The sequence below is a fragment of the Neophocaena asiaeorientalis genome, unplaced genomic scaffold, assembly GCF_003031525.2.
Source record: "Neophocaena asiaeorientalis asiaeorientalis breed wild unplaced genomic scaffold, Neophocaena_asiaeorientalis_V1.1 scaffold15, whole genome shotgun sequence".
In the NCBI taxonomy this organism is placed as follows: domain Eukaryota; kingdom Metazoa; phylum Chordata; class Mammalia; order Artiodactyla; family Phocoenidae; genus Neophocaena; species Neophocaena asiaeorientalis.
In genome coordinates this window covers 8,452,417-8,524,505 of record NW_020185328.1, presented here as the reverse complement: position 1 = coordinate 8,524,505, position 72,089 = coordinate 8,452,417, and the positions used below count along the sequence as shown (strand labels likewise).

Sequence of the window (72,089 nt, the reverse complement as noted above, 5' to 3'; positions counted from 1 at the left end):
ATGAAAGGAAAGAAATTAGTTAAATAATAAGCTGTTAAATATAAAGGATATAGGACTCACTGGGTTTGAAAATAAAACTGTCTCTAACTCTAATAGCTTCCAGGCTAAGGTCAAATCCAGAGTAGGGTTGTAAGACCTTTGTTAAGACCTCAGAAAAATCCAAGGCCATATCTCATAGATTCTTTCAGATGGAGAAAAGGCTTTTAAGAATCTAAAGGGCTTCCAGAGATAAACCCACGCACAGTCACCTTATCTTTGACAAAAGAGGAAAGAATATACAATGCAGAAAAGAAAGTCTCTTCAATAAGTGGTGCTGGGAAAACTGGACAGCTATATGTAAAAGAATGAAATTAGAACACTCCCTAACACCATACACAAAAATAAACTCAAAATGGATTAAAGACCTAAATGTAAGGCCAGACACTATCAAACTCTTAGAAGAAAACATAGGCAGAACACTCTATGACATAAATCACAGCAAGATCTTTCTGACCCACCTCCTAGAGAAATGGAAATAAAAACAAAAATAAACAAATGGAACCTAATGAAACTTAAAAGCTTTTGCACAGAAAAGGAAACCATAAACAAGATGAAAGGACAACCATCAGAATGGGAGAAAATATTTGCAAATGAAGCAACTGACAAAAGATTAATCTCCAAAATATACAAGCAGCTCATGCAGCTCAATATCAAAAAAACAAACAACCCAATCCAAAAATGGGCAGAAGACATAAATAGACATTTCTCCAAAGAAGATATACAGATTGCCAACAAACACATGAAAGGATGCTCAACATCACTAATCATTAGAGAAATGCAAATCAAAACTACAAAGAGATATCACCTCCTACCACTCAGAATGGCCATCATCTCAGCATATACCCTGAGAAAACAATAACTCAAAAAGAGTCACGTACCACAATGTTCACTGCAGCTGTATTTACAATAGCCAGGACATGGAAGCAACCTAAATGTCCATTGACAGATGAATGGATAAAGAAGATGTGGCACATATATACAATGGAATATTACTCAGCCATAAAAAGAAACGAAATTGAGTTATTTATAGTGAGGTGGATGGACCTAGAGTCTGTCATACAGAGTGAAGTAAGTCAGAAAGAGAAAAACAAATACCGTATGCTAACACATACATATGGAATCTAAAAAAAACATGGTTCTGATGAACCTAGGGGCAGGACAGGAATAAAGACACAGACGTAGAGAATGGACTTGAGGACACAGGGAGTGGGAAGGATAAGCTGGGACAAAGTGAGAAAGTGGCATGGACATATATACATTACCAAATGTAAAATAGATAGCTAGTGGGAAGAAGCCACAGAGCACAGGGAGATCAGCTCAGTGCTTTGTGACCACCTAGAGGGGTGGGATAGGGAGGGTGGGATGGAGATGCAGGAGAGAGGAGATATGGAGATATATGTATATGTATATCTGATTCACTTTGTTATAAAGCAGAAACTAACACACCATTGTAAAGTAGTTATACTCCAATAAAGATGTTAAAATAAATAAAAAGTCCACTACTAAAAAAAAAAAGAATCTCAATGGCTTCCAAAAATCTTAAGGGCTTTCCCCATAACAATCTCACAAGAGGCCAAAGTACAGAAAGCATTATCTCAAAATAATTTGTGTTTGTGGCTTTTATCTAAAAAAGTGTATTATAAATCGACACATAAAAAGCCCACAATGTTTTAAAAAGAATTTACCAGCTTTGATTGAAAGGGAAAGAGATGGTGAGAAATAAAAAGAGGTGTTTGGACTACTATAACCTATTTCTACAGATGATGTCACGGTTGTCCGGTTACACCTGTGGAAGTCCACCAATCCCTGAACTCCTTGCTTCAAAAAAGCCTATATAAGATCAGCAGGTGCAGTCTAAGTTTACTCAGCTATAAACACAGACAACTTCTTATAGAGAAGGAAGGATGATTCAAAAGGCAGAGGGAATGAAGCCATGACTCTAGGGGCAGAGCCAAGAGTCATGGAAAACAACTTCTAGGAAGTAGGACTGAGACCTATTCAAGGAATTCGTAACATGAGCCTGCTGGGTTTCAGGATTGCTAGGGAGCAGTGACTGTTGTGTGCTTTCTATTTTCCTCCTTTACCTATAAGGGGTTCCCCTATGTCTATCCCACCACGGCATGTTGAGCATGTGGGGGATATATATAATCTCATTTACAGGTCTTCAGAGGGAACTACACCCAAGGAGCCTTATCTACACCTGGACCTGATTAGGTAGCAAGATCCTTTAGTGGCAAGATCCTTTCAAGCTGATGTTGTAGTGAAATAAAACCTGAGGAGATCCTAAGAGAGGGGATGAATAAGTGTTGCACATGGGAGGGATGTGAACTGTGACCAGAAGATGACCAGGGTGTGGACCTAGTGTTTCTCATGGATAAAATCACACACAAGTAAATTTGAAATTCATAATTCACATTAAGTTCAATTTGTTCCTTAGTATATCAATTGTATAAGCATAAGTTCACATTTTCAAACCAGGTATTGTATCAGAATTGACTACCTGAAAGGAGAATTTGTAGTTTGAAAATTAATTGCTTAGCATGGTATTAGGGCAAAGAAAGGATTTATGCGAGGAACATAGTCTGATGAAATCTGATGAAGAGTTCCTGCCCTGTAGCAGAGAAAGACTCTAGAGACCTTGATGCTCATGTAATTCAGACTTTAAAACACTCTAGAAAATGCTGGATGCTCATTGCTATGTGTTTCTGTAAAGTCTGCTTTTTAATATGCTGGCTATATCCTTTTGGTAAGAGTTTTAAAATACACATTAATATCACTGATTAAGCAACAATCAAGTAAAGTAATTTTTCTCCATGGACCTAAGAGACATTTTGTAGTGCTCATAATGTGTTAGTTTGATTAGTTTAAATTTCAAAATAGTAAGCCTTATTTTCCTTAAGGCTTTGTACCAAGTATAATCTATACTGACACTTTATATTTTACAAGTTTATATGTAAATAAAACAAATAAGTAAAATGAGGTATATATATCTGACATATCACTCATCTAAAACTTAAGCCACTCCACTACAAAGCTTTTTAGCACTCCTCATTGCTATCATCTGTAGACTTGCCACGCACCCCCTTATTAATGAAGATTATGAAATTTTAGTCACATTTTTTACCTGCCCTAACTTTTAGAATATTCCTACAACATCAACAGGAACAATTCATATAATGACCTTGTCATAAAATTGCTGGACCCTTAAATTGCAATAAGCTTAACTCTATTCCCAGGCTCTAAAGTGGATCTTGTCTTCAGTAGAACTTCCCCCCCTCAGATACATTAAACTTTGACACTGCACTCTCTGACCACAACTTCCATCCTGCCACATCTCCTTCACTCCTGCTTCACCTAGTCTTTGGCCATGGAGAAATGTTGTTCCATTTTCTACCAGCCCAATCCTTTCCTGACCTCTCTTCCTTCCTAACCTCACCTAGACACTGCTGTTGATCATTTTGACCTCAGCTCTATTTGTTTATATACTACAATATGACCAAAAAGTTACAACACTGATTTCAAAAATAAAATTAATTTGGTTTTGCTTGCATGATTACAAAAGAAACACATGTGCATTGGGCAAATATTTAGGAAACAAAGAAAATGATAAAATTAAAATCACCATTAACCACATTAAAAAGAAATATCCAGTATTAACATTTTGATGTATATATCTTACCAGTTATTTCTATTCATATATATATAAATACAGGTTTTTAAAAAAATATAGACTGGACTGTATATATTGGTTTCTTAAAGTCATGTGGGTTTTTTTTTAATTCCAATACTACTCCATAAATAAACAAGATTAAAAAGTTTTACAAGATAATAGCATTTTTGAAAATATATTACAAAAGCCTTTAATATAGAGATTTAAGTTATAACTATGACATAATTTATGTAGCAGAGATCTTTTACGAATGTTATGACCAAGTCTATTACAATCTCACATTAGTTCCTGTGACATAATTTATGTAGCAGAGATCTTTTACGAATGTTATGACCAAGTCTATTACAATCTCACATTAGTTCCTGTCACCCTTTAAAATTCTAATTGTGATTACATTTCTCTCTCTATTAAATATTTCTATATGTAGAGGTCATCTCTTATTTTAAACACTATTTGGCAGTAAGAATTTGACATAATTTTAAAACATAAATGTCTGTTTTCTTTTCAGTATTGCCATTTCTTCAAATAGAGTATATCACCATAAGTCCCTGTATACTAATTTTCAAGGGTACATATTTTCTTTTCATTATCACTACATTCCTATTTTTAAATACATATTATTATTATTAATTTTTTAAAAAACAGACATTGAAAGTATTTTATTTATTCTTAATAGAAAAACGGGAGTACAGGTTGTTCATATCCAAAATGGACTCCCTGGCCAAACACTATTTATGATTCTAGCCACCACTATTGAATTATATTTCTTTTTTTTTTTTTAACAACTTTACTGGAATATAATTGCTTTACAATGGTGTGTTAGTTTCTGCTTTATAACAAATTGAATCAGTTATACATATACATATGTTTCCATATCTCTTCCCTCTTGCATCTCCCTCCCTCCCACCTTCCCCATCCCACCCCTCTAGTTGGTCACAAAGCACCGAGCTTATCTCCCTGTGCTATGCGGCTGCTTCCCACTAGCTATCTATTTTACGTTTGGTAGTGTATATATGTCCATGCCACTCTCTCACTTTGTCACAGATTACCCTTCCCCCTCCCCATATCCTCAAGTCCATTCTCTAGTAGGTCTGTGTCTTTATTCCCGTCTTATCCCTAGGTTCTTCATGACATTTTTTTCCATTAGATTCCATATATATGTGTTAGCATACGGTATTTGTCTTTCTCTTTCTGACTTACTTCATTCACTCTGTATGACAGACTCTAGGTCCATCCACCTCACTATAAATAACTCAATATCATTTCTTTTTATGGCTGAGTAATATTCCATTGTATATATGTGCCACATCTTCCTTATCCATTCATCCGATGATGGACACTTAGGTGGCTTCCATGTCCTGGCTATTGTAAATAGAGCTGCAATGAACATTTTGGTACATGACTCTTTTTGAATTATGGTTTTCTCAGGGTATATGCCCAGTAGTGGGATTGTTGGGTCATATGGTAGTTCTATTTGTAGTTTTATAAGGAACCTCCATAGTGTTCTCCATAGTGGCTATATCAACCTACATTCCCACCAGCAGTGCAAGAGTGTTCCCTTTTCTCCACACCCTATCCAGCATTTATTGTTTCTAGATTTTTTGATGATGGCCATTCTGACCGGTGTGAGATGATATCTCACTGTAGTTTTGATTTGCATTTCTCTAATGATTTATGACGTTGAGAATTTTATTTATGTCATAGAGTGTTCTGCCTATGTTTTCCTCTAAGAGTTTGATAGTTTCTGGCCTGGCATTTAGAGCTTATTTAATCCATTTAGCTGTTGTTCATCAGTGATATTGGCCTGTAGTTTTCTTTCTTTGTGACATCTTTGTCTGGTTTTGCATATTATTATTTTAAAAAGAAAAGTCTCCAGCCTAATAAAGCCATTTCAAAGCCCTCTCCCTGCATTTCATTTAAGTGGGTACAAAAAACAATAAAACTAATTCAGAAAAAGGAGAGGAAGGAAGAATCCAAAAAACCAACCTACTTTACAAGAGTTGAAAATATAAATGGTAGAAATATTTTTAGATCCTGTTCTTTTTGCTTTAAAGTACAGTACAAGAGAACACTAGGCCAGTAGTTTTCAAATATTTTTAGCAGCATTTATTTTGCAAAAGGAAATGTTTATGCAAGAACAATACATAAAACACATGAAGTGGGCTGCTTCAGTTTAAGCCCGGGGGAGCAGGTCTGGACACACACCGGTTGGATGTGCCTCACCCTATGGGGGTCCTTGAAACACACCTACAACCCTCAGGGCTCTGGGGAAAAGCTGTAAACAAAAATTTATAATTAAACACCTATCAGCAACATGGTATCAGCAACAGAGAAGTCTCAGGAATTATTAACCTATGTTAATATCAATATATATCAAGTATAAATGTTCTGATTTACTTTGTAATGTTCAAACATCACTATATGGTAGTTCTAGTTTTAATTTTTTGAGGAACCTCTATACTATTTTCTGTAGTGGCAGCACCATTCTACATTACCACCAACAGTGTACAAGGGTTCTAATATCTCCACATCCTAGCCAACACTTAAAAAAATTTTTACAATAGCCATCCTAAAAGGTATGAATGAGGTTATAAATTACTGTGGTCTTAATCTAGCAATCCCATTTTGGGTATATATCCAAAAGACTTGAAATCAGTATCTTGAAGAGGTATCTGCAACCCCATGTTCATATCCAAGTGGAAAATGAATCCAAGAAAACAACCAAAATATCCAAAAACAATGAATGAAAAAGAAAATGTAGTCTATATGTAAAATATTATTCAGCCTTAAAAAAGAAGGAAACCCTACCACTTATGACAACATGGATGAGTCTACAGGATATTATATTACATGAAGTAAGCCAGTCACAGAAGGACAAATACCACATGATTCCACTTACATGGCATATCTAAAATAGTTGATGGTGGTTTGCCAGGGGCTTGTGGGAGAGGAAATGGGAAATTGTTTTCAATGATATAAAGTTTCTGTTATGCAAAATGAGTAAGTTCTAGAAATCTGCTGTACAACATAGTACCTGTAGTTAACAGTATGGTATTATGCACTGTAAAATACATTAAGAGGATAGATCTCATGTAAGTGTTCTTACCGAGAAAAAGAACCAAGGAAATTTTTGGAGGTGATGAATATGTACAGTGCCTTGGTTTTGGTGATGGTATCATGGTTGTATGCATATGTCTAAACTCATCGGAATGTATAAATTAAATGTGTGACTTTTTTATATCAATCATACCTCACTAAAGCTAAAAATTCAATATAAAGACCTTTTACAATATAATTTTGTTTTCATGTAGAGAAATATGTGTTATTCTATATTTTTAGAAAGAATTTAACTTTTTAAAAAAGTTACTGGATAGAACTCTGTTCATCAACAAATACATAGCTCAAAATTTATATAAATTTTAGCACTTCCTTTCACTCTCAAATGTTTCCTGATCTGGATAAGAAAATAATATTTTATGGTTAAGAAATTTGAAGTGTTGACACCTTCAGTCGACTTTTTCTATAAGCCAAAATATTATCAATTGAAAAATTACTCTAAGGGTGCTGAAGTACCTGATAAGCTCAGAGCAAAAGCAAGTTACATATAAGTGAAGGATATTTTCAATTCTATGTTTTAAAATAAAATGTCGTGTGTTAGTCCCAGTTTTCTGAGAAGCAGATGCCAATATAGGATTAAATGTGGAAGGATTTTCTTAAGGGAATACTGTGAGAGGAAATGGGAAGGGATCTAGAGAAGGCTGGGAGAGTTGTCAGACTGCAATGGAAGTCTAACACTGAGTGAAGGAGGGAGGAAGGAACGTTGGGTGGAAGAGACATAAGCTGAGGTTGGAGTGCTGTCAGGCACATCTCACAGCCACCACAAATGTGTAAGTGTTTCAGCCCAAACATTTCCACAGAGCACTAGTTTTTGGCCACCATTCAGAGTACCTTTCTACAATTGTCAAAAAAGTTACCTATGGGACTTCCCTGGTGGTGCAGTGGTTAAGAATCCACCTGCCAATGCAGGGGACACAGGTTTGAGCCCTAGTCCAGGAAGATCCCACATGCTGCGGAGCAACTAAGCCTGTGCACCACAACTACTGAGCCTGCATTCTAGAGCCCGCGAGCCACAACTACTGAGCCCTTGTGTCACAACTACTGAAGCCCACACACCTAGAACCCATGCTCCACAACGAGAGGCCACCTCAATGAGAAGCCCGTGCACCACAACTAAGAGTGGTCCCCACTCACCACAACTAGAGAAAGCCCATGTGCAGCAACGAAGACCCAACGCAGCCAAAATTAAATAAATAAATAAATTTGTATTTTTTAAAAAGTCACCTGTTTCCTTTCAATGCTTCACCAAATTTAGATGCTGCAAATCTGTCTTCTAAATTTTATTCATTCCAGACATAATGTAAACTTATCCAGTTAAAAGTTCCTACAAATTGAATTTTACAAGGTGGAATTAGAGAATTTGGAAATCAAAGTTCATACACTTTATTCAATACTTCCTTGCTTGTGAGGATAAAGTTCAACATGTTCCGTTGTGTGAATTTTTATTTAATAATTGCAATTTTCTAAAAGCTTTAAAAACTGGAGGTGTTGGGTGTTCCATTCATTAAATATTTTCATTTAAGGTCTCAAACTGATTTTGAATAAATTCAACACAAATTTGGAGTACCTGTTTCTAAAAATAGCCCAATACCATTATGGTAGCTTAGGCTGATTCACAAAATACTTCTTCAAAGGCTCAAGTATTTCTACAGTCTGACTGGTTATGGATGAAGAGAGAAAGTGCATACTTTCTGAAATGTTTTATAATTCAACATAGGCTTCTTTGTTGAATTAACTGCAGTTAACTTTGTAAGTTAATTGTCCTATGTACATATGTATGTTTACATTTTGACAACCAAAGCTTCTATTTAGATTGGCTTCTATTTAAAATATCAGCTGTTTGGATTCAATTGCACATCATATGTGTTCCACAAACAATTCCTAGTACATTTCTATTCCATAGGCTTCTTAATTTACTAAGAACACTGTTTTTACCACAAGGCTGTGCTTCTTAATAAAATCTGTTTCATATTATCATTGTTAAACCCAATAATTTTCTTTTTAGTGAGAAGCTTTATCACTGAACTTGTAATTACATTCAAAATATTAGCTGTTTCACTTTGACATAATAAATTCCCAAAAGTTTTACTTTGATTCCATAAATTGGATGAAAAATTGAACCATCATTGGAATAAACTGACTTTATATTTGAATAATTTGATGACATTAATATAAAATTGGCAACATTTGACTATTTGTGAAGTTCTGCTGATGAAGCCAACATGTTCATATTCTTTAATAGTTTCTTACTTATCTGTCTCTAATGCTATTTATTCACTGGTAAAGTGAACCATCACTTCCCTTTCCTATCTATACATAAAAAGTTTGAATAAAAAATGAGCAAGAAATTACTTTTTAATTATTTTTTGATCTAGATGAAAAAAAATCATGCTTTCCACTGTAATGTATACATGTTTATTCTGAAAGTGCACTTGTAAAATTATCAACTTTGGACACAGTCTTTTTCAGAAAACTGCTAATTTTGAAATAAATGATACTGCTTCTTCAGCAGATTTGTGTCTCTTGTTTTCCAAGTGACCAGATATGGCCCCCACGTGGGTTGCAGTATTGACAAATGTTTTGTGCAAAATACATTCTGCTCGTCATCAGTTTCTTTGAGAAATGTAAATTCTGTATGAAATTTTTTACTAAATAAAGCATGCACTTTATTTAGATCATTACTGCTGAAAAAGTGTATTGGAAAACACAATACTGTTACTCAAATTATAAAGTAATTTCATTGTACAGTAAATAAAAAACAATTATAAGAAGAGTTTTTAATATATACGATGTGCTATAGAACAGGTGTGTTCAGTCTCTATTTTCTGCACATATTTCATGCACACTCAATCAATAATTTTCCTTGTTTCCCACTGACTCTGCCTACTAATGGCCTGGTAGCCTTGGGTGTCTTGAATGTTGTAGCACAAGCCACATCACAATGGCTGGAACGACAGGTGTTGTCAGGGACATCACCGTTGAATAAATCTACCACCACCTGCAGTCAGAGTTACCTGTTTCTAGGCTACAGGTAAATAAATTTAACCTCTGTGTTGAAATGCTTCATTTTACCAGTGAGCACCATTATGCTGTCTTTGAAAGGAAGGTATTGGTTTATTGCATCTGGGAGGGGTCAAGACACAGATTCAGGTTATCTTAAGGTCATCTTTCAGATCTCACCATGTGTCAAAGTGAGAAATCTGTTAACTGCACATACATTTCATATACTGCTAGATGAGACCATGGCAGTAGCTAGAAGTGAAAAGTGGAGATCTAATGTTACACAACAGGTTCCCCATAAAGCAGACTCAGAGATGGAGACTACACAAGAAGTTTGTAGGAGTGTGTTCTTGGATCAAAATATGTGGTAGGAGCAAAAGAAGTAGAACTGGGCAGAGGGAGAACTGAGTAGCAATGCAGTCACAACAAAGGCCCTTGCTGATCCCATGAGGAGCTCTGGAGCTGGGATGGTTCTTATAATTGCCCAAAATAGAAAGAGGATGGGACTTTAACTCCCTGCATTTATCAGTCATTAGATGAGACAATGTGGTTCTGAGGACAAGCTTTGGAATTAAATTAATAGACCATACATTTTAAGCATTTAGAGAAGAATTCAGTTGAGAGCTGTCTGCTGCCAGCCACTACCAGTAGCTGGAGAAATGAGTTCTTTGGTCTTTGGAAGAATCAGGGCAGCATACCTTGGCATCTACTATTTCTCCAAACACATCCCAGCTTATCTCAATGCAACTATTCATAACAACTTCTCATTAAAAGTGAAAAATCTGGAACAATGCTAAACTGGACAGGAGTCAGTATAGCAGCTGTAATTCAGTGCTGTCCTAGACAAACTAGCATGTATGACCAAGTACTTCCACTCTCTCTTGGTTCTACTCTTTGGAGAACCTTTGACCACCATTTGATTTCTCTTACCCAGTTTCATCCCCTGCCTACTTCTTAAATATTTATCTTTCCCTAAGAATCCAATCTTTGTCACCTTCTCTTATTACTCTATATTTAGATTAATCTTGTACATATTGATGACTTTATTCATTTAAAAACTTTTGAGTGGATTTTATATGATAAACACTGTGCTAGTGTCTGGGGGTTAAAAAAAAGATCTCATCTATGTTGTTGCACAGAGGTAAACACATAACCTAGGGGAGTATATAAAAGATTCATCAAGGGGCACCGAATCCAATCATCTGATTGCATTTTGGAAAATCAAACAGGCAGCAATGTGGAAATGGTTTGGACTGGACAAAATGTTATAATTAAAGAAGCTAGGAAGAAAATATGGGGCCTAATCTAAGTCAGTTCAAGTGATGCTGGAGAAAAGAGGACTAATTTGAAGACATTACAAAGAGACATAATATATAGGAAATTGTATATGGAGGTAAAGAAAATGGAAGAGTTATGATGACGACTCTGAGGCTTCTCACTAGGGTAACTGGCTAGACAGTAGTGCCACTCACTAAGAAAGAAAATAATATAGGATAAGGAGTAATTTTAACTTGTTGCATCTGAAGTGCCTGTGAGACACCCAAGAGATAATGTGTAACAGGCAGCTGCATATACACTAGAGTTCAGAAAAGAAATATGGACTGAAGACATACATTCTGGGAGATCAGTATCATATAGTTGATGTGGAAGACATGCAAGGAGATAAGACTAACCACAAAAAGATTATACAGTAAGAAAAGAAAGGTAAATTAATCCTAGGAGGACATCACAATTTATAAAGTAAGTAGAGGAAGAAAAGCCTTCCAAGAAGGCTAAGCACTCAGAGGAAACATCTGGAAAGTGAAATACCATGGAAATCAAGGGATTTGATTTGAAGGGTCTGGTTTGAAGAAGACGAGAGTGGCCAAAAAATTCCAGTGAGGCACTGAGTTTTAGAGTAGAAGAAATAAGATGTGTCCATCGATTTAACAACAAAGGGGGCACTGAAAATCTTGACAAGAGCAAGCAGTCTCAGTGGTGGGGCAGAAGCCAGACTTCAGTTGATTGAAGAGTGATTTGAAGAGAAGACATAGTAAATATGAATATAAGACACATGTTCAGGGATATAGGAAGGAGAAGGGATAGGAGGTAAAAAGAAATATAGGGTTGAGATAGGTAGGATTCATTGTTGCTTTTAATATGAACATGACTTGAATATGTTTATATGCTGATGAAACAGCCAGAAAAGAGATAAAGTTTGAAGATACACGAGAGGAAAATGATACCTAAAACAAGGTCACTAAGAAGAAAGAGGAGGACAAATCTGAGAGGAATATACTTAAACAGGAAGGCTATTGGGAGGTTGAAAAAATTAAAGGCAAGGATGGGTGCTATTGTGGGCTGAGTTGTATCCCTAAAAAAATATAGGGATACAAGTTCAAGTCCTAACCCTGGTACCTGTGAAAATAACCTTATTTGGAAATAGGGTCTTTACGGATGTAATCAAGTTAAAATGAGTCATATTGGATTAAGGGGGGCCCTAATCCAATGGCTGATATCCTTATAAGATAAAAATTTGGACACTAACACACAGATACAGAGGGGAGAAGACTGTGTGAATATGGAGATTATTTTAACAAAATATAATATTTTGGTTTGGAACTCAGTTTAGCTAAAGAAATTTTACATTTGTTTGAGGTGGGGGTAATATGCAATATTTGGTTTCAAGTCTCAGGTACTGATAGTGATTGGAAAGTTTGTTCTAGTGAATAGTTTAATCTTCCCTGTAAAATCTTATTGATTTCCATTGTAAATGATTTCATCCACTGTCTTTCATTCCCTATGCCTAGATGATCAGATATTCAAAAATAAGCGAGTTCAAATTAATAATGTTTTACTCTAGTCTTTCTTCAATATTTTTTGGTCAATTGCTTCATTCCCTTCAAACGATTTGTAATGCAAATGAAAGAATCTAATAAGTCACGAGTTAGATTCTGATTTCTTGAATTAACTTCATTTAATAGCTCCAACTACAGGAAAGAGCAGACCTTCTTGCTTTTCGGGTGAAAAGAGTCACAATTTGAAATGTCAGTTGCCTCAGGCAGGCACATCACATTGAGTTGTATTTAAACATAGCTTCACACTGAATTATAATAGAGAAGTCACTGAAGTCATCTCTTTTAATCTATAGCAGAAAAAGGATTTTAGTATTCCTTAACTTACGAAAAATGGTTCATATATATATATATATAATAGTCCACTACATTTACCTTATATAATGATAATTTTTCTCTGAAAAAATCTAAAAATGTGTACAGTTATCCAATAATTGATACAATTTGGTATAATATCAGCATATATATGAATTAATGTGATAAAAATATAGAGATAAAATATTAGTTCCATAATTATTTTAGTTGGCAACAGTGAAGATTTCCAGTTAATGATTATCTAAGGGAGATAGGACAAAAGCATTTTGAAGTCTAGAAGTATAACTTTGTGAAGAAAATAAAGCCATCCCAGACAGAACAGATTTTAAAAGAGGCTCTCTCCTATTTTAGGTAAATCCAGCTAAAGATCCACAAAACATTCCCAGGTTAGGCCAGCAATATCTTCTCACAATAAATTCTTTATAATACATACATTAACTTAAATTACTTGCTAAATATTTCTTAATCCAAAAAAGGAAATCAAGACTACAAATAGAAACAATTGAGAAAATAACAAAAATGCATCAAATTAAAAATTATTACAGCCTAAGTGATACTCAATAAAAAATGTATAACTTTAAATATTTTTAGTAAAATGAACTAAGAGATAATAGAGGAAAGAAAAATTAGCAGCTCTTTAAAAATGAAGAAAAAGGAATAATATTAATAAAAGCAGAAATTATTATTAGTGAAGGAAAACAATAGGACTTTGTTTATGCTTCAGCCATACTAGTGATTTTTAGTCTCCTTTTTCTGCCTCAGGGCATTTTCATAAGCTGTTTCCTCAAACTGCAATGATATCTGCCTCTTCTTCACCTAAATCACACGTACTAAATCAATAGAGATCTCAGTTTAAACATTATTTCTGCAGAGGTTTCCTTGACACCCATATGGGTTAACTCCTTCTTGTATATGCATCCACACACCCTAGCTCTTATCACAATTACATTACTTATTCACTGCTAGATTATAAGTATCACAAAGGCAAGGACGATATCTGATCATTTCACCACTGAATCTCTAGTGCCCAATACAGTGCTCTCCATATAAAGTGGGCTTGAAACATTTGTGTGAAATGAATGCATAAGTAAATAAATGAAAGAAAGATGTCTTGGGAGAAAATACAAACACACAATTTTCCAGAAATTTGAATCCACAAATAAAAAAGAACCACAAATACACAAAATTAAGCATGGGAAAAGGAAAGAACAGATATTAAGGAGACTTTAAAGAGCCCTATGGGTGTCAAGGAAACCTCTCTGAAGAAATGTTTAAACTGAAATCTCTATAAAGATTTAGTAAGTGTTATTAAGGTGAAAAGAAGAGGCAGTTTGAGGAAACAGCTTATGAAAATGCCCTGTGGCAGAAAAAGGAAGGTGGAGTGGGGAGAATCTGTGAGGCTGAAGCAGAAAAAAGTCCTCCTTGGTGCACTAGAAATATTTCCTTTAAAGACAATAACAAGGGACTTCCCTGTTGGCACAGTGGTTAAGACTCTGCGCTCCCAATACAGGAGGCGGGGGAGAGATCTAGATCCCACATGCATGCTGCAACTAAGTAAGCCTGCCTGTTGCAACTAAGACCTGGTGCAACCAAATAAATTTTTAAAAAAAGACATTATTTAAATAAATAAGTAAAGTTGGTAACAAGTCAGCAACAGTTATTAAACACTGACTAGAAATTTCAGTACAATAAATAGGTTAAGAAACAAAAATATGATGTACAGCTATTGTACCCGAAGGGTCAAAATTATTTTTATTTTCAGATGATACTGTTATCCAACTAAAAATGTAAGAGAAGAAATGGAAAAAGCAAAGACTAAAACTAATAGGAGAGTTTAGTAAGATATCTAGTCACAAAACTACATACATTGTTTCATGTTAGTCTCAATCTACTGACAGCAATGCTAGGAATGCTTGGGGCACTGTACTACTTGTGGCAGCTCCCCAACACATTTCCTGCAACAGAGCCAATGTTGTGGCTGGATCTGCCCTTGTGGTTCTTATTATGATTGCAACACATACCTCAGCAACAACTATCAAGGAACATTGAAAAGACAAGGTTATTACTCACAGCTCTTAGAGAATACATGGCACACACCTGAGGGCCACGCAGGGAAGCTGCAGGTTGAGAGAGAGGGAGAAAGCGTGTATCTGGGGTTCTGCCTTTACTGGGGTCAAGGATGGGGTCCCTAGGGTTTCGTGGGCTTACTCTTTATTTAAAACATAAGAGCAGGAATTAGGGTGCAGGAAGGGAAAAGAAGGGTTACTGTTTTGCTAGCACCTGTGTCATATAGCTGATAATAAGTTGATTCGAGATGGATGCCTTTGAAACAGATGCCTCAGCAATCAAAAGTTAAATGTCAGGCATTTATATTACAATCAAAAAAGCTTACTGTCAGGCACTTATACTACATATATTTATATAGTATAATACTAATTTTTAAGAAGATATATATCCGATTACATTCAAACATTCATGAGTATCTATCTCTGGGTGGAAGAATTACAGATGATTTTCCTTTCCTTTACACCTTTCCTTTACACTTTAATAGAAACTAATTTTATAATCGAGTTATAAAGGTATAAAATAATTATAAACATACCTACTTGCCAAAAAGAGCCTACAAATATAATTATATTCATAAGTATCAGTTATTATACAGTATAAAATAGCCTCAAGTTCTAATATAATTGTGTTTTCCTCCAAAATAAACAACCCCAGCCTCTGTAATAACTGGAGACATTTACTTCATCTCTACCTGTATAAGGAGAACCTTCCAGTGGCACTTGCTTGGCTCCACCTTCTACTCCTTAATTTAATTTCCAATTTTGGGAAACACGTCAATCATGAGAGTTACCTGAGAAGAGCAAATAACCAATTTTAAGTCAATAGCCTTAACATTATGTATAAGAATTTATCTGGCCTTCCTCTATTTTAACGTACATCAGCTTTGTAAATGGCTCTTTTTTCCTTCTTTGATACTCAAAGACCTTTTTTTCATTTCATATTTGTGTTTTGGATTGGTCAGACTAGCAGCAGTTAAATAAGAATGAAAGGAAAGAGAGAGGAAAGAAGGAAGGGAGGGAGGGAGGGAGTGAGGGAGGAGAAAGAAATTCATGAACTTAAAATCAAAAGAATGATAATGGATTAAAGAATGAAAATTTAAACTACACACTTCCTCTGACTTACTGGAGTCTAAATCCCTCTCTATATGATGCATGTTCAAACTGAATATTCATATATTAAGACAGAACAGAGAGGTAAAATGATAATTCAAAAAGAGGGATAACGCTTTTAAAGGCATTTTAATACTTAAAATCAATTTTGTTACTGACACAGGAGTACAGAGGCTATAAAAAATGTTCTGAGTACTAAAGTAATTCTTAGCAACTGCCAATATTTCCAAGTTATTCAGTTTTATTGCCAAAACATATACTTGGATAATGTTGTCTAAGCTTGTTACAGACATGCCTTTATTACATTATTAATAAATATCATATCCTTTTCTTTTAGGGGATGAAGGGAATAGAATAATAGAAGAAATATCCAATAAAAGGTTTGGGGATTTTTATAAAACTCTAGCCAAAAACATGTTCATTATACTTTAAAAGAGTAAATATTATGGCATATGAATTATATCTCAATTTTTTAAAAAACATTGCTCATTTTGCTATTTAGTGTCCATTATCAAAAGGAGCAACATGACAGTGGCTTAACAAAAGATCTGGAAACTTTAATTCCTAATAATCTAATAATGCAGAAATAACATTAGCATAACCTAAAGAAATATATCATTAATTTGTCCCTTAGATTTTTCTCTCTTTTAAATATCAGCTCTCAACTGACCACTGATTAAGTGCAAGATTCCAATAATTTAATGCTTGAATTCTCTAAAATGCTTATTTATTATTATGAATGCTTGATATAAGACACAGAAGTAGGGGGTGATGAGCAAGACAGTAGAATAAGAAGCTCAAGACTCTCCCTCTCACACTGAGACACCAAATTAACTACAATACATAGACCAATTCCCTTTGTGAGAAAACCCAAAAGTTAAGAGGCTCCTGTGCCACAGGCAAGCATGAAACCAGCTGCATCAAAGCCAACAAGAAAATTCATGGCACCCACTCTCCAGAGCCTCCCTGCCCCAGGTATAGCATGATCAGGAGGAAACTCCCACTCGCCCCAGCTTCTTCCAGAGGAGGGGAAAAGTTGGAGCATGTGTCTAACATTCTGACTTTTCAGAGGCTGCCCGAGAGACTGGTTTCTGTCTGGTCTGTCTCAGAGGGCATACTTCCAATCTCATTTTATGAGGTCTACATTACCCTGATACCAAAGGCAAAGACAAGAAATAAGACTACAGGCCAGGCGTCCCTGGTGGCACAGTGGTTGAGAGTCTGCCTGCCGATGCAGGGGACACGGGTTCATGCCCCGGTCTGGGAAAATTCCACATGCCGTGGAGTGGCTGGGCTCGTGAGCCATGGCCGCTGAGCCTGCGCGTCCGGAGCCTGTGCTCCGCAACGGGAGAGGCCACAACAGTGAGAGGCCCGCGTACAGCAAAAAAAAAAAAAAAAAAAAAAAAAAAAAGACTACAGGCCAATATCCCTGATGAATGTAGATGCAAAAATCCTCAGCAAAATACTAGCAAACTGGATCCAATAACACATTGAAAGGATTATACACCATGACCAAGTGGGACTCATCCTTGGGATGCAAGGATGTTTCAACATTAAAAAAAAAAAAATGATTCACCACATTAATAGAAGTAGAAAAATATCGCATGATCATATTTGACAAAATTTAACACATTTCATGATAAAAACACTCAACAGACTAGAAATAAAAGGAAATTAATTCAACATAATAAAAGCCATGTATGACAAGCCCATAGTTAACATCATACTTAATGGTACAAAACTGAAAGCTTTTCCTCTAAGATCAGGAACAAGGCAAGAATGTCATGTTTGCCATTAATATTCAACATAATACTGTAGTCCTAGCTAGAGCAACTAGGAAAGAAAAAGAAAAGGCATCACAGTTTTAAAAAGGAAAAAGTAAAATTATCTCTGCTTGAAAATAACATAATCTTATATGTAGAAAACCCTAAAAGATTCCACCAAAAAGAAAATGTTAGAAATAATAAACAAGTTGAGTAAAGTTGCAGGATAAAAAAATCAGCATACAAAAATCAGTAGTATTTCCATATATTAACAATGAAAAATCTTAGAAGGAAATTAAAAAAACAATCCCATTTAAATATATCATTAAAAAGAATAAAATACTTAGGAGGATCTCCCTGGTGGTGCAGTGGTTAAGAATCCGCCTGCCAATGCAGGGGACATGAGTTCGAGCCCTAGTCCAGGAAGATCCCACATGCCGTGGAGCAACTAAGCCCATGTGGCCCAACTATTGAGCCTGTGCTCTGGAGCCCACGAGCTACAACTACTGAGCCCACGTGCCACAACTACTGAAGCCCATGCACCTAGAGCCCAAGCTCTGCAACAAGAGAAGCCACCACCATGAGAAGCCTGTGCACCGCAACGAAGCGTAGCCCCTGCTTGCTGCAACTAGAGAAAGCCTGTGTGCAGCAAAGAAGACCCAAAACAGCCAACAATACATAAATAAATAAATAAATAAATAAATACATAAATAAACAATTTAAAAAAAATATTAAAATACTTAGGAATTAACTTAACCAAGGAAGTGAAAGACTTGTACATTGAAAACTATAAAACATTGCTGAAAGAAATTTAAAATAACACAAATAAATGGAAAGACATCTTGTGTTTATGGATTGGAAGACATAACATTGTTAAAGTATCTATACTACCAGAAGTAATTGACAGCTTCAATGCAATCCCTATCAAAATGCCAATGCCATTTTACATTATTCTGCCATTATTACAGAAATATAAAAACAAATCTGAAAATTCATATAGAACCACAGAGGACCTTGATTAGCCAAAACAATCTTGACAAAGAAGAACAAAGCTAGAAGCCTCATACGTCCTGATTTCAAAACATATTACAATATTACAGTATTCAAAACAGTATGGTACTGGCCTAAAGACAGACATATGGACCAATGGAACAGAATAGAGAGCCCAGAAATAAACCCATGCAGACATGGTCAAATGGTCTTCAACAAGGGTGCCATGACTAAATAATGGGGAAAGGATAGTTTCTTCAACTAACAGTGCTGGGAAACCTGAATATCCACATGCAAAAAAAGAAAAAAAAACTGGATCCTTATCTTATACCATACACAAAAATCAACTCAAAAGAGATCAAAGACTTAAATGTAAGACCTGAAACTATAAAACTTAGAAAAAACTATAGGGGAAAAGCTTCAAAACACTGACCTTGACAATGATTTCTTGGATTTAACACTGAAAAAACAGGCAACAAGAGCAACAATAGACAAGTGGGACCACATCAAAATTGGAAGCTTCTGTGCAGCAAAGGAAACAATCACCAGAGTAAAAAGAAACCCTACAGAATAGAGAAAATATCTGCAAATCATATATCTGATAAGGAGTTAATATGCAAAGTATATAATGTACTCCTTACATACAACACAATAACATAAAAACAAATAAACCGATTTTTAAATGGGGCAAAGGACTTGAATAAACATTTATCTAAAGAAGGCATACAAATGGCCAACAGGTATATGAAAGGATGCTCAACATCATTAATTCTTAGGGAAATGCAAGACAAAACCACAGTGAGATATCTCACACCTGTTAGGATTGCCATTATCGAAACAATAGAAAACAACAAATGTTAGCAATGATGTGGAGAAACTGAAACACTTGGGTGATGCTGGGAATGTAAAATGGTGCAACCACTGTGGAAAACAGTATGGAGGCTCCTCAAAAAATTAAAAAAGGAACTACCATGTAATCTAGCAATTCTACTTCTGGGTATTTATCCAAAAGAATTGAAAATAGTATCTCAAAGAGATATTCCATTCCTATAATCATTGCTGCATCATCCACAATAGCCAAGATGTGGAAACAATCTAATGGCCCATCCACAGACACATGGATAAAATGTGGTATGTACATACAGTTGAATGTTATTCAGCCCTAGAAAGGAAAGAAATCCTGCCACGTGTGACAATATGGATGAACCTTGAGGACATTAAGCTAAGAGAAATAAGCCAGTCACAGAAGAAAAACACTGTATGATTCCACTTATATGAGATAGCTAAAGTAGTTAAACCCATAGAAGTGGAAAATAAAATGGTGGTTGTCAGGGTCTGTGAGAAGGGGGAAATGGGAGTTGGCTGCTTCAATAGGCATAAAGTTTTAGTCATACAAGATGAAAAAGTTCTAGATATCTGTTGTACAACAATATGTATATAATTAACAATACTGTACTGTATACTTAAAAGTTTGTTAAGAGGGCAAGTTTCATATTAAGTATATTCTTTTTCTTTTTTTTTTTTTTTTTTTTTTGCGGTACGCGGGCCTCTCACTGCTGTGGCCTCTCCCGTTGTGGAGCACAGGCTCCGGACGTGCAGGCTCAGCGGCCACGGCTCACGGGCCCAGCTGCTCCATGGCATGTGGGATCCTCCCGGACCGGGGCACGAACCCATGTCCCCTGCATCGGCAGGCGGACTCGCAACCACTGCGCCACCAGGGAAGCCCTTAAGTATCTTTTTAATCACAATTAAAAAAAAAACAGAGCCCATAAATGAGACCAAACTTAGATGGGCAGTCCAAGACAAAGGAGGCAAGAATATACAATGGGGAAAAAACAGCCCCTTCAATGAATTGTGTTGAGAAAACTAGACAGCTACATGCAAAAGAATCAAATTGGACTACTTTTTCACACCATGCACAAAAATAAATTCAGAATGGATTAAAGACTTAAATTTAAAACCTGAAACCATAAATTTCTAGAATAAAATATAGGGAGCACACTCTTTGACATCAGTCTTAGTAACGTATTTTTGGATATGTCTCCTCAGGCAAGGGAAATAAAAGCAAAAATAAACAAATGGGACTACATCAAACTAAAAAGCTTTTGAACAGCAAAGGAAACTATCAACAAAATGAAAAGGCTGCCTACTGAATGGGAGAAGATTTTGCAAACAACATATCCAATAAGGGTTAATATACAAAATGTGCAAAAACTCATATAACTCAACATCAATAAAACAAAAAACCTGATTAAAAAATGGGCAGAGGATATGAATAGACATTCTTCCAAAGAAGATATACAGATGGCCAACAGGTACATGAAAAGATGCTCAATATCACAGAAATGCAAATCAAAACCACAATGAGATATCACCTCACACCTGTAAGAATGACTATTGTCAAAAAGACAACAAATAACAAGTGTTGGTAAGGATATGGAGAAAAGGGAAATCTTGTACACTATTGGTAGGAATATAAATTGGTGCAGCTACTACAGAAAACAGTATGAAGCTTCCTCAAAAAACTAAAAATAAAACTACCATACAATCTGGCAATTCCACTCCTGGTATTTGTCCAAAGAAAACAAATACACTAATTAGAAAAGATATATGCACCCCTATGTTCATTGCAGCATTATTTACAATAGCCAAGATATGAAACGAACCTAAGTGCCAATCAAAAGATGAATGAATAAGGAACAAGTGGTATATGTATATATTTATACACAATGGAATATTAGTCATAAAAAAGAATGAAATCTTGCCATTTGCCACAGTGTGCATGAACCTAGAGGGAATTAAACCAAGTGAAATAAGTCAGACAGAGAAAGACAAATACTGTATGATTTCACTTACATGTGCAATCTAAAAAAACAAAACAAATGATCAAACATAACAAAACAGAAAGAGTTATAGATACGGAACAAACAGGTGGTTACCAGAGGGGAGGGAGGTGGGGGAAAGAAAGAAATAGGAAAGGGAGATTAAGAGGTACAAAATTCCACTTGCAAAATCAATGAGTCATGGGTACGAAATGTACAGCATGGGGAACATAGTCAATAACTATGTAATATCTTTCTGTGGTGAGAGATCAAAACTAGACTTATTGTGGTGATCATTTTGAAATGTACTGAAATACTGCATCACTGTGCTGTGTAACAGGAACTGGCATAGCACTGTGGGTCAATTATACTTCAAAAACTAACTGACTCATAGAAAAAAAGATCAGATTTGTGGTTGCCAGAGGCAGCGGGTAAGAGAAGAAGGAATTGGATGAAGGCAGTCAAAAAGTACAAACTTTCAGTTATAAGATAAATATGTACTAGGAAAACAAACAAACAAACAGAAAGACACAGAAGTGGCAGAGGTGACATTCCATTGCAGAAGGGAAAGTTAAGAACCTTACCTGCATTCTTAGGAATGAAAGGCCAGGTGATTGCCGCACAGAAGAGTGAAGTCTGGATTTTAGGGTACTTTTGATTTTAATGTACTTCTGTTAGATATGTTCATCTGAAGGAGCCTTGCATAGCTGAACAGAAGAATGACAGATAAGAATCCCCTGGTAGCTCTCAGGTCCTAATCATTCTAGAACATCTATCATGGTGAAACTTTTAAGTATAAATTAGAGAGATTAGACATTACACGTTGGTTTTTAAATGTCTAAAAAATTTCATAGATGTGCTTACTATTCTTCTGTAAATAACTGTATTTCTAATATGCTTAATATAAATGACCTGTATGTTTATTTAAGATTTTTAATTGTAATACTAGATATTCTGTAGTGTCTGCCTCCCCTATAGCCACACCTGACTAGCCTGAGTGGGAGACGTTGTCCCAGGACAACTCACATACAAACTGGCCAGGGATCTACAACTTAAAATAACTTAGTTTAAAACTCAGGTTAAAAATTGAGTTAAGGGACTTCCCTGGTGGCGCAGTGGTTAAGAATCTGCCTGCCAATGCAGGGGACACGGGTCGGAGCCCTGGTCCGGGAAGATCCCACATGCCCCGGAGCATGTGGCATGCCCCGTGTGCCACAACTACTGAGACTGCGCTCTAGAGCCCATGCTCCGCAGCAAGAGAGCCCACCACAAGGAGAAGCCTGCGAACCACAGCAAAGAGTAGTCCCTGCTCACCACAACTAGCAAAACCCTGCACTCAGCAATGAAGACCCAACACAGCCAAAAATAAATAAATTAATTAATTTTAAAAAATTGAGTCAAATTTTTGACTGGATGCCATGAGGTAGAGAGAAGTCTAACCAACTGTAGCTCTGTGCAAGCCAAAGTTCTGAGGGAACCAGAATTATGAGTCTAAGTGTTTCTGGAGGGTTGCCTCAGTCATAGATAGAAGAATAAAAAATTCAGTTTGCCATATCTTTTAGGATATCCCCTAAAACTGACATAGAGCTATTGTATTCACACTTAAGGCATCATACAATATATACACATACTTTTCATTCTTCTTTTGGAAATACATACAGTTCCTACCCATATTTAAAAGTCAGGAAAGCCCTCTTCTCTCAATTTTGCTTTTACTTTTAATTTTCTCTTAAATGTGTAAGTCAGTATTAAAGATCAATGGTACTGAGAATGATAAAGCCTGGCAAAAGGGCTACTATAAACTTTATAGAGTAGATAGAATTTTTACAAACAGTAATTTAATATAATTATGTAGAAACTGTACTTTTAAAACCATCAAAAAGGCCATTCTCATCGAATGACATCTGTTTGACTGTTTACTGAGATTATACAAACATGTCCCTCACCAGTGACTTACCTGTAGAATTTATCTCTGGTGAAACTGCTTAGCAGGCCAAGTCTGTCCTTGGCGCCTCCCCTTACTCACCTCTCGGCCGTCCAGTACTGCTGTGCATCCTTTGTACTTCCCCAATCCTTAAGCCATTGCTCTAGGATTTTTCTAGATAAGCTTCCTCCTTAACAAAATGTAGCTGCCCTGAGCCCAGCCAGATTACAGACTTAGGCATCTAATAAAAATGAAATTACTTAAAAGATTTATGACTGATAATATCAGTAGTTTCAAGCATAAGCCTTCCAGATAACACTTAGGCCTGAAATGCACAAACTTAAAGGAAAATCTGAGTGGGAATTTTAGGCAGCATTTGAGACCTATAAGCCTTTGGCCTACTCACAACACATAGAGGTCAACATGCAATCTATGTCTAGGGTACTATGTAGAGCAGTAAGATATTTATTTGAAACTCATACTTTTTCAATTATTAGTGTATAATGTACAGAACATTTTTCTTTAAATCGGGACATTTATAAAAGCTGTTGAATATATTTTCAGTGCCATTAGACTTCAAATGATTTTACTGAGGGATTTTCCATGAACATGAGAATGTATAAACTACACTCTGGCAAAGTTGTTACACTCAAGTCTGAAGGCAGCTGAGCACACAGACAAAGGATATGGACTGTGGATTCATCTTTGGTTCAAATCATTGCTACTCAGTAACTATATGACCTCTGGCAAGTGGCTTAACCAATCTAAACCTCAGGTTCCTCGACCATAAAACAGAGATTAAATAATAGAGAATTTTGAGGATTAAATGATAAAATGCATGTAAAGCACTCATCTAGTATAGTCGAAGTACATAAGAACTCAATATATATTAGTTATTATTATTAATCAGCAGATTGTGTACTGAATATGTTTTTGATGTTTACCATTCATAGTGGCTATAATTTAAAAATATTTTTTGAAACTAATGCAGCACCAATTTTGACTTAATATATTCTGGTTATTATATTCAAAATGAAAATGACTTTACTAGTTTTTTCGATTAAAAAACACCTAATCAGACATTCGAATCACAAAGAAAATTATAAAGGAAAAAATCACTCAAATTTATACATGTAGAGATATACCTCATTATTACTTTAATAATATTTTTTGCCAAAACAGGATTAATCTACCATCTGTTTCTGTTTTTGAGATATAATAGTAGAGCTCTTGTTTCTTGATTTCTATTCATAAACTAACCATGAAAATGGAAAGGTAGCCTCTCTTTTTGGAGAAGCACAAGAGAGAAGTGAGGCCTCTGGTACCATCCTGCCTGGGTTCAAATTCCAGCTTTACTACTTACTAGACATAGCATTGTGGGTAAGTCACTTAAGTGCTGCATCTCAGCTTCCTTATCTGTGAAATGGAGTTATTGGAAGGATTAAAGGAGTTAATACAGAAAGTGCTTAAAATAGTGCCTGGTACATAGTAAGAAGTATATAGGAGTTAACTATTATTATATATGGTCGTTCAAAGGTACCTATGATATACTGTTATACAAATAAAAATCAGCTCATAGAACAAGTTACATAAAATATTTCCCATTTGTATAAAAAGAACAAAGTATATAATAATACATCTATTTATATACATAAGCATAAAAATATTTTAAAGTCTCTATATACAACTGCTAATGTGATTATCTTTTTTTTTTAGTTTTGTTTTATTTGACTATATCTTAAACTATTTTATTATACCTATTCAGGCACAATAATTATATAATTCTAAAACAAAACAAAACAAGTACTTTCTGAGAAATATAGTTTCCTCCTTTCTCCTCTATCCTCTTCCTTCTCCCCACCTCACAGTTGCCCACTTGTATAGTTTTAATTTTTCCATTAAGATATAAATGCATAAATATATAGAAGTGCATAAACTATATGAATTATATTCACTTACTTGCCAAAATAAAGCTAACTGCACGAAGTATTCTGATAGTCACTGATAATTTAGGTCTGCATAGTCAAAAGAAGTTACTCCTTATGTCACAGCTGCCCAGTGCTCTCTTAGGAGGATGCACTTGATTTATTCAATCCATGTCCTATTGACTGATGTTTCAATCTTATCACCAAAAATGCTGCAAAAATAGGTTTGTGTTTATGAAAAAATCTACTTTTAATCTTTATATAAAATTGGAATAATTATTAGGAAAGCAAACAAATTTCCCAGCCCTAATGACAGGTACTCAATATTTTATATTCTACAGAGTCCTCGGATTGCAATAATATCAAACTCCAACATTCCCTCTAAATTTAAAAATAATGCTTTTTACTAATCTAAATTTTTAATAGATCTTTATTGGACTATAATTTCTTCACCATACTATGTTAGTTTCTGTTGTACGACAAAATGAATCAGCCATATGCATACATATATCCCCATATCCCCTTGTTCCTGAGCCTCCCTCCCACCCTCCCTATCCCACGTCTCTAGGTCATTGCAAAGCACCAAGCTGACCTCCCTGTGCTATGCTGCTGCTTCCCACTAGCTATTTTATACTTGTTAGTGTATATATGTCCATGCTACTCTCACTTCACCCCAGCTTCCTACTCCACACCCTGGACCTTCAAGTCCATTCTTTATGTCTATGTCTTTATTCCTGTCCTGTCCCTAGGTTCTTCAGAACCACTTTTCTTTTTTAGATTCCATATATATGCATTAGCATACGGTATTTTTTTTCTCTTTCTGACTTACTTCACTCTGTATGACAGACTCTAGGTCCATCCACCTCACTACAAATAACTCATTTTCGTTTCTTTTTATGGCTGAGTAATATTCCATTGTATACATGTGCCACATCTTCTTTATCCTTTCATCTGTCATTTGACATTTAGGTTGCTTCCATGTCTATGTCCTGGCTATTGTAAATAGTGGTGAAATGAACATTGTGGTACGTGTCTCTTTTTGAATTATGGTTTTATCAGGGTATATGCCCAGTAGTGGGATTGCTGGGTCATATGGTAGTTCTAATTTTAGTTTTTTAAGGAACCTCCATACTGTTCTCCATAGTGGTTGTACCAATTTACATTCCCACCAACAGTGCAAGAGGGTTCCCTTTTGACCACACCCTTTCCAGCATTTATTGTTTCTAGAATTTTGATAATGGCCATTTTGACCAGTGTGAGGTGATACCTCACTGTAATTTTGATTTGCATTTCTCTAATAATTAGTGATGCTGAGCATCTTTTCATGTGCCTCTTGACCATCTGTATGTCTCCTTTGGAGAAATGTCTATTTAGGTCTTCTGCCCATTTTTTAATTGGATTGTTTGTTTTTTTGATATTGAACTCCATGAGCTGTTTGCATATTTTAGATATTAATCCTTTGTCCCTTGGTTCATTTGCAAATATTTTTTCCCATTCTGAGGATTGTCTTTTCATCTTGTTTATGGTTTCCTTTGCTGTGCAAAAGCTTTTAAGTTTCATTAGGTCCCATTTATTTTTTCTTCTATTTTCATTACTCTAGGAGGTGGGTCAAAAAAGATCTTGCTGTGGTTTATGTCAAAGAGTGTTTTTCCTATGTTTTCCTCTAAGAGTTTTATAGTATCTGGTCTTACATTTAGATCTTTAATCCATTTGGAGCTTATTTTTGTGTATGGTGTTAGGTAGTGTTCTAATTTCATTCTTTTACATGTAGCTGTCCAGTTTTCCCAGCACCACTTATTGAAGAGGCTGTCTTTCTCCATTGTATGTTCTCCTTCCTTTGTCATAAGTTAGGTGACCATATATGCGTGGGTCTATCTCTGGGCTTTCTATCCTGTACCATTGATCTATATTTCTATTTTTGTGCCAGTACCATACTGTCTTGATTACTGTAGCTTTGTAGTATAGTTTGATGTCTGAGAGCCTGTTCCTCCAGCTCCATTTTTCTTTCTGATTACTTTGGCTATTCAGGGTCTTTTGTGTTTCCATATGAATTGTAAATTTCTTGTTCTAATTCTGTGAAGAATGCCGTTGGTAGCTTGATAGGGATTGCATTGAGGCTGCAGATTGCTTTGGGTAGTATAGTCATTTTCACAATATTGATTCTTCCAATCCAAGAACATGGCATATTTCCCCATCTGTTTATGCCATCTTTGATTTCTTTCATCAGTGTTTTATAGTTTTCTGGGTACAAGTCTTTTGCCTTTTTAGGTAGGTTTATTTGTAGGTATTTTATTCGTGTTTTTTGCAATGGTAAATGGGATTGTTTCCTTAATTTCTCTTTCTGATTTTTTGTTCCTAGTGTATAGGAATGCCAGAGATTTCTGTGCATTAATTTTGTATCCTGCAACCTTACCAAATTCATTGATTAGCTCTAGTAGTTTTCTGGTGGCATCTTTAGGATTTTCTATGTATAGGATCATGTCATTGGCAAACAGTGACAGTTTTACTTCTTCTTTTCCAATTTGTATTCCTTTTATTTCTTTTTCTTCTCTGATTGCCATGGCTAGGACTTCCAAAAGTATGTTGAATAAGAGTGGCTAGAGTGGACATCCTTGTCTTGTTCCTGATCTTAGTGGAAATGCTTTCAGTTTTTCATCATTGAGTATGATGTTTGCTGTGGGTTTGTCATACATGGCCTTTATTATGTTGAGGTAGTTTCCCTCTATGCCCATTTTCTGTAGAGTTTTTATCATAAATGGGTGTTGAATTTTGCTTTTTCTGCATCTATTGAGATGATCATATGGGTTTTATTCCTTAATTTGTTGATATGGTGTATCACATTGATTGATTTGCATATATTGAAGAATCCTTGCATTCCTGGGATAAACCCCACTTGATCATGGTGTATGATCCTTTTAATATGTTGTTGGATTGTGTTTGCTAGTATTTTGTTCAGGATTTTTGCATCTATGTTCATCAGTGTTATTGGTCTATAATGTTCTTTTTTTGTGATATCTTTTTTTGGTTTTGGTATCAGGGTGATGGTGACTTCATATAATGAATTTGGGAGTGTTCCTCCCTCTGCAACTTGTTTGAAGTTTGAGAAGGATCAGTGTTAGCTCTTCTCTAAATGTTTGATAGAATTCGCCTCTGAAGCCATCCATTCCTGGACTTTTGTTTGTTGGAAGATTTTTTTTTTTTTTTTTTTCTGTTTTTGGTCTTTTGTTGTGGCCTCTCCCGTTGCGGAGCACAAGCTCCAGACGTGCAGGCTCAATGCCATGGCTCACGGGCCTAGCTGCTCCGCAGCATGTGGGATCTTCCCAGACCAGGGCACAAACCCGTATCCCCTGCATCAGCAGGCGGACTCTCAACCACTGCACCACCAGGGAAGCCCTGTTGGAAGATTTTTAATTACAGTCTCAATTTCATTACTTGTGATAGGTCTGTTTATATTTTCTAATTCTTCCTGATTCAGTCTTGGAAAATTGTACCTTTCCAAGAATTTGTCCATTTCTTCATGGTTGTCCATTTTATTAGTGTATAATTGTTTGTAGTAGTCTCTTATAATCCTTTGTATTTCTGTGGTGTTTGTTGTGATTTCTTCTTTTTCATTTCTAATTTTATTGATTTGCATCTGCTCCCTTCTTTTCTTGGTGAGTCTGGCTAAGGGTTTATCAATTTTGTTTATCTTCTTAAAGAAACGGTTTTAGTTTTATTGATCTTTGCTATTGTTTTCTTTGTTTCTATTTCATTTATTTCTGTTCTGATCTTTATGGTTACTTTCCTTCTACTGACTTTGGGTTTTCTTTGTTCTTTTTCTCTGGTTGCTTCAGGTGCAGGGTTAGATTGTTTATTTGAGATTTTCCTTGTTTCTTGAGGTGAGATTGAATTGCTATAAATTCCCCTCTCAGAACTGCTTTTGCTGCGTCCCATAGGTTTTGGGGCGTCATGTTTTCGTTGTCACTTGTTTCTATGTATTTTTAAATTTCTTCTTTGATTTCTTCAGTGATATCTTGGTTAATTAGTAGAGCACCATTTAGCCTCCATGTATTTGTGTTTTTCTCAGTTTTTTTCCTGTAACTGATTACCATTCTCACAGCATTGTGGTCAGAAAAGATGCTTGATACGATTTCAATTTTCTTAAATTTTCTGAGGCTTGATTTGTGACCCAAGATGTGATCTATCCTGAAGAATGTTCCATGTGCACTTGAGAAGAAAGTGTATTCTGCCACTTTCAGGTGGAATGTTCTATAAATATCAGTTAAATCTATCTGGCCTATTGTGTCATTTAAAACTTGTGTTTCCTTATTGATTTTCTGTTTGAATGATCTGTCCATTGGTGTAAGTGGGGTGTTCAAGTCCCCTACTATTATTGTGTTACTGCCGATTTCCCCTTTCATGATTGTTAGCATTTGCCTTATGTATTTAGGTGCTCCTATGTTGGGTGCGTAAATATTTACAATTGTTATACCTTCTTCTTGGATTGATCCTTTGATCATTATGTAGTGTCCTTCCTTATCTGTTGTAACAGTCTTTATTTTTTTTTAATTTTTTTTCAGGCGGACTCTCAACCACTGCCTTCCTTATCTGTTGTAACAGTCTTTATTTTAAAGTCTATTTTATCTGATACCAGTATTGCTATTCCAGCTTTCTTTTGATTTCCATTTGCATGGAATATCTTTTTCCATCCCTTCACTTTCAGTCTGTATGTGTCCCTAGGTCTGAAGTGGGTCTCTTGTAGACAGCATATATATGGGTCATGTTTTTGTATTCATTCACCGAGGCTGTGTCTTTTGCTTGGGACATTTAATCCATTTATATTCAAGGTTATTATCAATATGTATGTTCCTATCACCACTTTCTTAATTGTTTTGGGTTTGTTTTTGTGGGTCTTTTTCATCTCTTGTGTTTACCACCTAGAATAAGTTTCTTTAGCATTTGTTGTAAAGCTGCTTTGGTGGTGCTTAATTCTCTTAGCTTTTGCTTCTCTGAAAAGCCTTTGATTTCTCAAATCAAATGAGATACTTGCTGGGTACAGTAATCTTGCTTGTAGGTTTTTCTCTTTCATCACTTTAAGTATATACTGCCACTCCCTTCTGGCCTGCAGTTTCTGCTGAAAAATCAGCTGATAACGTTATGGGGATTCCTTTATATGTTATTTTTTGTTTTTCCCTTAGTGCTTTTATATTTTTTCTTTGAATTTAATTTTTGTTAGTTTGATTAATATGTGTTGTGGATGTTTCTCCTAGGGTTTATCCTGTATGGGACTCTATGGGCTCCCTGGACTTGGGTGACTCTTTTCTTTCCCATGTTGGGGAAGTTTTACACTATAATCTCTTCAAATATTTTCTCAGACCATTTCTTTTTCTCTTCTTCTTCGGGGACCCTATACTTTGAATGTTGGTGTGTTTAGTGTTGCCCAGATGTCTCTGAGATTGCCTTCAATTATCTTCATTCTTTTTTCTTTATTCTGTTTCTTGGCAGTTATTTCCACCATTTCATCTTATAGCTCACTTATTCATTCTCCTGACTCAGTTATTCTGTTATTGCTTCCTTCTAGTGTATTTTTCATTTCAGTTATTGTGTTGTTCATCTCTGTTTGTTCTTTAGTTCTTCTAGATTTTTGTTAAACATTTCTTGTATTGTCTCAGTCCGTGCCTCCATTTTATTTTCGAGACTTTGGATCATCTCTACTATCATTACTCTGAATTATTTTTCAGGTAGATTGCCTATTTCCCCTTCATTTATTTGGTCTTGTAGGATTTTACCTTGCTCCTTCATCTGCGAGATATGTTTTTGTCACCCCCCCTCTTTTTTTTTATGAGTGGGACTGTGTTCCTGTCTTACTGGTTGTTTGGCCTAAAAAAAAAAAAAAAAAAAAAAGGAGAAAAATAACAAAGTAAAGAAAGAAAATTAGACTAGGTAATTAACAGATATGTTAGAAAGAATACAAAAATAAGGGCTTCCCTGGTGGCGCAGTGGTTGAGAGTCTGCCTGCCAATGCAGGGGACATGGGTTCATGCTAAAAAAAAAAAAAAAGAATACAAAAATAAAAATATAGATGAAACAACAACCAGAAGGTAAAACAGAATCACAGTAGTTAAACAGAGGAGGAGGAAAAAAAAAAAAAAGGTGGAAAGGCCTTGGCTGTGGAGGGCGTGGCCTAAGCAGGGGCGGGGTTTGGGCAGTGGGCATGGCCTATGCTTAGGACTAATGTGTTTATCTTAAGGAGGGAGTTTCACTGGTTCTATTATGTTTCAATTTTTTACAACCTTTATATTTGGTATTATTAAGAAATCAATAAAAATAGTTCAATTAAAAATGTGTTTTTTGAATTAGGGAAAAGAAGAAAAAGGAAGTAGAGGAAAACAACAAAATTCTTAGTTTTTACAAAGATGACAGTATTTATTAGGTTTTATGCTAAAAGAGAGTTTGGATTTTATAAAATACAATATTACTGGAAGTATATTACAGTAAACCTAAAGTTATAACTTCCCTTTACTAAAGAGACATCATTCATGTTATGTAAAGAAAAATATGCAAAAGGAAAAAGAAAATACTTAAATACCTTTAAAATTGCTAATAAATACACTCAAGGTTGTTAAATTTAACAAAGTTGGCTGAAGCATTAACTACAAAATAATGATAAAACAATCTTAACATATTTCTGCTTTATTTTACTGAGACAAGGATGCCATAATAAGCTTGAAGTACTTTTTAAAAAATTAATTAATTAATTAATTTTCAGCTGCATTAGGTTTTTGTTGCTGTGTGTGGGTTTTCTCTAGCTGCGGTGAGCAAGGGCTACTGTTCGTTGCAGTGCGTGGCCTTCTCATTGAGGTGGCTTCTCGTTGCAGAGCATGGGCTCTAGGCAAGTGGGCTTCAGTAGTTGTGGCACACAGGCTCAGTAGTTGTGGCTCGTGGGCTCTAGAGAGCAGGGTCAGTAGTTGTGGTGCACGGGCTTAGTTGCTCCATGGCATGTGGGATCTTGCCAGACCAGGGCTTGAACCTGTGTCCCCTGCATTGGCAGGCGGATTCTTAACCACTGCACCAGGGAAACCCCAGCTTGAAGTACTTTTAATGCCCCCACTGTATATATTCTGCCTTATATATAGAGAAATAATCTCTACAAAACTTACAATTCTAAAACAAAGTTTCCAAATTTTGTTTAATATTGTATGACATCTTTTCTCTCTGAGAATTAATACAGTGCCTATTGGCAGGTTTATTAACCTATCTAAGACTTAGTTTCCTCAACTATAACATAGGGAAAATATCCTATGAAGATTAAGTGAGAATGTGCAGTCCTCATGCAGAACATGAGAACAACAGTACTTGAACTTTTTCACTCTATCATTATCTCTTTGTTATATGATAGCCTAAGAAGAATAATCAGTCTGATTATTAATACTATTTTGTCTAATGTATAGACTGTACTTTTAGCACTTGATAAACATACATACTAGCTTGAGTTGAATTCTTAGAAAGTTAAAAATATATCTTATTATATATATTATATATATAATATATTATATATATTATATATAATATACAATATATATTATATATATTATATATTAATATTATATAGCTCTCCCATGTACCATTTCTGTCCAATATGTCTTTCTCAAAGGTCACCAGTTACATATAATATCCCAAATTTCTGACCTATGCTGATGACAGATCTCCATCTATTGTGATGTCATCCAGTACTTGATGGTAATATTTCACATGATATTTATTTCTGGCTACAGTTTAAAGAGCACTTCCTGTTTGTAGAGTAACTCAAGGATTACAGTATGACTTCCTGTGATTTTATTTCTATATCGTTGCCTTAAGTAGCAATGAGTAAATCTTCTAAATTATGTCGAAAGACTTCTTGTCCACAAAGCAATATATTCTGAGATCTCATTGACAAAATTGTTGAAAGACCATCCTTGTAGTTTTTGGGTCAGTGGGGATATCACTGTTATGAACCCAGGATTTATAGAACACTGGCAAAAATTCTGAGGTACAGAGACTTGGATCGGTTTGACCTACTACTCACAGATTATATTGCATTTGTGGAAACATCAAGATACTGTTTTGAACTAAATTCTAATCTTGAATTTACTGAAATACGTGTGAATACAATTCTGTACTGGGTTTTCACCAGAAAAGGTAATCCTGACTTTGTGGAATTGCTCCTCAAGAGGGCAAACGACTATGTTCAAGACAGAAGTTGTAACCTGGCACTGATATGGAGGTAATAATCTCATATGTTTTCAACATAAAAGGAGAAAATTTCTCTTTGGGAGGATATACTACTTTTTTTCTAAAATGTATATGCATAGTGACTACATATGGATAAAGAATCCTGACTTGATTGCTCACTCATTTGTTCATTCCTTCATTATTTATTCAATAAAATTTTACCTATATGTAAATTATTATGTACCAATAAATTACTAGTGGTTTGCTCTATAAAACTTATATGTAAGTGTTCAAGGTAATGCAGTGTTACACAACCTAGATTTCTGTAACTAGTCAAGGACATTGTTTTTTGTAATACTGTGATCTCTTCTTTTTGAGAATACTGAGAATGTTTATCTATAAACTATCTAAATTGTCTTTCAAAGTATAATTCAGGATATACACACATATTCACTTAGTCATACTTGTTAAACATAATAATTCCCTATTTTTATGTTAAACATTATAAATTTGATTCCAAATTCTCCAGAATTGAACACAGTGAAAGTCAAATACCTGATTCAATCTGCTATAGAACGAAATTTTCACATTGTCTCAACATGTCAATCTAGCTAATGAATACTACTGAGGATCTTAGAATAAAATGTCCAATATGACCTCGTTGTAGTCTGTAATATAGATTTTAAAGTTACTTAGTTTGCACTAACTGCAATTTAGTCTTTGATTTTAGGTATTAGTTTGATTAGAACAGTTGTGCATTTATTCATTCATTCAACAAAGTACTTATCACCTTACTATGCATGAGGCACTGTACTAGGCATGATGATAGAACCATGTATTCAATGAAAAACAAGACAGATAAGATCAGTTTAAGACTAAACCAATTTAGATTCTGCCTGAAGCAGAGTTGTTTTCTTGATTGTGTATCACTGTGGTGATGGAGAACCACTGGATTACTTTCCTTAATGATAACCCAAGTACAAAAACTGAGAGCTGAAGTCTTCAATATCAATAAATAAAACTCCAAGTAGTACTTTTTGGTTGTTTTACGACCATTATATTTGTAACTATAGCAGAGATCAGCAGCTTCTAACACTGAGTGTCACTAGCTGGGTTAAGTAGTGCCTATGTGTATCCCTGGCAGGCCCATGGGAAAGAAAAATGAAGTAAAACAAAGGAAGAGAGGATAAGTTAAAAAAAAGATTAATGAGGGGCAAGAAGGGAAAACTGAAAGGAAAGAAAGGAAAATGAAAGAAAAACATATGGTGGGACATGATAGAGTGCCATTAACAACTGTCTTAATAAACTGTTTGAAGACTAACAGGTTTTGACTTAGATGCATCCACAAGGTAAAACACATTACAGGCCAATTCTAAGTACCACAATATCTTTAGGATCTTTCAGATTCACAGAATTTTAAATTCAGATGGAACCTAAGAATTCATCAGCAAACCTCCCCTAACCCCTCTTCCTGGGCAGCAACTCCCAGAGTGCATCTCTGGTTGGTGCTCACCTGGTCTCTGCTTGAACAACTCTAGTAGTAGTGAGTTAACTATTTCCTGAGGTAAATCATTCCTTTGCCAGGGACCCTTCTCTTTCCTAGCCACTCATTTTCCCTCAAAGATTTTACCCAGTCCCACGACTTTAAATATTACGATATGCCAATGACTCCCAAATCTTTATCTCCAGCCATGACCTCTCCTCTGAGCTCCAGACTCCTCCTATATGAGGCTGTCTGCTCAACATCTCCACAGAGCATCTCAAATTTAACAGAATCAAAACAGAACACTGATCTTACTCACACTATACCTGTCAACTTGCTCCTTCCCCTGAATTCTGCACTTGATTAATGGCCTCTGTTGCTCAGGCCAAAAATCTAGGATTTATGTGTGCTTCTTCTCTTTCTTTCACAACACATCAGCAAATCTTTTTTATTTTATCTCTAAAATATGTAACAATTAGTTATACGTTTCATCTTCTCTGTTTCCAACGTAGGTGAAGCCACCATTGTTCCTTGTCTAGACAACTCCAATAGACTCCTAAAGAGTCTTCCAGCTTCCACTCTTCCCTCTTACAATCCATTCTTGACTCAGAAGCCTGAGTGACCTTATAAAAATGTAAAATAGGCCATACTACCCACGCTTAAAATCATCCAAAGTTTTCCTACTACAGGTGAAATAAAATTCAAACTCAATAACCATTTTTTAAAACTCCCATATGGGGACTTCTGTGATGGTGCAGTGGGTGAGAGTCTGCCTGCCAATGCAGGGGACATGGGTTCGAGTCCTGGTCCGGGAGGTCCCACGTGACACAGGGCAACTGGGCCCGTGGGCCACAGCTAACAAAGCCCACGCGCCTAGGGCCCATGCTCTGCAGCGGGAGAGGCCACCGCAGTGAGAGGCCCGCACACCTCAACGAGGAGTAGCCCTGGCTCGCCACAACTAGAGAAAGCCCACGCTCAGCAACTAAGACCCAACGCAGCCAAAAATTAAAAAAAAAACAAAAACAAAACCTCCCATATGATATGTCCCCAAATCCAATCTCCCGAATTCTAATCTCACGTCATTCTCCCCCTTGAACACTATATTCCAACCACAACATTTGTTGTCCACTGTCTACTCTTGCTAAAAGTAAGCTCCATGAAAGGAGGAACTTTGACTATTGCTTCAGCTTTGAATCCTCACGTCTAGAACTATGCAGATACATAGTAAGTGGTTAATGAAGATTGTGTTGGATGAAAAAATGAATTTTTATACAGCTTTACTAGATTCTTCTTCCTCATAGTGCACTGAATTCTGTCTCCATTTCTCCAACTCTGCCCCCAGAGATATAGAATACAAAGTCTACTCATTCTCTGTCCTGTATGAAAACCTCTCAAATATTTGAACATAGCTATTATGTCCCCATAATAAATACCTTATGTTTCCTATTATCTGTTGTTCTTTATTTCCATAGCAGCATCATTCTTTGGTCACCTTCCCCTGTATACACTCCAGTTTGATAATTTCGCTAATCCAATAATGAGGTGTCTAAATAGGTCTCTGGAGGAGAAGAGACAGAATTAATGAGAGAAAGGAACTTAAGTTTGTTCATTTTTGCAATAAACCTGCAAAAATAAATGTCACAGTATGGAAGACTGTAAGTGGATAAAGAGAGATGACATCATTCAGTTAAAATAACAATAATCATTTATTAAGCATTTTCTAAATACCAGGCACTATGTTATTTGCTGAGGATACAAAAACAAAGTAGACATATTTCCTGATTTTGGAGAGCTCACAGACTAGTACATAAGCCATAAAAAATTATAATTATACTATAAGTTCAAAAATAGAAGCATATAGAGGTAGAAAGAACAGAGGACGTCGTTAATATTGGGGAGGAGCTGGTATCGGAGAAGGCACTTTAGAAGAGGTGATGTCTTAAATTTATTTTTAAAATGTAAAAAGGAGTTTTCCCTGTCTTTCCCTTGAAGAAATGTAATCTAGGCAGAGAGAGGCTGACTAAAGCCAAGAGAAATACAAACATGTTGTATCCAGTGACTACAGGCAATTCAGCAATTGCTAGAGAGTGAGATGGAAATCAGGTAATAGTGACAGATAAGGCCTAAAAGAGAGCCCTTGAAGGACCTTTGTAGGCCATACCAAGGAATTTGAAATTTATACCATGGGTGATGCCCAATAAGTGAAGGTCTTTTCAGACTTGAAGTATGAAAAGATTCATCAGCTCCCATTTGAAGACTGGACTGTGGTAAGGGAGGGTGCAGCTAGAATTAGGGAGACTAGTTAGTAGACTGCTCAAACACTCCAGGTAGAATGGCAGGTCCAGAATTTCTGTAGAGGAAGGGTTGAGGGAAGCAATCTGATTGAAAAGAGGGAGGTGGTTAGAGGACGTGCTTGAAACTGAATTTGCATAGCATGCCCAGTGTGCTAACTAAGATTACATGTGTACTTATAATAGTTTTGGGGGAAGAACTAATCTGCTCTGCCACCATCCCCCACCCCAGTCCCTAGGTAAATCATAATGAGGACTTAAACTAAAAACAACAGCAATAGGGAAAAGAAGAGATATTACTAAATAGAATAACCAGGCATTACAGTAGGTGACTAGAAGTAGAAAATGAAAGAGAAGAGTTACTCTTCAAATTTCTAAATTTTGAGACTCGTTGATGATTGTATTAGCTTCCTTTTGCTGCTGTAACAAAGCTGCCACAAACTTAGTGGCTTAAAATAATATAAATTTATTATTTTATAGTTCTGAAGGTCAGAGTCCAAAGTGAGGCTACAAGGGCTAAAATCAAGATGTCACAGGGTGGGTTCCTTCTGGAGGTTCTAAGGGAGAGCCTTAGAGGGCTCTAGCTAGATACTCTAGCTGCCTTTGCCAGCTTCTAGAGCTGCCTACATTCCTTGCTTCATGGTCTCTTCCTCCATCTTCAAAGCCAACACTGTAGTCCTATCTCCTTCACTGGCTCTGCTTCTGTCATTCTCTGACATCTCTTATAAGGACTCTTGTGATTATACTGGGCCCCCCTGGATAATCTCGCACCTCAAGATCCTTATCCTAATTATATCTGCAAAATCCCTTTTGCCATATTGAGAGGCTATTTCAGTCTACCACAATGGTCATGCCACAAATCTATCAAAATTATTACAAGAGGCTACAAAGTCAGTTTTGGATGCATGTGCTTGCATTGCCTAAGGGATATCCAGGTAAAGATGTGCAGTAGGTAGCTATTATGTAGTGTCATCCTTGATGTCTCTCTTTTACATTGCACATCTTAGTCTGTCAGGACATCTGTTGAGTCTACCTTTAAACAATATACAGAATTTGATCATCTCCACTGTTATCACCTAAGTTAAGTGATTTCTCTCCTTCTATCCCATAACAAATTCTCAATAAATGTGAGATCGTGCTGCTTTTTTTTACTCAAAATCTCCAGTGGCTCTTCCATTCCATTTAGAGTAAAAGATGAAGTTCTTACAGTGATCTGCAAGGCTTTACACGATGTGACATCCCATTATCTCTGTCCTCATTTCCTACTATCCCTCACCCTTTTCACACTTTTAGCCACACAGGCTCCCTTACTCTTCCTCCACCACCCTAGGCACACTCTCCTGCCTTAGGGTTCTTAAATGTCCAAATGGCTAACTTCTTCATCCCCTTCTTCTTTATCTAATGTCACATTTCAGTAGAGCCCTCTCCTATAATCCTATTTAAAATTGGAAAATGCCAAAAGTTCAGGACCAGACACTTTCATGAATTCTACCAAACATTCAAAAAGGACTTAATCCTTCTCAAACCATCCAAAAAACTGAAAAGGAAGGAATGCTCCCAAACTCATTCTATGAGGCCTACGTTAGCCTGATACCAAAAGTAGATAAACGCACTTTGAAAAAAATAATAAAATAAAGTAAAATAAAATTACAGGCCAATATCCCTGATGAACACAGATGCAAACATCCTCAACAAAAGAATAACAAACCAAATTCAACAATACATTAAAAGAATATACACCATGATCAAGTAGAATTTAGTCCAGGGATGCAAGAATGGTTCGATATGTGTAAATCAATCAACCTGATACACCACATTAACAAAACAAAGAATAACACCACATAATCATCTCAATAGAGGCAGAAAAAACATTTGACAAAATTCAACATCCATTTATGATATAAACTCTCAACAAAGTGGGTATAGAGGGAACATACCTCAACATAATAAAGGCTATATATGATAAACTCATTGTTAACATATTATTCAGTTGAAAACCTGCAAGCTTTTCCTCTAAGATCAGGAACAAGAAAAGGATGCCTACTATCACCACTTTTATTCAACATAGTATTGGAAGTCCTAGCCACAGCAAATCAAAAAAGAAAAAGAGACAAAATTGGAAAAATTGGAAAGAAAAAAGTAAAACCGTCAGTATTTGCAGATAACGTGATACTATATAGAGAAAACCCTAAAGAGTCCACAAAAAATTCATTAGAACTAATAAACAAATCCAGTAAAGTTGCAGGATAAAAAATCAATACAGAAATCTATTGCATTTCTAAATGTTACCAACTATCGAAAGAGAAATTAAGAAAACAATCCCATCTATAATTGTATCAAAAGAATAAAACATCTCGCAATAAATTTAACCAAGGAGGTGAAAGACCTGTACTCTGAAAACTATAAGATATTGGGACTTCCCTCGTGGTGCAGGGGTTAAGAACCCGCCTGCCAATGCAGGGGACATGGGTTTGAGCCCTGGTCTGGGAAGATCCCACATGCTGCGGAGCAACTAAGCCTGTGCGCCACAACTACTGAGCCCGCAAGCCACAACTACTGAAGCCCGAGCACCTAGAGCCCATGCTCCGCAACAAGAGAAGCCACTGCAATGAGAAGTCCGCACACTGCAACGAAGATTAGCTCCCTCTTGCTGCAACTAGAGAAAGCCTGTGTACAGCAACAAAGACCCAATGCAGCCAAAATAAATAAATAAACTTACCACAAAAAACCCTATAAAATATTGATGAAAGAAATTGAAGATATTGATGAAATAAATGGAAAGATATACCATGCTCATGGATTCAAAGAATTAACAGTTAAAATGTCCAAACTACGCAAAGCAATCTACAGATTCAATGCAACCCCTATCAGAATAACAATGGTATTCTTCATGAAACTGAAACCAATAATCCTAAAATTTGTATGGAATCTTGAAAGACCATAAACAGCCAAAGCAACCTTTATAAAGAAGAACAAAGCTGGAGGTATCATGCTCCCTGATTTCAAGCTATACTACAAAGCTATAGTCATCAAAAGTGTATAGTACTGGCACAAAAACAGACACATAGATCAATGGAACAGAATAGACAGTCCAAAAATAAACCCATGCTTATATTGTCAATCAATCTATAACAAAGGAGGCAAGAATATACAATGGGGAAAAAATAACGTCTTCAATAAATGGTGTTGGGAAAACTGGACAGCTACACACAAGAGAATCAACCTGGACCACTTTCTTACACCATATACAAAAATACACTCAAAATGGTTACAGATCTAAATATAAGACCTGAAACCATAAAACTTCTAGATGAAAACATAGGCAGTATGCAATTTTACATCAGTCTTTGCAATATTTTTTTGAATATGTATCCTTAGGCAAGGGCAACAAAAGCAAAACTAAACGAATGGGACTACATCAAACTAAAAAGCTTTTGGATAGCAAAGGAAACCATCAAAACAATGAAAAGGCAACCTATTGAGTGGTGAGAGTTATGTGCAAACAATATATCCAACCAGTGGTTAATATCTAAAACATATAGGGCTTCCCTGGTGGCACAAGTGGTTGAGAGTCCGCCTGCCGATGCAGGGGACACAGGTTTGTGTCCCCGTCCGGGAAGATCCCACATGCCGCGGAGCAGCTGGGCCCATGAGCCATGGCTGCTGAGCCTGCGTGTCCGGAGCCTGTGCTCCGCAACGGGAGAGGCCACAACAGTGAGAGGCCTGCATACTGAAAAAAAAAAAAAAAAAAAAATCTAAAACATATAAAGAACTCATACAACTCAACATTATAAAAATCAAATTTAAAGAGGTGCAGGGGACCTGAATAGGTATTTTTTTCCAAGGAAGATGTACAGATGGCCTATAGATATGTGAAAAGATGCTCAACATCACTAATCACCAGAGAACTGAAAATTAAAACCATAATGAGGGGGCTTCCCTGGTGGCGCAGCAGTTGAGAATCCGCCTGCCAATGCAAGGGACATGGGTTTGAGCCCTGGTCCGGGAAGGTCCCACATGCCGTGGAGCAACTAAGCCCCTGCACCACAACTACTGAGCCTGCGCTCTAGAGCCCACAAGCCACAACTACTGAGCATGTGTGCCACAACTACTAAAGCCCGCATGCCTAGAGCCTGCACTCCACAACAAGAGAAGCCACTGCAATGAGAAGCCTGTGCACCACAACCAAGAGTAGCCCCCGCTCACCACAACTAGAGAAAGCCCATGTGCAGCAACAAAGACCCAACTCAGCCATAAACAGATAAATAAATAAATAAATAAATAAATGTATAAAACCACAATGAGATATCACCTTCCCCCGTCAGAACACATATTATCAAAAAGACCACCAATAAGTGTTAGTGAAGATATAGAGAAAAGGGAACCCTTGTGCACTGTTGGTGGGAATGTAAATTGGTGCAGCCACTATGGAAAATAGTATGTAGTTTCCTCAAAAAAATTAAAAATAGAGTTACCATATGATCTAGTAATTCTACTTCTGGGTATTTATGTGAAGAAAATGAAAATACTAATTAAAAAAGATACATGCACCCCTATGTTCCTTGCAGCATTATTTACAATAGCCAAGATATGGAAGCAACCTAAGTGTCCATCAATAGATGAATGGATAAAGAAGTGGTGTCTGTGCATATATACATATATACAATGTATTATTACTCAGCCATACAAAAAAATAAAATCTTGCTATTTGTGACAACATGGACAGATTTAGAGGGTATTATGCTAAGTGAAACAAGTCAGATAGAGAAAAACAAATACTGTATGATTTCACTTACATGTGGAATCTAAAAAACAAAACAAAAACCAAAAAGGAAACCGACTCATAGATACAAACTGTTGGTTTCACGGCAGGGGTAGTATGGAATTGGGAAAAATAGGTGAAGGAGATTAAGAGGTACAAACTTCTAGTTATAAAATAAATAGGTCATGGGGATGTAATTTACAGCATAGGGAATATAGTCAATAATATTGTAATAACTTTGTACGGTGATAGATTATTGTGGTGATCAATTCATATTGTGTATAAATATCAAACCACTATGTTATACACCTGAAACCAATATAATATTGCATGTCAACTGAATTTAAATTAAAAAAATAAATAAAATAAAATTGAGAAATGCCCTCACTGCACCTTCCCAGCACTTCCACACTTCTAATCCTGCACTACTTTTTCTTTTTCCCAGAATACTTATCAAACCTTCTAACATATTATGAAATTGGTTTGTTTGCTATGTTCATTCTGTTATATATTGTCTGTTATCCCTCACTACTATATTAGCAAGAAGCGGCATCTTTGTTTTGTTCACTCATATATCCCAAGTACCCAAAAGGGTGCCTGGCATACAGTATGCATTCAGTAAGTATTTGTTGAATAAATTAACAGACAGTAGTTATCATGTTATGGTCATAGATGAAATTGCCTGAGAACAATTAATCAGATGAAAATTAGTCAAAACGCCAAATCTACTTTACCTAGATGTTGAGGGCAGAGGAAGAGGAATCAGTGAAAGAGGGTTGAGAATGAATAGTCAAAGAGGTAGATGCATAACTTGAAGAGAATGGTCCCACGGAGTCATGGGAAAACATCTCAAGAAAGTCAACTGTCAAATATCAAAGATAAAATTATTATGAAGAAAGGTCTATTAAATTGGCAGCTGGAAACCAGAAGAGAAATGCTAGGAAAATTTTTAGAAATAATTATTATAGCTACAAAATGGAATCATTCCCTGCATGTCTATATGGAAATATTATGTCCCATTTCATAAGTGCATATATGACAGGTTTTCAGATACAGAGGGTTCAGTTCATTAAACTCACATTTAAAAATTGATTCTTCCTTTGCTTGCCTCATTCCATCCATATAAGTACTGTAATAATTAACTGTCAGGACAGATTAAGCAAATTTTGGTTTACAATAACATGATCTTTAAACATGAGGATTAATTATATGTCATTTGGGTACAGACTAGACTTTTGAATCTCATTTTAAACCTATTTGAGTTTTATACGTTTTCAACATTTTTGGTCCAAAATATCTTCTACGGTAATGTCAATCTTAATATCTTAAAATCAACTAATATCTCTAAATCTTAACAAGGGCCACTTACAGTATTTTTTTCCCCTAAGTCCCGTGAATTCCCATACTTATAAGTCTCTTAAGGCAAATATCTTCTTAAGAGTTAGCAAGATGAATAAATTAGACTGCTTTTGAAAATGTTAAATGATTGTGCTTCACTAAAATTCTGACTAGGCCCGAAAGCTACAGAATAACTTTAAAATTAATAATAATTTTCAGGATAATGGTAAAAAAAAATCAATTAACATATATTTGAGTATGTACTATGGGCCAAGCATTGTTCTAGGCATTTAGGGATATAAAAGTGTATTAAACAGACAAAGAGTATTACCCTGTAGAACTTAAAATTTTATAGTTTATCTTGCCCACGCATTGATTTTGAACATAAGAAAATGAAAGATTAGAGATATTAAGCAAGTTGTCCAAAATGATAAGAGCTTAATGGAGCTATGTACAAAATGCCATAGAGTTTATTAGACAGGGTCTTATATGATGAGCAAGACTTGTCCCAGAATTGAAAATGAAAGGGAAGAACATATACAAATCGAAGAAATGTAAAAGAGTTGAATGCAGTGGTGGTTTGGGAAAGTGAATACCAACAATCAGGAGAGGGAATGTAGAAGTAGTTTAGAAGTTCAATTTTGGATATGTGTTGGAAGTATTTGTGAAAAAGATGAGATGTTCAGGACAATAATGATCTGGAGATGACTCTAGGAGAGAGTGTATATATACTTTATACAGAGTTAGAAGGATATATATAGTGCCACTGGTAGAGTGATGACAAAAATCCCACTTCTTAATTTCTAAAACACTATTCTGCACTGCACCATACTATTTTTTTTTTAATCACAAAATCTTGGCATTTCAGAGCTCAGTGAAGCTTTGGAGATAAACTAATTGGTCTAGTAATTTTCAAACTGTACTTTTTGGAGCTCCTGACAAGAGAATCACCATATGAGAGGTCTCTAGGACCCCAAATACACTTCAACCAAAGAACTCATCTAATACAAAAGATGTATTTTATATAGCTAGTTCTTGCATAACAATATTCCAGTGTTGGTTTATGTTTGTAAATGAAACATTCTTTCCAATCTTTTTATTGCCAAACACCTACTATGACCTTCAAGTATTAGATCCAGGATAACCTACAGGCAATGACTAACCCAGGTAGAGTTAGGTGTCCCTCCTTGGTGTTTCTACAGTTCCCCAAGCATGTTTCTATTGTAGCAATTATCACCTTGTAATGTATTTATTGAATTACTTGTTTGTTTCCCTTACTAGACTATAATAAGCATCTTGAGATCAAGGACTACATCTTCCATCTTTGCATATCTAGTACTCACTACACTCTGGACAAGCCAGTGTTAAATAAATTAGTTAATGAATGGATGAGCAAATGAATACATAAATGCATGAGGAAATGGAGACTCAAAGAAGCTGACTTATTAGTTAGGAGAACTAAAACCTAGAACCTAGAACCTTTAAATCTCTATTGTTTTTAACACTATACCATGTTGCTTCCCATCTTAATTATTTGAAATCTTAAAGTTCTTTTTGAATAATGCTTTTCTTGCTAGGCATAACTGTCCAAAACTAATATTTATAGTTTGTATATGCTGTTCTGCAGAATATATTAGTATTTTATTAGATCAATCAAGAGAATTCCAGAGACAAGGACCTTTAGTGCTAAAAGCCATGTCTATTTGGCCAAATCAAAGCTTGATAATTAATACAAAATTCCCTGTGGCTGATTCTACCATGTCCTATCTACATATAGTGACCAATTCAATAGCAAACATAAATGTCTATTAAATGAAACAATTGCAAGAACTATACACAATTAGAAAAAAATAACATTTTCATTTCTGTCATAAGGGAGGAGAAGTTTTCAAGTCCAGTCATCATATAGCACTCCAGGAAAAACAAGATTTCAGAGAACTCTCAAAACTCTACTGAAGAAGGCAAATTAAATTCTGTCCTTGAGGGACCTGATATGACCCTCATCATAATTTACATTTCTTCAACCTGAAAATACCAACTCTGATTTTATTAAAGTGAAAAAATAGAATTAAGGTAGTTGCACTTATTCCTTTTCAGTCTAATTTTCAAACTCAATTCAATCTCAAGCCTGATAAATGATCAAGAATAACAAAAACAAAAGGGTCACAGAATTCTGTTCTATTAATAAAGCGAAATAAAAAAGTCTGTCCCTCTTTTCCATTTTAGATTTTCCAGAGCTATATCAGTTTCCATATATCAATACTAGTTATTAGAACTATATCAATATTAGAACTATATCAATATTAGTTCTAATCACTATGGATTTCTCAAATGAGAAACAGAATTGCTATTACTAAAACTAAACACTTTCCACACATTGTAAATCTTTTTGTTTGTTTGTTTTTACAAGTGTAAACGGGATTTAAGTGTGTAGTACAGTTTTCTTATTTTTTGACCTTCAGGTTGGCCTAGGTTCGGAGTGGAAAACTCTTTTTAAGACATACTATATATAAAGGAGAAGTTACATTAATGTTATTTAAAATATTTACTATTTAAGATAATACTATTATTTTCCCTTTACTGTTAAGACAAAGTTTTTACCACATTTCTTAATTCTATATTCAATGAGGTTTTTCTTGTTTGTCTGATTCACAGAACTTTCACACCAGTATACTGTCCAAGCCCATTAAGTGGAATCACACCTCTACTTTACGTAGCTCAGATGAGACAATCCAATATCTTAAAAATACTCCTGCAATATGGAATCGTAGAAAGAGAAAAAAACCCTATCAACATTGTGTTAACAATATTGCTTTACTCCTCAAGAGTGAGAAGAATGGTTGATCATGAACTGGTAGACGTCCAGGAAGATGCCAAAAAATGTTTAGTGATTTGTTCCAGAGTGCTTTCTGTCATTTCAACCAGGGAAATAGAGGTAAGCAAAGTACTGTACTTTGGGTGTGGGCTCAAATATTGATCAATTTTAAGATAAAATTGTGAGGCAAGAATAATTTTTCATCTATCAATCCAGTGAATCACTGAGTATATGCTTATAAATTAAAAATAGTCAAAATTCTAATTATCTTGAGCATTAGCTCTTTTATTTCATAATTTTATGTCTTCTAAATATGAAATAATTTTAAGTTAGTATAGTTTATTTTAGTAGTTATTAAGTAGATGTATGTTATTATATTCTAATTACATAATAACCTGTTTATTAGGATTTCTATGTCTCAAAAACAGAACAGGGCTTCCCTCGTGGCTCAGTGGTTAAGAATCTGCCTGCCAATGCAGGGGACACGGGTTTGAGCCCTGGTCCGGGAAGATCCCACATGCCGCGGAGCAACTAAGCCTGTGCACAACTACTGAGCCCGCGAGCCGCCACTACTGAGCCCACAAGCCTAGAGCCCATGCTCTGCAACAAGAGAAGCCACCGCGATGAGAAGTCCATGCACTGCAATGAAGAGTAGCCCTCACTCACCATAACTAGAGAAAGCCCACACGCAGCAACAAAGACCCAACGCAGGCAAAAATAAATAAATTAAATTTAAAAACAAAAACAAAACAGAACAAATTAAACTTTTAACAGACTTCTTTTCCAATAGAATATTGTAAAATCAAAGTTACATTTCTCCCCACTATAATCACATACCAAGAAACATATTTTCCTTTTCAAAATTCCTGAACAATTTTAAGCATGAAAATATAAAGGCTTTAAATATTTGCTCAATTGAAAATATCTATCCCTCAGAAATGTGAAGAGTTTCTCCTTGATAAGGTTTAAAAAAAAAATCAAGCACATGAAGGGCATGTTTATCCTGTCAAAATGAACTGCAAGTTTCAGCATCAAATTGTATCATGTCTATTAGTATCAAGAAATAAGTCTAAGATAGACAACTGATGGGAACATACTGTACAGCACAGGGAACTCTACTTAATGCACTGTAGTGCCCTAAATGGAGGGGATATATGTATATGTATAACTGTTCCATTTTGCTGTGCAGTAGAAGCTAACACAACATTGTAAAGCAACTATACTCCAATAAAAATTAATTTTAAAAAAGAGAAATAAGTCTGCATAAGGTAAAGAAAGCTACCCCTATAAATTTAAACCAGTCAAAGTACCAAGGAATCTAGCAGTTCCCCTTATCTTTAAAGGTGTGACTTCAGAAATAAACTCCTAAGAAATATAGTTCTGTTGGGTCTTTAATTTTTTTAAGCTTTAACAATGCATATCAATCAACCATGCCTGGGCCAACTGTAAGGACAGCAAATTCGTCAAATTATTTTGGCAACCAATTTTTTTTTAAGCATTTTTTAAAAAAAATTATTTTATTTATCTATTTTTGTCTGCATTGGGTCTTCGTTGCTGCGCATGGGCTTTCTCTAGTTGTGGCAAGCGGGGGCTACTCTTGGTTGTGGTCTGCGGACTTCTCATTGTGGTGGCTTCTCTTGTTGTGGAACACGGGCTCTAGGTGTGTGGGCTTCAATAATTGCAGCTCATGGGCTCAGTAGTTGTGACTCACAGGCTCTACAGCGCAGGCTCAGTAGTTGTGGCACACGGGCTTAGTTGCTCCACGGCATGTGGGATCTTCCCAGACCAGGGCTCGAAACTGTGTCCCCTGCATTGGCAGGCAGATTCTTAACCATTGTGCCACAAGGGAAGCCCTGGCACCAAATTTTGTGTTTTTGTTTTTATGGCTGCACCACATGGCATGTGGAATCTTAGTTTAGTTCGCTGACCAGGGATTGAACCCACGCCACCTGTACTGGAAGCACAGACTCTTAACCACTGGACTGCCAGAGAAGTCCTTGGCAACTAATTTTTAAACCAAAAAAATAAAAAAAATTTTTTTTGCTTCTTTACTTATACAATGGAATATTACTCAGCCATAAAAAGAAAAGAAATTGAGTTATTTGTAGTGAGGTGGATGGACCTAGAGTCTGTCATACAGAGTGAAGTAAGTCAGAAAGAGAAAAACAAATACCGTATGCTAACACATATATATGGAATCTAAAAAAAAAAAGAAATGGTTCTGAAGAACCTAGGGGCAGGACAGGAATAAAGATGCAGACATAGAGAAGGGACTTGAGGACACAAGGAAGGGGAAGGGTAAGCTGGGACGAAGTGAGAGAGTGGCATGGACATATATAAACTACCAAATGTAAAACAGATAGCTAGTGGAAAGCAGCCACATAGCAGAGGGAGACCAGCTTGGTGCTTTGTGACCACCTAGATGGGTGGGATAGGGAGGGTGGGAGGGAGACACAAGAGGGAGGAGAAAGGGGGATGTACATACATGTATAGCTGATTCACTTTGTTATACAGCAGAAACTGACACACCATTGTAAAGCAATTATACTCCAATAAAAATGTTAAAAAATTTTTTTTGCTTCTTTAGTAATTTGCTTGTCCTTGTCCAGTGTTAGTCCTGCACATTTTTTATAGGACATATCGATTCTCAACCAGGTCCATGAATGCTATTGCTGAGGTACACTCAAAATAGCAGAGTACTAGGAGAGAATGAGTTGATCAAAATCACCTGAGTGGCAAAGAAGTTAAAGCTGGATTCCAATCAATTTCAGCTTAATAAGTGAAGTAGCATTGAGCAATAAGGTGAAAAATGGCATAAAAACCAGCTTAAAGAACTCTAAATAACCCTGCTTTTCATTTCCACATTTGCCAGTTTTATTGTAAATATATGTTTAGATATCTTTACTTCTAGACCACAGTTCTGTGATTGCAGAGGCTATGTCTATTTTGCTTAGCCTAGCAATTATCCCAAGCACCAAGGTCAATGCTGAGTATACATGAGATATTCTTTAAATAATTGTTTATTGAACAATGAAAAATTATATATCATTTAAGTTAAAGTGGCATGTAGTCTGTAGAGTGTAGGTTCTTCTGGAGAAGTACCTCTATAACACAGCAATGTCTTTTACTTCTAAATCAGCCTAATAACATTTGGCTTCTAGAACTAAATCTTTAAAAGGGTAGCTTAACTAAAACGTAAAAAGTTATCTTCGTGTGTTAGGTCTTCTCATGATTCAGCAGTATGTAGTTTTACTCTACAATGGTTGGAATCACCTGGTGGAACTTTTAGGATTTATGTTATCTGTGCCCAACCCCACACTAACTAAATCAGAAATTCTGGAGTAGAACCTCAGATTAATATTTTCTAAAGTCTCCTAGAAAATTCCAGTCAAACTGGTCAAATTGGCAACACTACTCTAGAAGAAGCTAATAAACCATAAGTGTATGATCTGTCTAAAATTAAAAACATACAGATTCATTGTTGTAAGAAATAATGTTTTGTGTCCTTAGACACATTAAACCTTATATATGATTGGGGGAATAAAATGGGAGTAAAAGTTCTTGCCTCGAGTGAAAATGTTTTAAAAAAATATTATAAGGGTTAAATAAATTTAAGATGCATCTTGTGAATTCAAATAAAACAATTAAAATGTTTATAATTTCCCTTTTCTTTAGACACAGCTAAGTTTAGGAAGACGTCCAATTATTTCAAATTGGCTGGACTACATTCCTTCAACAAGATACAAAGATCCATGTGAACCATTACATCTTTGCAGAATAACCATCAGGGCTCAACTACTGACCAACAATATGCTCCCAAATGGAATATTTTCACTTCTAATTCCTGTTCGCCTACAGAACTACCTGAATTTAGAATGCTAATGCACGTCATTTTCTTCATTCTTTAAGGACGCTCACTGTTGTATGGTTTAGAAGTTAATAAACTATTAACTTCACACAAATTTTTACTGCATTAAACATTCCATTAGAAAATATATTTTCACATGACACCCTAAATGCATCACATTTAAATTAACATATGGCTCTACCCATTAACTTTCTATACAGTGTAACAAATTATATGCATTTAAAAAATATTTTAGATTTATGCTTTTATTCTGTTTTTAAAAGTTGTTTTCGGCCTTAGAGTATTCTTGTTACTTGTGGAAAATCTGGTCATATTAATATTCTGAACTCTGAAGCTCTTATTTTTAGTATGTCCTAAGTTAGGTAAATATTATTTTATATTTTGTATCCATAATAACAAATGTTTATTGAGTTATTTTGCAAATAAAACACTGTGTTTGGTAGTAGGGAATAATTAATGAAATTAAGAGGTGATCCCTTCCTTGAGAGAAGAATTTATAATTCTGTAGCATCTGTGGTCACAAATTACACAAGGGAATAGGATGACAGAAATGGATTATATTTGGACATAATTAGCCTTAAGTTACAACGTGGAACTTGGGTGTTTTGGTATGTGATACCCCTAATACTAGCCCAGCAGTATTTTTTTAATGAGATATAATTGTGTAAACCAAAATAGTTTCAGGTATATAACAGAATGATTCAATAAATTTATATACCGTGAAATAATCACCACAATAAGTCTAGTTAACACCCATCATCACACATAGTTACAAGTTTTTTTTCTTGTGATGAGAACTCAAGATGTACTCTCTTAGTAACTTTCAAATATATAATAACAATATTATTAACTATAGTCACCATGCTGTACATTACATGCCCAGGACTTATTTATAACTGAAAGTTTGTATCTTTTGATCACCCATTTCATCTACCCCAAATTATATGTTTGTTTGTTTTTTTTCTGGTATGCGGGCCTCTCACTGCTGTGACCTCTCCCGTTGCAGAGCACAGGCTTTGGACGCACAGGCTCAGCGGCCATGGCTCACGGGCCCAACCGCTCCAAGGCACGCAGGATCTTCCCGGACTGGGGCATGAACCCGCGTCCCCTGCATCAGCAGGCGGACCCCCAACCACTGCGACACCAGGGAAGCCCTATATGTATTTTAATACAAAAAAAGAAACAGTTTTGACCCAACATCACATCAAAATGAAACTATTATCAGTTAAATCTGCATATCCTTTGGTTACAAAGAAATTTATCTTAAAAAAATTAGAATGTATTCTACAACAATTTTTTAGCTCTTTGCTTTTTGAATATCTAGGGTATTAGATTGTTCTCTATATAACTATGTGGTCAAACTGTTGCAACATAAAGATGAGAACTGGAAGATAATTCTCCATGGGTCTCTCATGTTTCCACCTGTCTTATGAGCAGAGGAACTGTCTTACTCTTGACTATCTTTTTAAGGATGTTTGTATAGTGAGCAGCCTTAGAAGATAGAGAGAGTGGCTCCCTCTGAGCAGAGGGCAGGTTTGCTCAATATCTAATATAATAAAGGCAATGTCTTCCTCTGGGGAAGTGGTCAAGGAGGTTTGCTTGAAGTTCATTTTAAAAGCCTGGAGTTTCCCAAGCTTGGGATTCTTCAGCTATAACACCAATCCACTGTGTGCACATCTACCTGGACAACTACACATCTTAGAGGATGGGAGTACGTGGAACCAACACAAACAAGAAGCTCATGTTGCATGCTGCGCCACTAGTAATAAAGTTCTTCGTTTCTGACCCAGTCTTTTGTCTTGACAGAAAATAGTATGGTAAGCTAAACTGCTAGTTTGCAAGTTAAGGTAAAAATCTTAGACACTTCACAGTCCTTGACAACGAGAATCTGTTCCCCACCTCATCACGGCATTTAGATCGATTTCAGTAGATTATGGTAGACAGTATCCATCCTCCCTATCTGCAATCTGGGGACTATCAAAATTTGACAATTCATATGAAAAGGGCATTCATTTTGGTCCTATAGTAAGACAATACAATTGTGTGATTTAACTTTCTAAAGAACAGAATGGAAATAGCCAAGTAACAATACAACTAGATCACTTGCTTTTCCTCTCCTTCCACATTCGTTCCCTTAACTGCATTACAGGGTTGGATTATAGAAATGCTTATTCATTATACTTAAAATACATTTAATTATGATTGAGCATATTTTAAGCTCATAAATAAGTATATAGGAAGTTCAAACAACACACAATGTATTAATATTTGAATATTTTACCAGTAGAATATGATAATTATTTTAGTTGGAAATATGTGTTAACATGAAGAAAGTTAAAAAAAAAAAAACCTTAATCTAGCTTATAAAGAAAAACTAGATTGCTCATCCAGATGAAGTGATTCTTCTGGGCAAATATTTTAGCAAATCTTTTTACATATATTCCCTAATTTCCATCCACTCTAACAGAGCTTAATGAATTTTATCTAGTCATCACTTCTACTGAACATGGCTCATACCTATGCTAAAGAGTGGGCAACAAGCAGCACCTAAATTTCTGGAACTTCTTTCTTCTTTTTTTTTTTGGGGGGGGGGCCATGTCACATGGTTTGTGGGATTTTAGTTCCCGGACCAGGGATCAAACCTGGGAACCTGGCAGTGAGAGTGCGGAGTCCTAACCACTGGACCGTCAGGGAATTCTTTGAAACTTCCTTCTACTGGAATTCTTATTATTTCCATATTTCTCAACATGGTTGATGGTATCACCACCTAGAATCATATTTAACTCTTCCCTTCTGTATTAATTTGCTAGGGCTGCCATAACAAAGTACAAAAATTAGGAGGCTAAAACAACAGTAATTTATTGTCTCACAGTTCTGGAGCCCAGAAGCCTAAAATTGAGGTGTTAGCAGAACCACACACCCTCTGAAAACTGTAGGGGAATCCTTCCTAATTTCTGGTGGTTTTCCAGCAATCTTTGGCATTCCTTGGCTTGTAGATGTATCACTCCAATCCTCTGTCTTCACATGGCATTCTCCCTGAGTCTCTGTGTCGTCACATGGCAATCTTCTTATAAGGACACCAGTCATATTGGATCAGGGGCCCACCCTACTCCAGTATGACCTCATCTTAACTAATTATCAATACATTTGAAATGATCCTATTTCCAAATAAGGTCACATACTGAAGTACAGGGGGTTAGGACTTAACGAATCTTTTTCAAGGGGGCACAATTCAATCCATAACACCTTCCCCTCACTAAAAAATCGGGTAAGTCATGAATCGCTAAATCTGGTTAATCAGCACTAAATCTCCTTAATATCTTTCAAATCAATGTCTTCTCTCCTCCACCAGCCACTCCATCCTCTCCATTCTCCTCCTTTACACACACACACACACACACACACACACACAACCCTGTTCCATTCTGTTTCTACCCTTAATCATCAATTCTCTTCTGCACTACTGAAAGAGTTTCTTAAACTATCTCGTCTCCTTGGTTTCAACCACACATCCCAAAACCATTTATGCTACCACCCAGATGATCTTTCTAAAATGTAAATCTTGTCATGTTATTCCTCTACCACCACCACCACCCTCTTCCACTCTCCAGCAACAGACCTTAAAACTCTTCAGTCATCTAAAGGAGAAACTGATATAAAGCCCTTACTTCATCTTTTTGCCACTCTCTCATATGCACTCTTATCCCCCAGCTAAACCAAGCTGCTTACTGTTTCACATCTCTTTGCTTTTACATACGCTGATCCTTATCTAAAATGCTCTTCCCTTCCTGAACACTTGACATATTTTACTACCTTTTAAACTCCCTTGACCCACAAAGAACTGTAAACATTTTTTGTGCTACTACCCTTCTTATGTTCCTCTATTATCATACTTATCACATGGTGTTCCAACCCTACTACATGCGTTTTTTTCTTAACTACACCTGAAAAGCCTACCTCAAGGTCAGACATCTTTTGTGCGCCTAGCACCTAGTACGTAGTCTGTTCCATAATAAATATTATTGAATTATATTTTTGGTAGTTTTTTACCAAACTCTGAAACTTTTGCTTGAAGTGAAAGATTTAAAAATGTGCTACCAGAGAGGTTAAACTAAAAAGCAGCTAAAAAATAATTTAGGAAAAAGAAAGATTTTAAAAAATCACTGCTTGCTAAAGAATGATCAGAATAGCTTTAAAATATTTTAAATGCATTACTCACCACATATCTATTAGAATGGCTAAAAAAAATTTAAAAACTGACAATATACCAAGTACTAAAGAAGATGTGGGAAAACCAGACCTCTCATACATGGCTGACAGGAATGCAAAATGGTATAAGCCCTCTGGAAAAGAGTCTGCAGGCTTCTCATGAAGTTAAATATACACTTACAATATGACAGGGCCATTCCACTCCTATGTAACCTAGATAAATTAAAACTTAACACTCACACAAAAATCTGTACACAAATGTTTATAACAGCTTTATTCATAATCACCAAAAACTAGAAACCTAAATGTCCTTCGGTGAGTGAATGGATAAACTGTGGTACATACAAACAATGGAATACCAGGCAGTAATTAAAAGGCTCAACCAAATGGATAAATTCTAAAGTACATTATGCTCAGTAAAAGAAGCCAGTCTCAAAAGGTTACATGCTATATGACTGGTAAAAACAAAACTATAGGGAAGGAATGCTTAACCATACTCATTGATTGCTGGGTTAAAGTTAGGAGTCAGGGAAGAATTTGGCTACAAAGGGACAGTACTAAGGGAATCATCTGGTGGTGACAGAACTGTTCTGCATCTTGAATGTGGTAGTACCACGAATCCATAAATGTGCCAAAATTCATAAAATTGTAGACCAAAAAAGATTTAATTTTACTGTTATGCAAATTTTAAAATAAACAAATGTATTACTTCCTAGGCATGAGGATAAGCTGCCCTTTTCCTCTACTCCCATATACCTTACCCCTAGACTTAAAGATTACTTTATGTGAGGATAAAGGTGGAACAGACTAAAAGAATGGCTTTGAGATGGAAATTCAAGGAGTCTGCTAAAACATTATGGACATTTATCTTAAAAGACTGAATTATAAGATAATGATCTATAATTTTAGAGAAAGGCAAAGGCGAAGAGGTACTGAAGAGTAGAGCAAATAGACCTGAAAATTAAAGGATGGATTGTCTTCCTAGCATTCACCTCCATCCTATAGTACTACGACTTTATAATTATATCTGCATTTGATTTGCTTTTCCATATGTTTCAGCAACACACAAAATGACTGAAGAAAAAGTATTTAATTTTAAGAAGATATAAACCCATTTTTATCTCAGTATTCCAAATCTAAAATAAAAGGGATTAATTGGTTGGCTGCCATTTTTGCATCAAAAGCTGCAGAATGATGATGAAGAATTTCTTAAAAGTCTAGTGGAATTTAATATTAGGGTTAAATGTAAAGGGAAGTTAATACATTTGAGTAAATGATATTCAACATATTTAATACTTCACACCTGTCTCTGCTTGCCTGTTTTTCTTCCGCAGCCAGCTCCCCTTCTCCCTGTTATTGCTTCCTCCCTTTTCTTCCCTGCCCTCCCAAACAGTGTGCCATTCCCTTTTCCTCCTCAGTACCTTCTAGAAATTTGCCACAAACCTAAATTATCTAACTGCTTTTAGGAATGACTGCATAAAATATAATTCGTTTCAAAGGCTGTGAATTTAAATGTGACTAATGGTCAAATTCAAATACTGTGGTGCTCTATTTCTAAAACATGAGAATAGGAAATAGAAGTAGTCTAATAAGACATTTAGTATATATCTAATGTAATTATTAACACTAATTTACAATTATTTTTCAAAAGAATTATGTGTGTCTTTCAAATTATAACTTTTTCAATATATCTGGCAACTAATGTGTACTTAGAATGCTGAATAAAGTAAAACATATTAGTATTACATTTTATAAAATAAAATATGTATATATTAACAAAAAATAGGGCCCTAATCAGTCTGTGAACAATTTTTTGTAACAGTAATTCACAGTAATACAAATAACTATGAATCTTACAGCTTACTGAATGTATACCCTGAGTTCCAGATACTTAAGTTTCCAAGAGTAATTTCCCTACCTTAGGCCTTTGGGCTGAGATTATGTGAGTAAGTCTTCTACTGAGACGTAACTATAGAAATAAGGTGTTTGAGAAGACAACAGCTCTTTGCAGTTACTGAACAACTGATGGTCTTCCATTTTCTTTTGTTCATTTATAAAACTAGAATAACCTTTGGGTTAACTCTAAAAGGTGGTGTGAGCCACATGCCTGTGGAAACACAATTTTATAAAATGCTCCCTTGTGAACCAAAAATTAAGGCAAACATATCAATATTACCTTTCTGCTGCCTTGTTTACTCACCTAAAAAAGATGGTCAAAAATGAAAATTTGGAAAAGGGAAAAGAGAAGAAGTTGGTGAGTAGAAAATGGAACACCTGGCTATTTGGTAACTACTCCTTGCAGAAACACTCTCTGTGTTACAAAATATCTATTTGTTGAATTTCACCTTTTAGAACTATACTGAATGCCAAAAAGAATACTTTAAAAATTTCGGTATCATTCTAACAAACTTCAGAAGCATCCAGTGTTGGAATTTGGGGGTATTAATTAAGAAATCATTGAGTCATAATAAGAATGTAAAAGAAATATTCCTTCTGAATAACAGTGTAAAAGAAAACCTCGCCTAAGTTTTCAGACCTGCAAAGAAAGATTTCTTTTAGCTAAACTATTTATGATAACATTTTAAACCATAACTTGTAAATATAAATAAACTTAACATGAAGTTTCATAAATGAGAAAAAAGCATCACGTTACACTTTTTTCTAACATAAAAATCAGTTCTTTAAATAGTTCTCATTTTTAAGTTATATAACAAATATTTTCTTATATAGAACATATAGATGATAATTCTGAGGTTAATATAATGTAATTTTCAATTAAAATACAAAATTTAGTAAATATTACTTTCTTTTGCTCTTGGGAAAAATGAATTCTAGGTTCCTCATATTAAGACATTATTTCATTAGTATAAGATGTGAGTTGTTATTATTCTTCAGTGTTTCCTGAAACTTGTTTAGCCCTGGGAAAATCTGCTTCATACTTCTTTTTGAGATTACTTAAATATGTTCGTAAACTGTCTGGATCCAATTGAGAGTTTCGAGCAGTTTGAACGAGCCTAGTAGCTAGATGGTACACAGCTCTCTGTCTTTCCATCTCAGGGGTACTCCTTTGGCTTTGCTGTTATTGAAAAAATATAGGTAAAAATTAAAATATGAATACTATCATTTTTATTTTGGCAATATTCTATCTCCTTTCATAGAAATAAGAACTCAATGGTTAACCAATCCCTTTGGATAAGTCAGCCCCATCCAACTAGCTAATCATGTACCAGAAGAAATATATGTTATTTTGGAGAATAACATTTCTCATGAGTATTTACTACTTTATGACAGATCCTTAATCCTTGAAAACCACTTCTCAATGAAAAAAAAATCTGCTAAATGGTCAAATATCTCAACACAACACCAAAGAGTAATAGAAAATCCACAGAGTTATGTTCTACAAACACTTTCTCATCAAAAAGGTATGGGAAAATAGCACTCTGCTCATTGCTATGCAGTATTCATAATTTTAAATGTCACTCAGAGTACTACTCTTTATCTCCTACTTTAATTCCCCAACAGATAAACTAGTGGACAGAATGGGTCATCAGTAAACTGCTTGTCCCTCAAAACAGTTCATATATAGGATTGCTAGAGCCTAAAAGAAAATACTGCCTGAGGGGTAAATTACATTTTTAAAATAAGCAACATAAATTGCTAGTTGAAATTATATCTTAATTATACTTACAAACTATACTTAAGGATACCTAAGAAATAATGTTTAAAATGGGAATCTTCTAATACTTTGGAAGACCTTTAGAATTCAGTCCTTGAATACCTGCCTTCAGGGCTGGGAGTATAGCTAGAAAATTCATTCATTTCTTTGCCTGAGCTAGAAAGATGAAGCAGCATTTTCAATCTTAACTATTTATGTAAAGACTTAGTTTCCATTCACTAAAGGAAATACAATCCCTTCAACTCCTCAATAGCCAAGAATTCCAGATATTTCTCTACTTTCACTATAGGAAAAATGAATACAACTCCGTGAGGTAGAATAAGATTATCATATATTGATCCATCCATCTATTTGATACACTGATTGATCAACTATCAGTTTATTATTTAAATGACAGTTATTGAATATCTATTATTATCTATATCCAGACCATATAACTTGCATTCATGACTATGGGGGCATACAAAAATGTCATCCTGACATGATAATGGAAGTCAAAAAGCTCAGTCTTACAGTGAAACAGACATGTTTACAAGCAACTGATTAATCATGAAAAGTCCCATAAGAGGGATATAAAATGTTCAGAGGAAAGAAAGTTCACTTCCAGCTTGTGTCAAGAAAAGCTTAAATAGGATGGAGTACTTGAAATGAATCTTTTTGTTTTTTTTTTTGAAATGAATCTTGATGGATAGAAGAGCCTAGAAGGGAGGGCATTCCAGATGGAAGAAACAGAGAGAGCAAACACATTAGAAAGTATGGTACACAAGCAGGTCAAAATGATGAAATGACAAGTAATTCAATGTGGCAGAAATGTACACTATAGTTAAATTGAGTAATGTTATATAACACTGAGGTAGTAAACAAAGGGAGATCATAAAGCAGTAGTTAACAAACTTTAGTTTGCTTAAAAATCATCTGAAGACTGGTTAAAAATGTAAATCCTTGAGCCACAGGAGACCCTTGAAAATCTGGGATGGTACCCAGTATCCCAGGTGATTCTAACGTAGGTAATCCTCAGATTACATTTTGAGAAATAATCATAGATGACTTTCAACATTAGGCTAAGGAGTTCAACTTTTATTTGGTAAGACACAACTGAAAATTTCCGAGCAGGAAACAACATAAGAACTATGCATTAGAAGACAATCTTGTAGAAGTATGTAGAATGGGTTGGAAAAGAGAGAGAACCTACTGCTTAGTCCTAATGAGAGGTAATTAAGAAGAAGGATTCATAGCTCTGATGGGTCACTGGGAGATCTGAAAGTGAAGAGATGAGAAGATTTTTCAAAAGATGATAAATTTAATTTTGAAACTACTGAAGAGTGAAAACATAAATTAAGATTTCAAGAAGAAATATGGATAAAAATATATAGATTCAGAGTCAAAAAGAAATGAAAGTGGAGGCTGAGGAAAGGTGAGATCAGCATCACGAACCCGTGTCCCCTGCATCGGCAAGCGGACTCTCAACCACTGCGTCACCAGGGAAGCCCAAGAGTATAGAATTTTAAACAAAGAAACAACGGTAAAATCTTAGGAATACTTCTGTTTGGTAGGTGGAATAATATAAAGCACTAGTGAAGAAAGGAAAGAAGTAATAATCAAAGGGGTAGGAGAATAAGAACATCCAGGAGAGGACAATTCCACAGTAGCCAAGACAGGGAAGAATTATGAAAAGGGAAAGAAGGGTAGTGGCAAATGCCGTAGAGGGAACAGGGAAGATGAGAAGTGAAAAAAAGGCCATACGATTTTATGAATAGTTAGTTTTTAAGAGGAAACTTTCTGTGGAGTGATGACAAGATCCAGTTTGCAAGTGGAAAATGGAAGAAGCAAGTATAGATTACTCTTGGGAAATTGGCAGTAAAAGGAAGAGAAATATAATTAGAGAAGGTAAAAAAAAAAAAAAAGATTTATTGGGAAAAACCTAACCATATTCATAGGGAAAAACAAAAAGCCACTGAAAAAAACACTAAGAAGAAAAGAAACTGGTGAAGAAACTGATCTTAATCGAGATGGAAAGAAGGTAGAAAAGTTAACCTTAAAAAGGTTGAAAGGGGCTTCCCTGGTGGCGCAGTGGTTGAGCGTACGCCTGCTGATGCAGGGGATGCGGGTTCGTGCCCCGGTCCGGTAAGATCCCACATGCCGCGGAGCGGCTGGGCCCGTGAGTCATGGCCACTGAGCCTGCGCGTCCGGAGCCTGTGCTCCGCAACGGGAGAGGCCACAACAGTGAAAGGCCCGAGTACCGCAAAAAAAAAAAAAAAAAAAAGGTTAAAAGGAAATTGTGAAGAAACTGATCTTAATCGAGATGGAAAGAAGGTAGAAAAGTTAACCTTAAAAAGGTTGAAAGGGGCTTCCCTGGTGGCGCAGTGGTTGAGCGTACGCCTGCTGATGCAGGGGATGCGGGTTCGTGCCCCGGTCCGGTAAGATCCCACATGCCGCGGAGCGGCTGGGCCCGTGAGTCATGGCCACTGAGCCTGCGCGTCCGGAGCCTGTGCTCCGCAACGGGAGAGGCCACAACAGTGAAAGGCCCGAGTACCGCAAAAAAAAAAAAAAAAAAAAAAAGGTTGAAAGGTAATCTCTTCCTCTGAAATAGGAAGGAAGAGAAATAGGTGAAAAATGGAAATTCCAAAATAGAATTCTGAAGGAGGAAAAGGTTCAAGGACTCACCAGGATGACCTCAAGTCTCTCAAAAAGTATAGGAGGTAAATTTTTTTGTAGAGAGTAAGGTTATTGAGGTCTCAGGAAGAGTAGAAACATTTTGAAAGAGTTACTATAAGAAACCACATAGATTAATGGGACAGAAGAAAAAACTATTCAGTAAAATATTCAACCAAAGTTAGTATATACAAATTTGCAGTGGCTAAAATTAGCCTGAATATATTTTGAGCAGCATCAGGAAATCCAAAACCTAGAAGGCTACTGGAGAGGTTGCCCATAATTGGAATTTGGCAAGAGGAATTCTGAAGAACTAGGTAATGAGAGGTTCTTTAGAAGTGAAGCACTGCCAAAATTACTGGCGAAGGAATTCCAATGGAGTAGTTAGGCAAGTAAAGTCATAAAAGCAGTCTAGGAGGTCAAAAGACTGAAGAATGCAAAAGAAAAATTGAAGGCAGGTTAAGAAAGAGTGAAAGACACAGGAAACTGTTAATACTGAGGAAAATTTCATACTGCACCTAGCATAGTTTACTGAACACACTGGATTCTTAAAACAATATAAGGCAACTTGATGTAAAAACCTGAAAAAGGATTTCCAAATTTTCAGTTAACAGATGTGAATTCAGTGTTGGATCTACTGCTTCCTAGCAAATCACTTAAGTTCTATGAACCTCAGCTGTAAAAATGCACATAAAAATAATACCTTTATTATTTATCTTTTATTAGACCTAACTGCTTCATGAAGAGTTATGAGGCTTATATATGATAATGGATAGAAGAGCTTTGAAAACTATTTAAAAAGGCATGAAAATGTTGTGCATAGTGATTTTTATTTTTAATGCTTACTTTATAGAGATTTCTTTTCTTATCATAAAGTCAGTGTAGTAACAAGTAGGAACTGAACTGTTTAACTTTTGTTTCCTATCTTATTAGTAGGTATGCTGGGAAAAGTTATAATAGATCAAACCAAAAAAGTTTTGAGAAGTAAAAAGGATTTTCTTTAGGAATTAGGTTTTTGTTTTAAACATTTTAATTATTAATTATATATATTTAGATCCGAGGCCATAATAAAAATGTACACTGAAAGTATTTTCTTGAATTTGAAAAACAATTCTTATTGCTAAAGAGTTTCTTACCAAAATTTGTCTGGTTATTTGACTTGTGATTTCTTTGGCATCCAAGACAATTGATGGTGGGAGTGATGACACCTCTGCAGCTTTTAACCCTAAAATTATCAAGAATGGGGCTTCAATATTATTATTGCTGGTTTTGTTAAGTTTGTTTTAATCAGTATTAATCTTTTCTTCACAGATTTAAATTTCCTTTCTTAGGTATTTATGAACTACTTAATTCTCAAAATTAAGTTTCCCTAAGTTCTGGATGACAACTTACCAATTATGAGATTTAATTACTTGCTAAGACATGTAAGACAAATTAGAATATCAATTACCTCTGAAGATACCTCTGAGATAGCAGAAAACATGATAGGGAAAGGAAAAGAGGTAATAAAAAAATCAAATGGTAGTAATAACATTGAACTTCCAACTACAAATTCAGTTGGTTTATAGGTCAAAGGAAATAACAGGTTTTTCAGGGTAGAAGAAAGTGTAGTCAGAGATAAGCCTACAGCTGAATATTCATCTATCTAGCGGATCAACGAGGGAAGAATTTCTCTGAAGACATAATGGTAGGTGTTCATGCAAATTCAAATACCAACTAGTATTCTCATGTTCCCAGATTTTTATTGTGTAAATGCCTTATAGGCTTTCTACTATGTGCTAATAGTTTATTTATTGCTTTAGAGGCAACAGAAGCAACACTAACATTTATTTAGAAGTTACTAATTGCTAGGCACTATGCTAGGCAGTTTGTATTTGATAATTCATTTAATCTTCACAAATCCACATATATCACCATTTAATAGATGAAACTGAGGCTTATAAAGATTAAACATCTGATACAAATTAAGTTATCCATTTGATTTTCCCATTTCAAATAGCAAAACAAAGATGCTATTTTTACCCTCACAAATGTCACATTCATAGCTAAAATAAGTTTTGGAACTTTATGTGTAAAATTCAACTGAAAATTCCCTCAATCTGTGCCACTTTACATGCCACAAAATGATTTAGATAGAAAATATCTAACCAAGTTTATGAACACACATAATTTGGTAATACATTCCATTTTAAGACTTAAGATTTAGTTATCAAGTTCCCTGAATCTGAAGAAAACAGAGGGATGCTGTTACTGAAAGAGTGTCTAAGAAATACATAATTTTCAATTCATTATATAACTTGCAAATATAAACTAATTACATTTTTCTAAGGATAGAAACTATACTTCTGGGACTTTCATGTATTGTAATTCTACAGTTACTGTTAATATGTTTTAAAATAAGCTTAATATATATAAAATGTGAGTTTGACATAGAAAATACAGTCTTAGATCATATAAGCACTCAAAAGAATGAAAAGGAAAGTTGCTTAGACTGACAGTCAGGTAAAGAGAAGAAAGTTTGTCTTACAAGAATATGTAGTGTTTCAGTGTATATATATAATTTCTATATGCAATACCATAATTTTTTTCTTCTGTAAGTCCCTTAGAAAGTTTGTAGGTATACAAGATTGCTTCTTTATTTCTTGAGGTGTTCTTTACATGTTGAACTTCAAAATGCACGTTTTCTACATTAGGATATAGAACATCTATATGGCATAGTTCCAGGAAATGTGTAGCGAACAGTGTAAATGCCTAGAATATACAACAATGAATATCAGTATTTTTAAATGAACTAGAAAATTTTATTTTAACTATTTAAACGTAAATTTTTAGTTTAACCTTCTAAGTAGCTTAGCAGAAATGTAGAAATGAAACTGATGAACTTTGACGCTAACATGGTCAATTCATCTTAAAATGTTTTGAAATTTTATATTCAATGAAGAAAAAATATTTATTATGATTACACACACACATATGTTACGCTATGGGAAAGAGAACAAATGCAAAAATCCTAAAAAAAGAAACCTGAAGATATTGAAAGGATGAAGCTTACCAGAAATAAAGCTACTAACTGAGGTAACCATTTATTAGAGAAGTAATCCACAAATGAAATAATAAAATTTCCCTCAACTTTTAAAAATCTTTACTTTAAAACTAGCTTCCTTCCATATAAGTAGTTTTGGGAAAGTGAAATCAATGGATTGTCTTAGGTATTTGAAATTGCAAAGGTTTTTGCTTTTATATTTGCATTGTGTTTGGGATGGGTGCTTAAGGGGAAAAAAGGTTGAGGACACTGCTTAGTACAATGATTCTTAAACTTTAGTAATCCCCTGGAGAGCTTGTTAAAGATGCAAATTCTTGGTGCTTATCCCGCTCACATTCTAACAATCAGCAGTGTAATTTAGGGCCCCAGGGAACTGCATTTTCCCTAAGTACTTTAGGTGATTTTGATGGAGGTGGTTCAAGTGACTTTTGACCAGCGCAGTGGCTTCCTGCCCAGAGTTACTGAAGCAGAAGGAGATATGACTCTAACTCGTTATGTTTTAAGATACAAGTGAGAAACTAAATAGGTGATTAGTGGAAATTTTAAATATTAAGACATTAAAAAGAAAATATCTGACTGGCAAATGGCTATCAACTATGCAAAGGGGGTAGTAAAGGGAGGAAAAATAATAAATCTCAAAAACTACTAAACAAACCAAAAGGTGGTATAAAACAAACCAAATTTACAAAGCAACAGGAAAATATTTAGAAACCCAGTAAACTATCAATATTTAGAAGCTAGAGACCATGTTCATAATAACAATAACATGCTCAAATTTTATATATCAAATCAATCTATTCTAGTAACTCTGTAAACTCTATTTCGGGTTAATTAGACTTAACGAATAATTATTCAGGACCTTTATATTGCAAGGATTGTGCTAGGCACTAAAGATACTAGATTAGAAATTAGGCTCCTTAAAACTCCTTAAAAGTAAGTAGCGGGCTTCCCTGGTGGCGCAGTGGTTGAGAGTCCGCCTGCCGATGCAGGGGACACGGTCTCGTGCCCAGGTCCAGGAAGATCCCACATGCCGCGGAGCGGCTGGGCCCGTGAGCCATGGCCGCTGAGCCTGCGCGTCCGGAGCCTGTGCTCCGCAGTGGGAGAGGCCACAACAGTGAGAGGCCCGCGTACCGAAAAAAAAAAAAGTAAGTAGCAATAATTATATTTTTACTATCAAGCCAGCTGCTTCAGGATGGTGGGGAACATGATAAGACAAGTGAATTCCATGAACATGGGCCCATTGCTGCATTGCATTTGTTAGGAAGTGAGTTCCTTAATCAAAAGCAATTCTGCAATTCTGTATGGAATACTGTGACGGTGGATAAAGCATTCTGTTAAGTTCATGGGTGGTAGTTTTTGCAGAAGCCACATATGCAGAAGCTACAAGGCAACTCTGTATCCACAGTAAGTATCTAGTCCAGTAAGAACAAGTTGCTGCCCTTTTCGTGATGGAAGTGGTCCAACATAATCAACCTGCCACCAGGCAGCTGGCTAGTCATCTTGGGGAACGGTGCTGTATCAAAGGCTCAGTGCAGACTGGGCACTCAGGGATGGCTGTGGCCAGGTTGGCCATGGTGAGTGGAAATTTATGTTGCTGAGCCCATACACAACCTCCATCCATGCTACCATGGCCACTTTGTTCATGAGCCCCGTGGGTGATGGCAGGGGTGGCTGAGGAAAGAGGCCGACTGATATCCACAGAACAGGTCATCCTATCCAGTTGATTATTAAAATCCTCCTCTCCTGAGGCCACTCTTTGGTAAGCATTCACATGGGACACAAATATATTTACATTTTTTTGCTTATTCAGAGAGATTTATCCACATCCCTCTTCCCCAAACATCCTTGTCACCAATTTTCCAAAAATGTTCCTTCCAAGTCTCAGCCATACCATTGGCCACAGCCCATGAATTGATATATAATCACACAACCGGCCATTTCTCCTCACAAGCAAAATAACAACCAGGTACAATGCTTCAAGTTCTGCCCAGTCAGACAATTTTCCTTCACCAGTGTCCTTCAGGGACTATAAAGGGACTATAGTGCTAGAGCTGTCCACTTTTGGGTAGCACCTGAATATCATACAAAACGATCTGTAAACAAGGTAAGTCTTCTCTTCCCCTGTCAACTCTCTATAAGGCCACAGGTACAAGGTGAAAGAAAGTAGTTTAGTAGGACTGGGGACCATGAGTACTTGGGCCATGCCTTCATGTAACTTACTTGTGCCTTCAGGGACTTCTCAGGCCCAATCATGTATATATCCCTTCCATTTGATGATGGAGTGCTGCTGTGCATGCCCAACGTTATGGCTGGTGGATCAGATAACACCCAGCTCATGATGGGCAGCTCAGGTCACATGAAAGCATGGTGGCCCGTGGTTAATCATTGTGTCTCTACTAAGGCACAGTAGCAGGCCATGAGCTGTTTCTCAGAAGGACAGTAGTTATCTACAGAGGATGGCAGGGCTTTGGGCTTTGCTCCAAAATCCTAATGCCCTGTGCTACAAGTCACCTACAAAGGGCCTGCCAAAGGGGCCAAATAGCATCTCTTATCTGTCACTGATACTTCAAACGCTATTGGACCTGCTTGATCATATGGCCTAAGTAGCAGAGCAGCTTGCAAGGCTGAACCTGTTGCAGAGCCTTCTCCTGCTCTGAGCCCCATGCAAAACTAGCAGTATTCAGGTCACTTGGTAAATGGGCTGGAGTAACACATCCAAATGAGAAATAGGTTGCTTCTAAAATCCAAAGAAGCCAACGATATATTTTGCCTCTTTTTAGCTGTAGGACAGGCCAGGTGTAACAACTTATATTTCACCTTAGAAGGGATAACTCAACATGCCCCATGTCACTGGACTCCTAGAAATTTCACTGAGGTAGAAGGCCCCTATACTTTTTCCCCTTTTTACATTTTTTAAAAATTGAAGTATAGTTAATTTACAAATATTGTGTTAGTTTTAATTGTATAGCAAAGTGATTGAGTTATACATATATGTATATTCTTTTCCAGATTATTTTCTATTATAGGTTATTATAAGATATTGAGTATACTTCCCTGTGCTATGTAAGAGGTCCTTGTTGTTTACCTATTTTATATACAGTAGCATATATATGTTAATCCTAAACTCCTGATTTATGTCTCCCCCAACCCCTGGTATCCCTTTGGTAACCATAAGTTTGTTTTCTATGTCTCTAAGTCTATTTCTGCTTTGTAAATAAGTTCATTTGTATCATTTTGTTTAGATTCTACATGTGAGTGATATCATATGATACTTGTCTTTCTCTGACTTACTTCACTTAATATGATAATCTCTAGGTCCATCCATGTTGCTGCAAATGGCATTATTTCATTCTTTTTTATGGTTGAGTAGTATTCCAGTGTGTGTGTGTGTGTGTGTGTGTGTATACATACATCTTCTCTAGCCATTCATCTGTCTATGGACATTTAGGTTGCTCCCATGCCTTGGCTATTGTATATAGTGCTGCTATGAATACTGGGGTGCATGTATCTTTTCAAATTATAGTTTTCTCTGGATATATGCCCAGGAGTGGGATTTGGTGGATCATACAGTAGCTCTATTTTTGGTTTTTTAAGGAACCTCCATACTGTTCTCCAGAGTGGCCGCACCAATTTATATTCCCACCAACAGTGTAGGAGGGTTCCTTTTTCTCCACACCCTCTCTAGCATTTATTATTTGTAGACTTTTTAATGATGGCCATCCTGACTGGTGAGAGGTAATACCTCATTGTAGTTTTGATTTGCATTTCTCTAATAATTGGCAATACTGAGCATCTTTTCATAGGAGCCTGTTGGCCATCTAGATGTCTTCTTTGGGGAAGTGTCTATTTAGATCTTCTGCCCGTTTTTTGATTGGGTTGTTTTTTTGATATTAAGCTGTATGAGCTGTTTGTGTATTTTGGAAATTAAGCCCTTGTATGTAGCATCATTTGCAAATATTTTCTCCCATTCTGTAGATTGTCTTTTTGTTTTGTTTACGATTTACTTTGCTGTGCAAAAGCTTTTAAATTTAATTAGGTCCCATTTGTTTATTTTTGGTTTTATTTCTATTACTCTAGGAGACAGATCCAAAAAGATATTGCTGCAATTTATGTCAGAGAGTATTCTGCCTATATTTTCCTCTAGGAGTTTTATAGTCTTACATTTATGTCTTTAATCCATTTTGAGTTTATTTTTGTTTATGGTGTTAGAGAATGGTCCAATTTCATTCTTTTACATGTAGCTGTCCAACTTTCCCAGTACCACTTATTGAAGAGACTGTCTTTTCTCCATTATATATTCTTGCCTCCTTTGTCATAGATTACTTGACCATAGGTGCGTGGGTTTATTTCTGGGCTTTCTATCCTGTTCCATTGATTGGTTTTTATACCAGTACCATACTGTTTTAATTACTGTAGCTTTGTAGTATAGTCCAAAGTCAGGGAGGTTGATTCCTCCAGCTTCGTTCTCCTTTCTCAAGATTACTTTGGCTATTTGGGGTCTTTTGTGTTTCCATACAAATTAAAAAATTCTTTGTTCTACTTATGTAAAAAATGCAATTGGTAATTTGATAGGGATTGCACTGAATCTGTAGATTGCCTTGGAGTACAGTCATCTTAACAATATTGATTCATCCAATCCAAGAACAGTTTGTGTTGTCTTCAATTTCTTTCATCATCTTCTAAGTTTTCAGAGTACAGGTCTTTAGGCCCCTGTACTCTTGTTGGATTTATCTCCCCTTTCTGACACACAGATGTCTTACCAATAAGTCTAGAGTAGTTGCTACTTTGTTCTCACTAGGTCCAATCAGCATAATGTTATCAATGTAATGGACCAGTGTGATATCCTGTTGAAAGGAAAGTAATCAAGATCCTTACAAACTAGATTATGACGGAGTTGGAGAGATGATATACCCTTGAAGATGATATACCCTTGATATACCCTTGAGAGATGATATACCCTTGAAGTTGGACAGTGAAGGGGTACTGCTGACCCTGCCAGCTGAAAGCAAACTGCTTCTGGTGATCTTTATTGACAGGTATGGAGAAAAATGCATTGGCTAGATCAATTAGCCACATACCAGGTACCAGGGGATATGTTAATATGCTCAAGCAATGAAATCTCATCTGGTACAAATAGCTGCAATTGCAGTCACCACCTGGTTAAGGTTACAATTATTCATTGTCATTCTCCAAGGTCCATCTGTCTTCTGCACAGGCAAAATAGATGAGTTAAATGGGAATGTGATGGGAATCACCACCCCTGCAACTTTCAAGTCCTTCATGGTGGCACTAATGTCTCCAATCTCTCTAGGAATGGGGTACTGCTTTGGGTTACTATTTTCCTACCAAGAAACAGTTCTAGTGGCTTCCATTTGCTCTCTCCTACCATAACAGTCCTCACTCCACAGGTCAGGGAACCAATGTGGGGATTTTACCAGCTGCTGAATACACATATCCCAATTATACATTCTAGAACTGGGAAAATAATCACAAGATGGGTTGCATACCCATTGGGCTCACTGTAAGATAGACCTGAGCTAAAACTCCACTGATCATCTGACTTCCATAAGCCCTACCCTGACTGGTAAACCACAGTGATGTTTTGGGTCTCTGTAATTAGAGTCAGTTCAGAGCCAGTGTCTAGTAGCCCTCAAAAAGCCTGATTATTTCCTCTTTCCCCAGTGCACAGTTACCCTGGTAAAAGGCTGTAGGTCCCTTTGGAGAAGGCTGGGAGAAAAATTAACATAATACATTTTTGGAGTGTACCAGAGTCCCTCCTCCTGGGGACCTGGCTTCCCCTTCATTTAAGAACTTCTAGATCTGTAAACTGGCTCAGATCTAGAAACTGGCTGAGGGGCCCTGACTCTCTTTTTTATGGTTCAGGCTAGACTTTTGTTCACCTGACCTAAAACTTTTCTGCTTATACAGATCACGTAAGAATTTAATAAGCTTCCTTTCTATTTCACTTCTAGGGACACCACAATCAACTAGCCAATGCCATATGACTGCCCAAGTCAAGACTATTCTGATTGCTGCTTGGACTGTGCTGTCTGTTTTGGTAACCACGCCTGTCTTGCCTTTGGTAGTAGAGTACCATCCATTGGTACATCCTGCTATGGCAAGATCCAATTACTCCCACTGTATTCAGGTTTCCTAATTCAGTGACTGCAGATATGACCTACAGAGAAGAGTGATCACAGAGCTCTTTAAGGATGCTGGGGCTCTCCTCACAAATTTATTTCTCACAGTCACGGTGAAAGGTATGTCTTCTGGACCCTTGCAGAGTAGGTGAGTAGCTCTTAAATGACAAATCCATAACATTCCAATCTCCCTAATCCTCTGAATCTTTTCCTTTACATTAAACCAAGGCAGATACAGCATTTGCAAGTCACTCACTATGGGCTACATTTTGGTTCATGTTTCAACTAACGAATCAAACATCCTGAGCTGCAACATGAAATTCAAAACCTCTGCTTAGTGAGTACATATCAATAAATTTGGCCTTATCCAACTTCATGTTCCTTCCATCATTATCCCACATCCTTAATATTCAGTTCCATACATGTTCCTCAGATTTCTATCTGTATTTATTAGAAAACTCAAGTAGTTCCTTTGAAGTGTAGTGTACCTCCTCATGGGCCACACTTCATACCTCACCTTTACGGGCCTGCTGGGACCTGAGTCTATTTATAGTTTAGAAGCATAGAAGGATGGTAAAGGTGGATCCTGAGGAGAATTAGCATTGTTTTACATGGCAACTGCCTTAGGGGAAGTCATTACAGTTTCTTCAGACAAAGCAGACTTAATCCCCTCATATGGGCTGGGGATGCTACTCACACTGAGAGTAGAGAAGCCTCTTCCACTGGCAAAGAAGACTCATTAGAACTTAGAGGTTCAATGTCCCCAGCTTTATTAGAGTCTTCCCACATGTCTCCACTCCAACCTTCAGGATCCCATTCCTTCCCAATCAATGTTTTGACTTTAAAAATAGAGTCGCTACTATGTGGCTGGGAGTTCAACTTGCATTGTAATTCAGCCAGTCAAAGAATGAGACTCTGGGTTTGATTTTCAGTAACCTCAGGCTATAGGAGATAAGAGTCTCCTTCATGACATACATAGAAGCTTTCAGGTCATTTAGGCACGGATTTACTCAGGAATTTGAATTCCTGAACTCATCTTTTTTTTCCCCACTTTGTTCAGCAAATTAGAAGCAACCAGCCAATTTCATTATATTTGTTAGTTTGCCCAAAACGTTTGAAAGTATCATATACACAGTTACCCAGCTCCTTGCTTCTTATAAGTGGTTGATTAAGAATATCCAATGGTGGGACTTTCGTGGTGGCACAGTAGTTAAGAATTCACCTGCAAATGCAGGTGACATGGGTTCGAGCCCTGGTCCAGGAAGATCCCACATGCCACGGAGCAACTAAGCCTGTGCACAACTACTAAGCCTGTGCTCTAGAGCCCGTGAGCCACAACTACCGAGCCTGCGTGCCACAACTACTGAAGCCCGTGCGCCTAAAGCCCATGCTCCGCAACAAGAGAAGCCATCGCAATGAGAAGCCCGCACACCACAGTGAAGAGTAGCCTCCACTTGCTGCAACTAGAGAAAGCCTGTGTGCAGCAACAAAGACCCAATGCAGCCAAAAATAAATTAATTAATAAATTATTTAAAAAATTAAAAAAAAGAATATCCTATGGTGATATCTTGCATATTTCTATTGCTAGATCACACTATGGACTACCAGTGCTTTCTTTACTACTGGAAATAGAGTCATTAGTATCTTTAAATCTAATTAGCTTAGAAAATCGATTCTAGAAACTCCAAAACTAACTCAAAACATTCATCCTTAAAATTCTGTTCCCCTAGAACCACTCTTGATATTAAAATCTGTATTAGTCAGGGTTCTCCAGAGAAACCAAATTAACAGGATATATTTTTGTGCGTGTGTATGTGGGTGTGTGTCTGTGTCTCTGTCTGTCTGTAGAGAGAAAGAGAAAGATTTATTATAAGGAATTGGCTCACATGATTATGGAGACTGACAAGTCCCCAAATCTGCAATCATCAAGCTACAGACTCAGGAAAGCTAATGATGTAGTTCCACTCCAAGTCCAAAGGCCTGAGAACAACGAGGGTCAATGGTGTAGTTCTAGTCTAAATGTTAGCATGCTCAAGACCCAGAA

At 36.1% G+C, this 72,089-nt stretch overlaps 2 protein-coding genes across 2 annotated transcripts in view; one reads left to right on the top strand and one right to left on the bottom strand.

Annotated features, from left to right (window-relative positions):
• Nucleotides 1-33,419: 33,419 nt before the first annotated feature.
• On the top strand, nt 33,420-50,339 carry ASB17 (ankyrin repeat and SOCS box containing 17). Its single transcript, XM_024734565.1, is given in 3 exon segments — nt 33,420-33,820; nt 46,298-46,577; nt 50,133-50,339. Coding segments are annotated over 3 exon segments (888 nt in total).
• A 7,079-nt stretch (nt 50,340-57,418) lies between these two features.
• The window catches only part of MSH4 (mutS homolog 4), a 94,798-nt gene continuing 80,127 nt past the window's right edge, over nt 57,419-72,089 (bottom strand). Inside the window, 3 exon segments of the mRNA XM_024734623.1 lie at nt 57,419-57,610; nt 61,999-62,087; nt 63,439-63,613. Of these exon segments, the coding sequence (XP_024590391.1) occupies nt 57,419-57,610; nt 61,999-62,087; nt 63,439-63,613 (456 nt within the window).